Source organism: Dipteris shenzhenensis, chromosome 2 (assembly GCF_047967505.1).
Source record: "Dipteris shenzhenensis isolate YYH24624 ecotype China chromosome 2, Dip_SZ_1.0, whole genome shotgun sequence".
Classification (NCBI taxonomy): domain Eukaryota; kingdom Viridiplantae; phylum Streptophyta; class Polypodiopsida; order Gleicheniales; family Dipteridaceae; genus Dipteris; species Dipteris shenzhenensis.
Genome location: NC_141597.1, coordinates 16,146,860 through 16,218,948, shown reverse-complemented (window position 1 = coordinate 16,218,948; position 72,089 = coordinate 16,146,860). Strand labels below are relative to the sequence as shown.

General features: G+C 41.1%; 1 protein-coding gene across 2 annotated transcripts; it reads right to left on the bottom strand.

Moving 5' to 3' along the window:
* Window positions 1-11,671: 11,671 nt before the first annotated feature.
* On the bottom strand, window positions 11,672-59,986 carry LOC147904382 (short-chain dehydrogenase TIC 32, chloroplastic-like). 2 transcript variants are annotated; one of them, XM_087394191.1, is made up of 8 exons: window positions 59,854-59,986; window positions 57,058-57,289; window positions 56,680-56,759; window positions 56,399-56,552; window positions 51,695-51,773; window positions 51,456-51,537; window positions 44,003-44,062; window positions 11,672-12,057 (listed from the first exon to the last, which is right to left on the bottom strand). In XM_087394191.1, the coding sequence occupies exons 1-8, from the start codon at window positions 59,975-59,977 to the stop codon at window positions 11,879-11,881; spliced, it is 990 nt and encodes a 329-aa protein (XP_087250317.1). In that variant the 5' UTR covers window positions 59,978-59,986; the 3' UTR covers window positions 11,672-11,878. The 2 variants fall into 2 exon arrangements, with proteins under 2 accessions (XP_087250317.1, XP_087250326.1); XM_087394200.1 differs by lacking the exon at window positions 57,058-57,289 and having other exon boundaries at window positions 56,680-56,748.
* Between the last annotated feature and the right edge of the window lie 12,103 nt (window positions 59,987-72,089).

Genomic DNA, 72,089 nt, shown 5'->3' with positions numbered 1-72,089 from the left:
AAATGGCCGAGGTAATAAATAGAAGCGAAATTTCTGACTGAAAACACCAAAGAGAGGGCTTTCTACTTCATTTCTTCATACCTTATTTCCACCTTTGTAAGCTATCGGTTGGAATAATAGATGGGTTGCATTCTACCTGCCTCTCCTTTTTGTAGCAATACAGCACCAACTAAATGCAAAGATACACTTGGATTTACATAAAAGTCTTGAGACCAATCAAGGGACTTCAATATTGGGTCCTTACTCATGGCCTCCTTAAGTTGTTGAAAAGACTCTTGTTGCTCCACACCCCATTGGAAAGAAACTCCTTTTCTTGTCAACAAGTTCATGGGATGCACTATCTCTATGAAATCATCGCAAAAGGATTATTAATACTTGCTTTTTCCTAGAATTCTACGAACACCAATGACACTCTCAGGACTTGGCAATGCCATGATTTCTTGAACCTTGTCTGGATCCATTTGCATGCCTTCTTCAGACATAATATGCCCCAACAAGACTACTTTTGTTTGAGCCAAATGACACTTGCTAGGAATTAGGCACCCTTTTGCTTCATCAATCCTAGCTAAGGCCATCTTTAACTTCTCCATGTGATCTATGCACCGAGAATGAATGCAAAAATCATCCAAAAACACCCTTATGAACTTTCCCAAATAAGGCTCGAGCACTTGACTCATGAACCTTTGAAATGTAGCTGGTGCATTGGTCAACCCAAAAGGCATCACTCTATAAGCAAAAACTCCCCAAGGTGTGACAAATGATGTTTTCTTTTGATCTTCCTCCCGAATACGAATTTGAAAGTACCCAAAATACCCATCACATACAAAATACATCTCATGCCCTACTACTTGGTCTAGTATTTCATCTTGGAATGGCAAAGTAAAATGATTCCTCTTAGTGCATGCATTCAAAGGACGAAAGTCCATACAAACCCGCCACTTATTTCCTTTCTTTGGTGTGACCAACTCCAGGAGATATCCATTGTGAATCATCAACAAGAAAGATGAATCCCGCCTCAAGTAGTTGTGCTATCTCTTTCTTTAGTGCCTCAGCTTGGATCAGCCCCAATCGCTTTAAGCGTTGCACAGCTGGCTTGCTTTCTGGCTTTAACTCATGGCTTCAACTCAATCTTGTGCTCCACAAGAGAGACTGGTTGAACCTGTGAATAGCTTGTTTTGCAAAGAGACATGGAAAATCATCTAACATATCCAAGTAATGGAGCTTCTCACTACCTAATAGAGAATCACCAAGAAGCTCTTCATTGCATTGGCATCATTTAGTGTGCTCCACATCCTCCACATGAAGTGTCTCTACAGGATCTTCTTGTACCACCACCTTGTTCCCTCTTGACTCATCATCCCAAGATCAGCACCAAGACAAAGACCAAAGGCCACTCCTTCCACCTCACCCTCTGAGCTGCACTCCTCAGAGCTACACCCTGTCTCTTCTTCTTCATCGGTTAAGTCAGACCTCGAACTCTCTAATGTTGAAGACTCCTCCTTGACAACTTCCTTTTTATGACTTTTGATGTTGTAGTGCATGTTCTTATCATTTCCCTGCAAAATCAATTCTCCAGTATCCCACTTTTGAATAGCCTTCACCTTGCGTAGCCAAGGCCTTCCCAAAATCAATGGATAGGCATGTGCATATGGCTTGGTAGGGATCACCTGAAAAGTAGTCGGCACAGAAATTCCACCTACATCTACTTCTAGATTCTTCACAACTCCCAAGGTCTAGTGTTGTCAACCAATTTGATGCGATAAGGAGAGGTAGTACTAGAGTATTTTAAATCAGCATTTATCATGGTCTTCTCACTCATGACATTAATCGATGCACCTCCATCAATGTACACATTAGAAATCACTTGACCATCAATGATCACATCAACCACAGGTACATATTCACCACCATCTATATCTACCTTTTGAACAACAAGAATGGTACTTTTCTTTTCTTCTTTGACACTCTTGTGCTTGCTAGCTTTTCCCATTCCTTCTGTAGTTTTGGAGACAAAGCAAGTAATTGACCAAAGGTGATATGAGCTTCCTTTTCCTTAAGGTCGGACAGCAAGTCATAGCTTCCAATGCCTTGTCCTAAAGGAAAGTCTGACTGGATAATTCTCCTCCTAGATGCCTTCTTTTTCTTATTACGGTGTTCCTCTTCCTGATGTTCCTCATCTACTTCTTCCTTGCTTTCTTCTTCTTCTTTTGCTTTACCACGCCCCTGTTTAGCCATCATTATCTCTCTTTCCTCATCCCCTGAAGAAGCTTCTAACAAGGATACTTGTTTTTCTTCTTTCTTTCTCAATCTAGGACACTCGGGGCGATAGTGACCTTTTTCATTACATTCATAGCAAGTGACCCCACTCTTATCTCGAGGCCTATCTTCACTCTTTAGTGCTCTAGGTTGTCGTGCATTAACCAAATGCAATTTCAAATCACAAAACTCTGCCACCAATTGGGAGATATTATGATCTAACTTAGAGGACTTTGGTACCTGAGGAGTGCCCATTACCTCCACCTTAGAAGTTGAAGCTGTTGAAGACACAAAAGAGGTTTCAATTGTTAGAAAAGCTTCTTTCTTGGTCGCAATGCGAAGTGCCTCCACATACGTTATTAAATCTTTGCTCATTACTTTTGAGTGAAAACGAGGCTCCAAAGCCATAACAAATTTGTGTAAAGAATGAGGGAGAGAGATAGGAGACTCAAGTTCAGCTTTCTTCACAACACACAAAAGAGAGAGGACACAAGGTTGGAGGGTGAAGCCTTTCTTCACTTTTGCACACAACAACAATACAATAGAAGAGGGAAATACCCTATATGTCAAACCTAGAATACGTGGTTCATATGTGAACCCAAACCAAAAACATACGTGGTAGTCTAACTACACCACGAGTACAACTAACATAGGCGGTGACATAAATGATAGTCATCCAGGAGATGTATCGGGGGTAGAGCTTGATATCTCAACACTCCCCCTCAAGCTCAAATCCATCTCACGTACACCAAGCAAGCTCCTAAATCTGCGAAGCTTCTCGGTACCCAATGCCTTCGTAAAAATATCAGCCACCTGCTCCTCAGTGCTGACATAGACAAGATCAATCTCACCAGCTAGAACCTTCTCTCTCACAAAGTGATAATGCACCTCAATGTGCTTCGTTCTAGCATGATAAACTGGGTTATTAGCAAGCATGATGCTGCTAATGTTGTCACAATGAATGACAACTGCTGCATGAATTGACTGTCCCATATCTGCAAGTAGCTTCCGTAACCAAGCTACCTCACATGCAGCCATTGCTGCACCCCTGTACTCAGCCTCTGTGCTCGACAAGGCAACTGTTGGCTGCTTCTTGCTGCTCCAACTGATGGCACCACTCCCAAGGGAAAACATAAAACCACTAGTAGATCTCCTGTCTGAGACACTACCAGCCCAGTCAGCAGAGCCCAGTCAGCATCTGTGTATCCATGTACCTGTAATGCACACCCAGCTTCATAAAACAGTCCATAATGCAATGTGGACTTCACATACCGCAGTATGCGCCTAGCCGCATCCAAATGTGGCTTCCTCGGTGCCTGCATAAACTGACTCACCAGCCCCACAGCATAGCTCAAATCTGGTCTGGTTATAGTCATGTAAATCAAGCTACCTACTATGCGCCTGTACATAGTAATATCTTCAAGAAGCTCACCTGTCTCTGCATTGAGCTTCACATTCTGCTCCAATGGAACAGAGATAGGCTTACAGCCTGTCATCCCATATTTGGACAGCATGTCCAAACTGTATTGCCTTTGCAACAGCCATATCCCACTCGGGGATCTAATAACCTCAATGCCCAAGAAGTAACGCAGCTCTCCCAAATCCTTCATCTCAAATTTCTGCTTCAACAGCAGCTTCACTTCATTAATGTTTGCATCACTATCACCTGTAATAATCAAGTCATCAACATAGATGACTATAAGCACAATCCCTCTGTTTGTCCTTTTCACATAAAGTGAAAAATCTGAATTGGAAATCTGAAATCCAATAGTGACAAGATATTGCCCTATCTTGTCTGACCATGCCCTCGGCGCCTGTTTTAAGCCATACAAGGCTTTGCGCAACCTGCATACAAAATCGGGATGTGAATTATCCTCATAACCTTCCGGCTGCATCATATAAACCTCTTCCTGCAAATCACCATGCAAGAAGGCATTTTTCACATCCATCTGATGCAAAGACCATCCCTTTGCAGCAGCCATAGCAATTACTGCTCTCACGGTTGCCATCCTTGCAACTGGGCTGAAAGTTTCCTCATAGTCAATTCCATATGTCTGTGCAAAACCTTTGGCAACCAATCTTGCCTTGTACCTGCTAATAGACCCATCAGCATTGTGCTTTACTTTGTAAACCCACTTGCAGCCAATAGCCTTCTTATCATGAGGCAAAGGCATCAAATCCCAAGTGTGGTTTGCATCCAAGGCAGCCATCTCTTCATCCATAGCTGCTTCCCAATTTTTATGCCCTGCTGCATCCTCAAAACATGTGGGCTCTGGCTCCTCTAGAACCTTGACCATATAAGCATAGTGATGTGCTGTATACCCATCATATCTCAGCCTGTCAACTGGATACTTAATACGAGTGGACCTCCGTACAACTGGATCAGTTGCAGGAGTCTTTAAATCATGCCTGCTTTTCCTTGCACCAGGTGTAACAACAGAAGGAATCCCAAGTTCCTCATCAAGGCTCATTTCAGAGCCGCTTGACTCTCCATCAACATGAGAGCTACCAGCAGACACATCAAACACTGGAGCATGGTCTACTTTTTCTTTTCCCTTATGTGATACCTGCACAACACTATCAGGGCTGCCATGTGACGATTCACTAGATCTCAATCTCCCTATCCATGCATTAGATCCACTAGTAGAGGACTCTCTGGGTCCACTCAAGGCTTGAGATTGCTGCTCTGCATTTATTGCAGCATTCCCATTTCCTGCATCTGCATCTCCTACCATAACAGTTGGTGCATACCAGCTGCTCATTTCATAAAAAACAACATCTCTGCTCACTTGCATTTTGCGGGTGGAAGGGTTATAACAGCGATACCCTTTCTGGTGCTGAGCATATCCAATGAAGATGCATTTTTCTACCTTTGGATCCAACTTTGTTCTCTTCTCATCAGGAACATGAACATAAGCTATGCAACCAAATATCTTCAAGTGAGAAATATCTGGTTTTTGGCCTGTATACATTTCTTCAGGCGTCATGCCATGGACAGCTGCAGTGGGGGTTCTGTTCATAATATAAACAGCAGTTGCTACTGCTTCAGCCCAAAAATAATCAGGCATGTTTTTCTCATTTAGGATCGCCCGTCCTACTTCTGCAATATGCCTGTTCTTCCTTTTTGCAACCCCATTCTGCTGAGGGGTAGACCTGCATGAGTACTTCCTTTGAATTCCCTGTTCTTTCAGATATTCACAAAATTCTTCTGAAAAGTACTCTCCTCCTCCATCAGATCTTAGCACTTTAATATGCACACCTTTCTCTTTTTCAACCATGGCCTTAAAAGCCTTGAAATGGCTGAACACTTCACTTTTGTGCTTCATAAAATAAATCCACACCTTCCTAGTGTAGTCATCAATAAACGTCACATAATAATGGCATCCACCAATAGAAGCAGCTTTGGTTGTCCAAACATCTGAATGGATCACTTCCAAAGGTCTTCTGCTCACCTTAGCATTTTTGGGAAATGCATGTCTGGCCTGCTTACCCATTTGGCATGCTTCACATACCTTTTGCATTCCCTCAACTCTGAATTTAGGCAAACCTGCAACAATGTTTTTCGTTTGCATAGATTTCAGCCTTTGTATATTCACATGCCCAATGCGCTTGTGCCATATCTCAATATCTGCAATGACACCTCTCCCATGCGCAAACATAGCAGCTTTTACCTCAGGCATATCAACATCCAAGGTGAACATTCTGCCATTTTTATTGCCTTTCGCAACCAAGCGGCACTTATTTTTCAAGTCCTCAACAAAACATCCATCAGGATTAAATCTAACCTGCAGACCTTGCTCAACCATCTGGCCAACTGAAACCAGGTTCTTAGTGATTTTTGGAACATGAAGTACATCTGCCAAGTACTTCGTTTTGCCATCCTGCATAGCCAATGGCACTTTACCAACCTGCGTAATTGGGTGCGCAGTATCATCACCTGTTTCAACATAACCTGGCTTATCCAAATTTCTAACATCATGAAACCACTCACCATGACTGGTCATGTGGTTAGAGGCACCTGAATCAACATACCAAACATCATTGCAAGCTGCAACATCTCCTGACATGGAGTTAACCATATGCTGCATCACAAAAAGGTGCTCATTTCTGTCGTCACCATGCCCACTTGATGATGCATAGTTGCTTTGCTGCAACTTCCCACTTTTGATGTCATTCTGTTTTTTATAGCATGTATTCTCCTTGTGTCCAAGCTTTCCACAATAATAGCATTCTGTGCTGCTATTTACTTGCTGGTTCCTTTGCCATGAACCACGGCCTCTTTGGCTCCCCCTGCCTCTAGAACTACCACGTCCTCCTCCATAGGACTGGTTTTCCTGTTGTTGCTGTTGGTTCTGATTTCTTGCACGGCCACCAAAACGGCCTCTTCCTCTACCCCTGCCTCTACCTGTATTCGAGTAGAAAGCAGTCTCTTGAGAAGTTGAGGTGGCTGAACCACCATTCCTTTGCTCTTCACTCAGCAAGAGAGCAATAAGTTCCTGAAAATCAGGAAATGTTTCACGGACTCCAATGGATGTCCGAAATTGTGCATAATCTTTCCCAAGACCATTCAAGGTCACGGACACTAAGTCCTCATCATCAACAGGTGCTCCAATGGAGGCAAGAGAATCTGCAAGGCCTTTCACCTTCAAGGAATACTCATTTATATTCAGATTTTTCCTTTGCACATTGTGCAACTCCTGCTTTAGCTGCATCTTTCGTGCTTTGGTATTTGTGCTATACAGCTTCACCAATGTGTCCCATGCCTCCTTAGGCGTCTCTACATCCTGTATATGCACAATCATAGAATCTGAAATGCTAACAGACAGCCAATACAGGCATTTTCTGGCTTTTTCATGCCATTCTTTAAAGGCCTTCAATTCAGCAGGAGTAGGAGCAGCACCCAAAACTGGTTCTGTAGTTTCACCACTGATGTAATCCCAAACTCCCTTTCCCATAAGGAAGTTTGTCATCCTGAACTTCCATGCTTGGAAGTTGTTCTTGTCAAGCTTCTCACTGACAATGGTAGATAGATTCTCAGACATTTTACAAATCACGAATTGCAACAGCAACCTGTAAACACAGCAAATGCCTCACAAGGGCAAATAGCAAAACTTCTGCGAAAAGCCTCACAGGGGCAGATCTGCAACACTGACGAAAGTGGTATTTCACCACACAGTCACTTCCTAGTGACGATTTTGCATCAACAGGCAACAGGCATGAATCTGCAACTCCCAATATCTCTGCACACAGGCATACGATGCAATTTCTGTGGCACCTTTCCACCGACTAGCCGCGCGGTGGTCGCACAGCAAAAACAGGGCCTTTTTCTTAGTGCCTGCGAAGAACTTGCGCCTTCAAAACGGGCCCCGAAACGGCCTCAAATCAAAAAAATAAAGTCACCGAGGGCTTCGCCCTCGTCCGCAGCATATATTGCGCTCTCGCCACACCGCGAAGGGCCTCTCAATCTGAAACAGTGCACTCCTGCACTTCTGGCTGTGCTACCTGCAAAGATTTGCTCCCAAACTCGAAATAGGAAAGCAACACTGGTCCTCTTACCAGGACACCACAAACTTGGCTTGCTTTCTTGAGCTCCTTACCTCGAACAAGGCTCTGATACCATGTAAAGAATGAGGGAGAGAGATAGGAGACTCAAGTTCAGCTTTCTTCACAACACACAAAAGAGAGAGGACACAAGGTTGGAGGGTGAAGCCTTTCTTCACTTTTGCACACAACAACAATACAATAGAAGAGGGAAATACCCTATATGTCAAACCTAGAATACGTGGTTCATATGTGAACCCAAACCAAAAACATACGTGGTAGTCTAACTACACCACGAGTACAACTAACATAGGCGATGACATAAATGATAGTCATCCAGGAGATGTATCGGGGGTAGAGCTTGATATCTCAACAATTTGCTCATCTTTAAGTGCTCCATCCCTACGAGACTTTGAGGGGCCAATGATGTAGATGCCATAGCTCGCAAAGCTGCCCTTTCATACTTTGTCCATAAAGTTTCATATCAGATTGCCAACGTAGAGACCATCTCACCCTCTCCTTAATAGACCCGGTCCAACATCAACATCAAAGCATTTAGTGACTCCATTGCCCCAAATCTCTACTTCATTGCACCCACCACTTGGTCCCAGTCCTCCTTGGTAGAGTCCAGCAAGGCCTCATGCCAACTCAAGGCTACACCTTCAAGAAAATCAGGTAAAATCTCTGCCCGATCCTTCATGGACCATCCAGAAAGCTGGCATCCTCGAAGAAAATCCCAAAGATAAGACTCCAAGTCTTCCCCTTGGGTCCCTCAAAACACTAGAATCTTCACCATGATGAAACACAAAAAGGAAACACCAAGATCCAAATAAAATCCCAAACAAGATCCCACAGAGCCTTAGTATACCAAGACCAACTTATTATGCATAACCACTTGTTGAAAACCCTCCACAATGTGATGCTCAACAAAATCTTCAAAAATAAGTGACCAGCACCATGAAAACATTGTGTATACATGCATTCAAGAATCACCCTTGTCACAGTTGGAAGTGCACATAACAGCTTCAAGATATTGTACTCTTCATCAGTTGCATAGCAAAAGAAGTTGAAAGCATTGAGAATCACCACTCCACTGTTATAGTCAAAAACTACCCCAAGGCTCAACTCTTCTTCACACCAGGCTACCAGTGCATGAAACAATCCCCAATCTATCATTGTGCCTGCCGATGGCATTGTCGATTCGCCAACATATTCAAGAGTTCAAACATAAAGGATATGATCATGATGACCATGCGAATATCTTGAGCATCACCTTTACAATCTTCTAGTTCTCTTAAATGGGATGCAACTCTTCTAACAAAGTTCTTCCAGGCATCTTCTTTATCACATCAGAAAACACATGCCTATACTAGGCATAACATGCAATCAAGTACACCCAAGACCATTTAGTAAGGTGGGATGAATCCAATACCAAACGTACTCGGCGTCTCCACCAAAAAGATGTGACATGAAGTTGGGGTTAATAAACTTCACGCACCTCTTCACTTCTTGCTGCTTTCGAACTGAGTGATAGAGATATTCATCACTGGGAAAGGGACATTAAAAAGAAGCTTTTATATCAAGAGACCACACCATACTATCCTCCCTTATATGAGAATGAAGATGGTAGCATCCCAAGTGATGTTGTACTCAAGCATAGGGAGAAGGAAAGGATCAGCAGGGGCCATAATCTCAGCAAGCCGGTCTGCGCTAAAGAGAAGAGATACGTTGTTGAAAGAAAATCTTGCAGCTCAACATGACATGAACTAATATATATCTAGGAGTTTGAAGGGGCTGATTGGGTCAGATGGGTAGGTTCCAAGGAAACATTACACTTCCTTCATAGACACCTTTATACTTAGCTCAAAACACTTTCCAAACTATTATAAGACACAGAGACCCATAACTTTCAGCAAAGACATGATATAAACTATTCAAACACATATCTAGATGTGCCTTGAAATGCGCTTTGCTCTGATATAAGTTTCATAAGAAACAGAGAAGCGGTCGGAAAGATATGGCATATTAATGGATGGGGGTAAAAGCTATCTGAAAAAGAAATAGTCACACACATAGAGTCATACATTCTTGGTCTAAAATCTAATACAATAACTAAAGACATAGAATGATGCTCCTTGAAGAGAGCTTCACGTCAATATAAGTTTCGTCCAAATCGGATAAAGGAGCAAAAAGTTATGATGAGCAAAATACTGATAGGGGGTCAAACTATCATGAAAAACATTTACTCCTACTGGTGCCGACTTGGGAGAATACTACCTCCACACTTAGACTTCATCAACGATCCAAGTCCCATAGAGGTCACCTAGGAGGGAAAGAAGAGCTACCTTTGTGGCTTGGGAAATAGATAAACCATGTATGAACAATGAGCGGCCGAATAGACAACACTTTTGAGCACTTTGGAAGAGAAAACAATGGAAAAAGGAAAGAGACACTCAAGAGAGAGAACCTAAAGTGACCTTCATTACCAATAGAGTGAGACTACACTCCAATGCAGCTCAAAATACTACAAACACAAGGGAGAAAAAGAGGTTTCATACATACAAGAGGGAGCGGAAGCTCCAAGACTACTCATAGAGAGAGAATAAACTACATAGAGATGGACACAAGAGTCTATATAAGAGAATATCTACAAGAGGGAGAGAAGGCTCATGGAAGAGGCTTGAGGAGACTAGAGCTACAGCAACATGAGGCCTAATGGTGGAAGAGATATTGAACAAGGGAGAGGAGGGCTCCTTTTATAGAGATTTTGTCACCCTCCTTCACCCATTTACAATTGCTGCTTGTAGATTCTTTTCCCCATCAATCACATAAGCCCGTATGTCACCATCCATGTCCTTTTTGGCTACTCTTACCATGTGTCCCATCAAAAGATGCTCAAGACTCTTAAAATATTGAGAACATCAACAGTCTCCCCACATGGAGCCCATAGGGACCCTCTCTTTTCCATGTGTCCATATCCTCCTTATTCCACATAGATGCGGTCCTGTCCGCCCAAAATTGCCAACTAGGGATCATTCCCGAAATAGGCCACCGACCACACGATAGAACTGATGCATAAAATAGAGCAATTGTCCTACGGTCACCATTCAGCCCAGAGCCTTTTGGGATCATCTGGGGCTCCAAATGGGCCCCGCAACTTGAGAGTTTGGCTACGTCGGGAAATGCTCCATCTACCCTCAGTGCGGTCAGTCATGGGATGTCTTCCTGCACTTGCATGTAGCCTAGTTGGTAGTGTACCAACTCCATCTAGCCATTAGGCCACACATGGCCCCCATTTGGTGTAACCAGGACCTACCGGAAAAATGATATACTCAAATGCCTTCTCCTCATATGGGGGGGGCTTACAAGTAGAGTTAGCTGGTTTCCGCATAGTTACACGAGAGTGGAGCATTGATATCTAACAGGGTTTCCAACCCTTTTCCTTTTTAGCACTCTTATGTGTTAATGTTTATCTACATCATATCACATGATGTTGAGATAGATCTTCAAGAGGGTGTATGTGTTTTTATGTGTCTACATGTATATGTCTACATCAACATTCATGCATCTAGAAAGAAAGAAAAGAAGGAAGAAAGAAAATTAAGATATTTGGGATTCATATGCATGTTAAGAAAATCAAATGACAAGGAGGTTACAATCCTCTAACTCCAAAATTTTGTTTTAGAAACCATGATCATCAATATTAAATGAAGTCAAGACCAAGCTAGTAGTAGAAAATATATTACCATAGTCTCATTGTAATAACTTAACAAAATATTTATAGTTATAAGTCAAGGAAAACTACCAACATAATGCCATATGGCCATGCACTAGAATGATGCATCATGTAGTCAACATAGAAGCCAATTTCACTTCCCCATCAATAAGCCACAATGCTTTGATCAATTATGAACAATAAATGTTTTCATATAGATTTTGTATGAACAATAATTGTATTTGTATAGCTCACCATTATTTTTTCATAAGCCATGCTCCTTCCTCGTATTATAACAATTTATTTTCAAAGTTTGCCTCATTGAGAAAGGATGCACATCATGTTCATGAGAGGTTTCCTCATGTTCTATAATTTTTGGTGCTGCATACAAGAAAATATGAGCTTCTCACTAAAATCCCATAGATTGGTGGCAAGTTTAGGGTCTCTTGCATAGTCACTACGTTTTGAAAAGTTACAATTTCTAAAAAATTTACCGCTCACACCATTTACAAATGGATGAAGAGCCAAAAAACATTGGGTTGCTGCTCCCTGCATCAAAAACACATAGTAATATATTTTTTAAAGGTCCAATTATTAACAAAGGAATGTCCAACCCATCGCATCAATTCCTCACTCTTTCCTCCCCGTGTTCTATTGGGACACCCTTTTGTATTTTTGCTTATATGCACATAAATTGCACTCAAGTACATCCATGGGTTCAAGGATCCTACCAAAGGCTTAATACAACCATCTTCCTTAACTTGATCCAACTAAAGTTGGGTTAACATAGCACTAGAATCAAGTCCAACCTCTATCCGTACAGCCTTGTGAGTTAGAATTATTGATCAAAGCACTCTATTCTCATGCAAATATTTCACTTTGCAGGCTTTCACCTTGAACATTCCAAGACCTAGAGCCCCATCTCTACAAGTCTTTAAATCTGTTATGATCACAATTTCAATCGTGTTACATTTACATTTGTTTGCAATGCCATATTCACTCACTTCAACTATTCAAAAAATTAGATTACATCTCTCATGCAACACTACAAGGGTGCTAATGTGCACCCTCCATATGATAAAGACCATGTAGTAGCACACCATTGCTTGTTTTACCTCTAGTACTAAAGATATGCCACCATCACTTGGTCTGTTTTGCTAGAAATTTTTTCATGCCTACTTTTTTCAAGGATCTTTTAGAATGGTACAAAATATGCCAACTGTATCTTTTTTAAAAGAATATATAAGGATCATACATCCTATTATTGCTATTACTTTTACCATTATCATCATTGATTTATCATTGTCATAGTTGGCCTTGCTAACCATATCAATGGTCTAATATGTAAATTTTCTCTTAGAACAACATTCCACAATGATATAAATTACATGGGCATAATGTGTGCTAGGAAATCTCTTTAACAACAACTACTACACTGTGGCTAGCCAGTAGAGGAGCTCTCATCACTTATGTATGGTAAGTTAGAAACTCACTAGTGTTTGAGAAGTTTGGTTCCTCAAAGATACTTAGCACTTGAGTCATAGCTAAGCTAGCATGAAAATACATTCCATCCTAGATAACAAAAGGAAATGAGCAATAGCACCAAAATGCTGGATACCTTGGGAATCACTTGCCAACATGGGCAAGATAACTACTTCCAAGCCTTGAAAAGGCTGCACCTTTCTTCATTTAAATATTTTCTTCACTTTAGTATATAAAATGAGATGTCCTCCTAAAGACTCCAAAAATGTTTAATTCAATTTTTGAATCATAAATTAAAGTATGAGAGTAGCTATTGTAACATTTAACATCCCAAGTTTTCTACACATTTCAAACTTCTTACATTGGTTAAAGTTTGAATGCATTTGTGCATATAGTTACAATTATAATGGATTCCATCACCACATCTCGCCTAATTTAGAGTCTACAAGACTTATATTAGGTGCCTTATATTGTAAAGACCTCCACAAATTCTTTAATCAACATCTTATTATCACAAATGTACATGAGTTTGTCAATGTTAACTTAGATGAGTAGGCATATGATGTTGCAACAAAAGACACATGGTAGTAACCTCATGGTAACGAGGACTCCCTTGTACGAAAAAGGCTATGTCATTACTTAGTACATGTGCATCTTGTCTTGATCCTAGGAATCTGTAAAGGTGTTGTGAGCCGAGTTGTAGATATTTTTTTGTGGCGAGAAGGAAGGGGGGGGGGGTTTGTTGTGAGTGATGTCTCTCAAACAAGAAACCTTGCATTGCTGACAATCCTTTGCTTTGTTGGTGCATTTTTTTGAATACTCTTTGAGGATGGGAGATTTTGTCATGTGTATGCAATCTGACCATAAGATTTAGCTATCTTAATGTGAGGCTTGTCCTTGATCATAGATAGTAGATTAATCCAGCTCACATGTGCAACAACACACATATCTGCATCAATAGCTTTACTACAAAGTACTAGCTCTACTAGATAGCGCATCAATAGCTTTACTAGGTAGCTAACAAAAAAAGATGTATAAGAAAGGAAATCGGTTCATCTCTACTTAAGATGTAGTGATACTTTAACATTTATGTGGTGGTCCTACATCGATAGAGCAAGGATCTCAAAGCACTACTATGTGTTCCATGGAGTCACACTTGAGAACATATCCCACTTATATACCATGTCCTTCAAGGCACATGTCAAAGTCTCAAAGAGCAAGTGGGAATGGTTAAGTTCCAAGGTGTTGAAATTTGATTGTCTTATTAGGGATGATAAGAAAAGTACAGATGATGAATGCTATACACATGGAAATGTGAGTAGTCAAGTCAAGGTTTTTTCTTCTCACAAAAGATGAAGTTTGCCATATATCACTTTGAGTTGTTGGATACTATTGCCAATTCTTCAAGAGTGTAAGATAACCCCTAGTAGTTAGGGTATGGTATTTGGGATTTAGTGGTGAGTTATATGACTCTGTGAATCCCTACCATTATTTCTAAAATTAGATTTGTTACTTAAGAAGAAGTATGAGAAATGGACAAACACGGAAATTAAGCCTTAGCAATGGGTCAGATGGCTCTATAAACCCTAGCAACTACAAAGTCTTCCAAGAACAAGAGTTGGTACTCAAGGAGTACTACAAGAAGTAACTCAATGTGAAGGAAACTCATGTCCACTATATCAATCTCAAAACCAAGGAGGAACCATGGTCCATCAAGGTTCAGAGGCAATTAATGAACAAAGTAGTAATCAACATGAACGATTTTATCAAGAAACTGCTAACACTTTTCCTTAAATATTTAAGGCCTCAAGGGGATAACTTACTCCATAACCATGCAACACTTTCCCCATAAACAAGTATAGCAAAGGCCATAAGGTAGCATGCAAGATGTTACGTTCAATGTGAATCAATGCATATAAAATCCTGGTAAACATTGAGGATAGTGTTCCCCCTTGGTCATCTCAATGAAGAAGAAGAATAGTAGAGTTTATATGAATAATAAAAAGAAAACTAGGATCTATGTGAAGTATAAATCCCTCAATCATTAAAGGTTACTATTTCTATGCCATGAAATCAACAATTTATGGTTGGATAACTTGGTAGGAAGATATGTACTCATTCATAGGCTACTTCTTAGGGTATACCAACTTGATGTCCTATGGAAAGTAATTTGTAAATCTTTTGTGTATATTTGTGCTCACCTTCAACACCTTTTCAAGCTATATCATGACCTTTAGGATGTGCAATGCTAATCAAACCAATATTTTAAAAGGCCTCTCAAGAGCCTTAGACTACCTTAAGATTTATATGGACAACCATACTCTAGGCACTACATTTGAATACCAACTTCAAAACTTTAAGAGTTGTTTCTATACTATTTGAAAGAATTTTAAGCACTAAATCCCTAAAATTGTATTCAAGATCCCATATGGGGTGATACTATCAGCAGGGATGGCATGGCCATTCCCTAAGAATGGTTAAAAGGATACGGTAAAGAGAACAAGGTGAAAGGATACTATAACTTCCTCCCCCTCAGATGAACATATAGGTATAAATTTTTTCTTGAAGGTTTGTAATTACAAACCTTATTTGAAGGACCTCATTGCCAAATTCTCCCCTCACGGTTGAATGAACTAGCGCTAAAAGCAAGACACTATGTATGTATCCTAGGCCACTATGAAACAATACTATGGCAAATAATGGATATTAAAAGAAAAGACTCAATTGTAGAAGTCATTACAGAATAAATTATCCCCTTAAGTACTAGGCATAGATAATCCTTGGAAGACTCCTCATATGTGGGATATCTTCCTATGCCACATGGAACTGTCATCCTCTCTTATAAAGGGGCTACTATCACTATGCCCCTGTGCAAGATGGGAGGAAGGAAATATCCACTTCAAAGTGACTTTTGAATATTCATTTTCTAAACCCAATAAATATTCTCTATGTACTGATGGAAGCAAGGAAGAAACCACTATTCTTTACTTGCCACAATTCAAAGTTGATGGAAAGATACATCACTAAGTCATCTTCAACTAAACTAGCCAACAACACACTCTACCATTTCCACCATGAAGGTCTACTTTTACTACAAACAAGATTCATCAATAAAAGTGGTTGATGATATAGCTCGTGGTGAATTAACAAATAAAGCCTCCATGTCTTATAAAGTGAGGTATCTATAGATGGGGAAGTACAAGTAGTGACTTAGAACTCTAAACTAGGACAAAAACACTATAAAGTGAGGTTTCTCTAGATGGGGAAGAATAGGTAGTCACTTAGAACTCTAAACTAGGACAAAAACAACATGAATCACCTCAAAATGCTATAAATTTCAATGACATACAACCACAATTAATAAGAAAATATCAAGCTTAATTCAATTAATTATCCTTCAAACAAAGATATTTAATCATGAAAGTGATAGAGAAGACCTAGTAGAACTGTAAGAAAACAATACAACATATGTGCTCAACAGATAACAGGATCTCGTACACAAGAGAGAAAACAGATAGTACGGAGAATCAAAAATTTGATTACTGTAGAACTGATACAATAGATGGCATTGTAGAACTGATACAATAGATGGCGTTGCCTCCCAACCATGCACTCCTATGAAAGAAGCTCTGATGGCGAGCTGGAAACAATAAAAGACGGAGGTTGGATGCTAAGGAATCAGGGTTGCTGTAGCCAGTGAAATGGGCTTCACGGGCTTGATCTTATATAGCCACCAGTCGTAGTCGGTTGGGCTCAATTGGGTGATCGACCCAGTCCACCCAAAACAGTCGACTGGGGGTCCCGAAATAGGCCACCGACCACACGATAGAACCGGTGCGCAAAATAGAGCAACTGACCTATGGTCACCATTCGGCCCACAGCCATCCAGGATCATTTGGGACTCCAAACGGGCTCCACAACCCGAGAGTGGGCTACCCCAAAAAATGCTCCATCTACCCTCAATGTGGTTAGTCATGGGATGCCTTCTCGCACTTGCATGTAGCCTAGTTGGTAGTGTGCCAACTCCGTCTAGCCATCAGGCCACACATGGCCCCCATCTGGTGTCCCCAAATGGATAACCGAGCCACTCAAATACCTTCTCCTCATATGAGGGGCTTACAAGTAGAGTTAGCCGGTTCCCGCGTAGTTACATGAGAGTGGAGCATTGATATCTAACACCCCCCCTCAATGACCACCCACAAGTGAACTTACTTTTTCGGTCCAATGCCAAGTTGATGAAGATGCCTCTCCAGCAAGTCTCTTCCAAGAACCTTTGTGAAGATGTCCACAGCATTCTTTGTAGTCGGACAGTACACCAAGTTGACCTCTCCATCCATGATGAGCTCGCGTACAAAGTGATATTGAATCTCAATGTGTTTTGTGCAAGTGTGGAACACAGGGTTCTTTGCAATCACCATGCAACTTTGATTGTCACATGATAACTGCATAGGCTTGTTCTGCACTACACCCATGTCCCCTAGAATCCTCCTCAACCACACTGCCTTGCAAGAAGCAAAGCATGCTGATTTGTACTCAGCCTCGGTAGAAGAAAGAGCAACTGTGAGTTGCTTCTTGCTGACCCATGACATAGCTCCAAATCCAAGTGAGAAACAGTAACCTATCACTGATCTCCTGCTGTCCACATCTCCTGCCCAATCTGAGTCACAAAATCCGGTCAAGATGTTGCCCTTGGTATAGGTGATGCCATAATCAAGTGTGCCTTTGATGTATTTCAGCGCTTGCATCCCTGCCCTCCAATGGTTCTCCCGGGGCTTATTGGAAAACCTGCTTAGTACACCAGTCGCAAAGCTAATGTCCGGCCGTTTGTTGCACAAGTAAATCAAACTGCCCACAAGCCTTATGTACTTCACTTCATCCACCAATGGTGATAAATCCTCATTTGAGAGCTTCACATCAACCTCCATAGGGGTACCAATTGTCTTGCACTCAGCCATGCCAAATGCCTTCAGTATCTCTCCAGCATACTTCAGCTGTGAAATGAAGATCTGTTTTGGCTCTTGCCAAACTTCAATCCCCAAACAGAAATGCATCAGTCCCAGGTCTGTCATTTCAAACTCTCTTCCTAGCAAATGCTTTGTCTACGAGATCTTCTCTTCATGGTTCCCTGTTATGACAATGTCGTCTACATAAAGGACCATGATCATACACCTGCCTCCTCTGAAGATATACAAATTCGCATCTGATGGGCTTCTCTTGAACCCGTTTTGTAGAAAGTAGGCATCAATTTGCTGGTACCATGCTCGTGGGGCCTGTTTCAGCTCGTAAAGTGCCTTCTTTAGTTTACAGAATTTATCTTCTGAACCGGGGATCACAAAACCTAGTGGTTGTTCCATGTATACCTCCTCCTTGAGATCCCCATTCAGAAAGGTAGATTTTACATCCATCTGAAACATGGGCCAACTTCCCTAGGTAGCTAAAGCCAAAACACTATGAATTGTGATTAGTCGAGTTGTGGGAGCAAAAGTATCCTGATAATCAAAACCATGTACCTGTGCAAATCCTTTTGCCACGAGCCGAGCCTTGTACTTATCCAACGTGCCGTCGGACTTGTACTTGGTCTTGTACACCCACTTGGTGCCGATTACCTTGCATTTTGGTAGACGATCCAAGGTTCCAAGTGTTTTTCTTCATTATGGAGCCATACTCCGACTGCATAGCCTCCATCCACCTATCATCACCCTATGCCTCTTCAAGACACTTGGGTTCATCAGCATAGATCACTTCTGTCATCAAAGCATAGTTCACCAAGTGTTCCTGCGCTCTTCTTTGCTCCTCTAATCTCTTGGATCGACGGTGTTCAGATGGTTCCTCCTCAATGGCTGGAGGTTCTCTGCCGTCCAAAAGCTGCTTTACCCACTTCAAGAATGGCTTTTGCCATTGTGGTTCTACAAGCTCTTCTTCATCTTCTTTATCTTGAATCCTCCCAAGCACCATTGGGGGAGTTTGGCCTACTGTTGGTGGTGATACTGGATGGATATCCTGGTCCTAGTTGTCTGGGAAGGAAGCATCCTCCTCCAATTGATGCGGCTGTTCTAAGAAGACCACATTGCGACTTACTATTACCTTCTTGGTAACAGGGTTATAGAGATGGTAACCCTTCGCCTCTTCACTGTAGCCCAAGAAAATACACTTCTAGCTCTTTGGTTCCCATTTGGTCCTATTAGCATTAGGGACATGCACAAAATAGTCACATCCAAAAACTCTGAAATGTGCAGCTGAAGGTTTCTTACCATAAAATGCCTGTAGTGGAGTCATCCCGTTCACAGCTTTTGTGTAGCTATGATTCAGAATGTAAACTACAGTGTTACATGCTTTAGCCCAGAAAGCCTTTGGCAAATCTTTCCCTTTCATTATACTCCTACCCATTTCACAGATGACGCGCATCTTGCATTCTACTACTCCATTTTGTTGTGATGTATGTGGCAGGGGTTTCTGCCTCTTGATCCCGTGGCTTTTGCAATAACTCTCGAATTCAGTTGATGTGAACTCTCCAGCTCTGTCTCATCTCAATTTCTTCACCTTCTTCCCCGTTTCTTTCTCGACCATTACATGTCATTCCTTGAACTTATTAAAAGCCTGGTCTTTAGTCTTTAGGAAGTATATCCATATCCTTCTACTGTAGTCGTCGATTAGTGTCATGAAGTAGTAGGAACCACCAAATGCTTCCATCTCCATCTTTCCACAGAGGTCTGTGTGAATGAGCTCTAGAGGAGCCTTTGCCCTGCTGGCCTCTTTAGGAAAGGGCTATCGATGCTGCTTGCCCTCATGCAAGCTTCACATACATCGGGCAGATCTGAAATTTCTGGTAGGTCTGCAATCATTCCACTTTTATGCATCTCCTTCAAAGAACTAAGGTTTAGATGACCAAACCTCTCATGCCATAGCTTAGTGTTCTTCACATCGGCTCGAGCACTGAAAGCTAAGAGTTCATAGATGTTGTTGTGCCATGTACCTTTACCAATGACCTTTCCTTGAAGATCCAAGATCTGTGAACCATTCTTATCGAATTGAACTTTGAGGTCCCGATCCGTGATCGCAAAAATGGACAACAAGTTCCTCTTGATATCTGGCACATAAAGAACATCGGACAACTGTTTTACAACTCCATCTAACTTGAGCGCATTCGTACCTTTTCCTTTTGCTGGACATTTTGCATCATTGCTGACTGCTACCAAGATGTCATTCCCTACCGACTGTAGAGAGGTATACCAATCCTTTCAACTGGTCATGTGGCATGATGCACCACTGTCAATGATCCAAGGTTCATCCGTAGGTACATGAACTACCTATGTGCAAATCTCCTCAATTGCTACAAATAGCTCTACTGGTGGTGTCTGTGCACTGTTGTTGGACTCTTTCTTTACTCTGTTCTTCTCATCTGCAATCTTCTTTCAGCACTCATTCTTCTTGTGCCCTACCTTCTTGCAATAGAAGCACTTGATCTTCTTCTTTCTCTTTTTATCATCATCAGAAGATGGGTTACCAGAGTCCTTACCCTTACCTTTCTTTGATCCAGCGTAGAACGCCGAATCTTCTCCAGTCCTCGTCTTTTGATGCATCTCCTCCTCTAGATTCCAAATGGGCCCCGCAACAAGAGTGGGCTACCCTGAGAAATGCTCCATCGACCCTCAATGCAGTCAGTCATGGGATTCCTTCTCGCACTTGCATGTAGCCTAGTTGGCAGTGTGCCAACTCCGTCCAGCCATCAGGCCACACATGGCCCCCATCTGGTGTCCACCCAAACTAGGACCTACCGAATTACCGAGCTACTCAAATGCCTTCTCCTCATATGGGGGGCTTACAAGTAGAGTTAGCTGGTTCCCACGTAGTTACATGAGAGTGGAGCATTGATATCTAACAAGAACATGGTGCATCACACTTGACAAAGTGATAACCAACATAAAGGAGCTCATTACTATAACATTTGACCACTTTGGAGTGATTTTTGTGCACCACATTCCTCAACTATTTCCATGACCACATGAAAATAGATGTGTGACATTAGGTGACCAAGGACAATAGATATGTGACAATAGGTGACCAAGGTCAAGTCATGATCAAGACTCTCCTCTTCAATTGTATCATCACTAAAATTTAAAACATGGAAAATCAAATTTGTAGGGCACATCCACATCCAATACGTCTCACAAGTATATCATGTCTACCATGGAATATTCACCAAATTATCCAAGTCAAATGCAATAAGCAAGGCATTAGATCCCATGAGTGTTTTTTGTCCTACGCTTAGCTAAGGATTTGGGCATTTTTCTCTACTCACTCACCTCCCTCTCTGACCTCCTACTCTCCCTCCCCTCCATCTCTGGTGCACCTACTGCAATGCCTCTCCCGTCTGCCTCGGTTCTTCCCCACAACCACTGCCACTGCCCTCGTGCCACTCTTCAATCTCTGCTCTTCATCCTCTATGCCTCCACATTCTCCTCCACCTCTGGCGCACCTCCCGCGGTGCCTCTCCCATCCGCTCTTCGGTTCTCCACCGCGCTGCTCTTCGTTCATGCACCACCGTCGACTTCCCTCTACCTCGTGTTGGAATACTGAAAGGAAAGAGTAGAGTGGACACAAAATCAGAATGCTTGCTTGTAGAATGAAGAAGAGTGAGGTCCTTAAGTAGGCACCTCATACATGCTCACTGACATCACTGATGACTTCAGAGCTCCACAATCATCTCCTCAATCTGCTCCTAGATTCTCTCAATCATCCTATGTGGCTTTTCCACCACCTAACTATGCTTGTGGGCACCTAACTGTGCCTCTAGCACTCACACATAGAAACATAAGGTGTGCCTGAGGCATACACCTTGAGATATCCCAACAAACCCCCCCTCAAGGAAATGCCTCAGGCTATGTCATGGATACATCTAGTCTCATAGTTTCTCATGCCATCTCATGGTGGTCAAGGATTAATCTATGGCTAGGTTCTCATGCTAGCAAGGGTTCCCTTGGGTGTAAGGTAAACAAAAAGGGATACAAACAGACCTTCCAATGGTTATCTCCCCTACATGTACATGCACACAATGTCTGTAGGAGGTACCATGGAACAAAACATACACATGGCCTACATCATAAGGTGACCAGAGGTGTTTACAAAACACACAACACACAATAATTTATTTTCATTCATTTTGGAGGACTATCCAGGCTGAGTACCTTGACATAAAAAGAGAGATCTGGAGCATACATAGAGATGATTTAAAATGCATAATCTTCATGGGATGCCTCATCTTGTGGAGGCAAATTCACTGTAAGTAGATTTGCATTTTCTGTCTTTGCTTTGTCTCTGCAAAACTTCTCACTATGGTTGTTTTTGCCACAGTGCTTGCATGGATTAACTTTGAAGCAGTCCTTTGAAAGATGATTTGTCTTTCCACAGTGATTGCAAGGAGAATACTTGCCCTTCTGGAATTTCATAACATAAGCAGTGTCATTGCCTTTCCTTAGCTCCATGTGTCTTTCTTCTTCTTGGAGAGCTGAGATAATGCCTTCAAGGTTTGGATTGGGAAGATTCTTCAAAGTGCTAACAATGTGATCAAAACTTTCAGGCATACTCTTAAGTAGTACTGCCATAGCATCATCAGGGGTGATAGGAGAGTTGATAGAAGCTAACTGAGTCATAAGACTCCGCATATAGTTGACATGAGCAGCTAAAGTAGTATCACTTGCCATCTTTAATTCAAAGAAAGAGATTTTAAGTGATAGTTTAGATATGTGAGAGCTTGCACCAAAAATCAAATCTAGCTTCTGCCATGCTTCCGATGGAGACTCCAAGTCAGATATATGATGTATGTAATCATCACCCAAAGCTAAAGCAATTATACCATATGCTTTTTCTTCTCTTGCTGGATCCCTTGCCGGTCGTGTCGGAGCTGAAGATTCTCCAGCATTTGAGGCCGTAGAAGAAGCGGTAGGAGTAGGTTTGACAAGTCCCCATAAGTTCTCCCGCATCAATGCAAATTTTACCTTCATTTGCCATGTATGGAAGCCCTTTCCATTGAACTTCTCAAGATTATATAAAGTAGCCATGAGAGGGTCTAACCCAGATATTGGGCAGTGTCTATCTCTCTTACAAGGCAAAAAGAACTGAAATACTTCCAAAGTATAGGCACTTGATGTAGCAAATAGTAGTGACTAGTTTTCAAACAATGATGCTACTTTTGCATGCTTCATAGAAGTGGATGAAATAAACACTTTCCAATCACAACCAGGTCTAGCAAGTCAAAACAAAACTGAAGCAACACTTGTAGTGAAGTTATTGAAAACTTCAAAAGACCAGAAATGCTAGAGTAGCATTTTATGTAGCATCATTTTCAAAAGTATGTCAAAACTGTCAAAACTAGAGAGCTGAACTTGGAGGGCTCATATCACACTCTTCAAAGCAAAAGAAAGGGGGCTTTCTAAGGCAAAAGAAAGCTGGTATACCACAGTAGATCCTCTGGGAAGAAGAGGCGAAAATATGCGTCAGGTCGCCTTCACCTTCTTGAACAAAGTCGACTGGTTTTTCTTTGTTTTCTCCTTCAATATGCAGCCATTGCTGCTTAGATTTCAGCACAAGGTAGCTCTAGGTATGGAGAAGCTTGCCCTGAAAGGAATTAGACAAAGACAGAGCAGGCGTAGAGAACTTGCAGGAAGAAGAATCGACGATTTTCATGCAATGGCGACCAGCAGCGCATTTTATTCTTCAATTCCTTCCAGCCAGAAACTCGCCCCAACAAGAGGGATCTCCAACAGAAAGGGCGTGGGAAATGGGTGAGAATCAGAGGAGAACAAGCTCAAGCAAATTTTTGGAAGAAGAGGGAGAGATGGTGAAGAAGAAGAAGAAGAAGATGATGATGATGTGGCAAAAATGGGCTTAAGGGGGATCAAATGGCTCTGATACCATGTTGGAATACTGAAAGGAAAGAGTAGAGTGGACACAAAATCAGAATGCTTGCTTGTAGAATGAAGAAGAGTGAGGTCCTTAAGTAGGCACCTCATACATGCTCACTGACATCACTGATGACTTCAGAGCTCCACAATCATCTCCTCAATCTGCTCCTAGATTCTCTCAATCATCCTATGTGGCTTTTCCACCACCTAACTGTGCTTGTGGGCACCTAACTATGCCTCTAGCACTCACACATAGAAACATAAGGTGTGCCTGAGGCATACACCTTGAGATATCCCAACACCTCGGGCACCCCCCACTCCCTTGCTACCACTGTTTACATGGCACTATGATGACAGTTGATGACATGGTAGCAAACCTGATGCCGATGATGTGGCAATCTCACTTCATGATATGGCAATCCCAAAAATTTTCAAAAAAAGAAATAAATGACATGGCACTATGTGTGCGATGATGCGGCACTGAGTGCTTCACATGGGATTTGAACCCATGTTCAGTCTTTTTGCAAAATTATTAAGCTACCTCCAAGCAAATTGAATTTTCATGAAATTATAGGGGAAGTTAGCAATTTATCGTTATAATTGGGAAGATTGGAGAGGCCATAACTTTGGATAGGAGATAAATTTCAACATGCTGTAGAAAGGAGAAGTGTCCGATTTGCAGAATTCTACAAGCCAAGCAGCCTGCATGTCCGAGTTTAACACTTTTGAGGACTTCCTTCGAAGCCTTAAGCCAACAACTGTGAGTATTTGGAAAGATGTATTCCTAGAACTCCCAATTGACTTGCAGTGCCACATGATCCACCCACTTGCCAATTCTGATGATGGGTGGGAGCTCTTGGGATGTAAAAAAAATTAAAATTCTAAACATCCATTAGCAAGGTTTTGACTTTAATTCTCCAAGCTGCACAATAGTCGAAGTTCTGGCATCTTTAGAGGTGGTACGAGAAGTAAGGTTTGTCAACAAGTGGGAACTCCTTGAGGATTGGGGATTCATCTTAAGAATCTATTATTTAATCCCAGTTCACAAACTACTACTATCTAATTATTACTAGGTACATTTGGGTCGCTTCCTCCTAGGTGACGATGATGGATGGAGAGTGACGATCTGATGATTGATGTTCCCAAGGCTAGTCAACAAAGATGTCAAATTCTAGTTGTGCTTCCAGTGCTGCACCATTAAAAGTAAGAAAGAGGAAAGTCCACAAGAAGAAGGTTAAGGAAGCTAGGAAGCCGAAAAGTTATTATTATGACTATGCCAAGCAATTAGGATTTTTTGAATTCCTATGTAATAATATGCATCTATATGGTTGAAATGTTTTGGCCCTAGAATCCTTTTCTACCGAATCAACCATTTGTACCGCACACTGAGTTGCATGTTGTGATCTTATTTGGTCATAAAATAAATCATCTGCAAAGGATTGTAAGCTTGTTTGATCCTGCATGCCTTGCTAAAGTATTGGCTTCCTGTCATCCCCTAATACTTCCCATTGTTGAGTACTGAGAGACTCGGGATGTCTATGTTTTGGTCCTTGTATGATGTCAGCATGGGTGATGCACTTTGACGGCGCCTACAAGCCCACAACAAAAGTAGTCGTCGGCGGAGCTAGAGTATCTTTACTTTCTCCCGACAAAGTGGAATTTTGGTATAGCAGTCTTGTGGCCGCCAACATATGTAATCAAGCTGAATATTCAGTCCTTATCTTTGGTTTGTGAAAAGCTAAGGACCATCAAATCACCCAACTTGAAGTGCGGGGGGATTCTCAACTAGAGTGCCGACAAGTTAATGGTGATTAGAAGGCATGAAGCGAGTCCTTGGCCCTGCATCATTAGCACACCATGCAACTCTGTCGAGAATTCCAAGAGATCCAATTACATCACATCCCAAGGTCCAAGAATAGTGTGGCCGATACACTTTCTCAAGCCGTTTGCGAGTTCTAAGGAGATACCATTTCCAAAGGAGTTTTGTGCCCACACAATTCAAGGTAATTTATGAAGCCTAGACCTACCCCATGGAGGCGAACTACTCGCATGTGAGTCATATATTGTGATTATTGTGGGGAATGTGGCCACTGCCAAACAAAGTGTTCCAACTACATCCTTTGGGTCCTTCAGCTTAAGGCCATCATTCAGAAAGTACTCCATCGACTTACCTAGAAGAAGAAGTTGCAATGCCATACTGCACGCTGCTAGACGAAATCTCTTGGAGATTGCAAGAGTTATAGGAAGTTGAAGGTGATGTGCAGGCCTTGCATCTTCTTGCCCTAATAATGTCCGTCCTCTTTGCTATCGTGAACAACTTGATGCAATGCTGAGCCCCTAATCTCCCACAATAATGGCCCGACCACGTTCTGCTCATTTCTCGAATCTCCAATTTTGGCTTACATATGATTTCTAGAAGTTTCATCTCCTGAATTTTATTTCAAAATACCATTCTCAATTGTTAGTAATTAGCCAATAGTTTTTCTTCTCTCTCCACCTCCTCGCAATTTCCTTTTCTTTCTATTTTCCTCAATGATAGACATCCCGGTGTTCTGTGGCCGAATGGGCAAGAACCCAAAAGAATACATAGTTGCATTCAAATGCTGATGTGTGTCCCTTAATTTCCTAATAGAACATCATTGGTTGTTGGTATTACCCACATTCTTGGAAGGATTGGCTCAGGTATGGTATGAGAAGCAAATAGAGGCGGTCCATCAGAGTTGGCCAAGGCTGACTGCAACAATGATCAAATACTTTGGCAAGGATAAGAGCAAGAAAATTTGCACTTGTAGGTGAAAAATTTGAAGCAGTTAGAAGGAGAGATGGTGCATCGGTATGTGGACCGAGTGGCTATACTTCTTGATCGCTTGATTGCCACACAAGAAGACAATGCTACTTATGACTTGAGATGGTGGGAATCGGGAAGCAAGCCAACTGCATTCCAAGGGAACATGCCAACACTTGATTGTCGTCACTACCACACCGAATGTTCGAATGGTCCGTGTGTAAACCTACTAGGTGAATCTGATGAGGAGAGTCCAATGTGAAAGGCCTTGATATTGGAAAGAGAAGTAGAGAAGCTGCAAGACCTTCTTTTGGCCGAGGACCTGGCTGACCAAAGAAGAAGGTATCCTTTTTAGAGACTCCAGATGTTGAGATGGCAAGTGCCCCTGTAGAGAAGAGCAAAGGTCCTAGATCTCATAGAAGTAAGTGGTCTCCGTCTGATTTCCCCATTGGATCGGGGCAAGAAGACTACTCGGTGGTTCAAGACATTGCCAACCGGTCTTTGAATATCACACTCCCACAACTCATAGCATTAAGCCCTAAGGTGAGGTGTGAATTGTAGCAAGGGCTTTCTACAAGGAGGTCCAAGAGGAAGGAAAAGGTGTGGGAGATTTTGTCTATCTCAGAAGATATCGATCGACACCCACATACTATGGATGTCATCATAGATAATTGCTGCATCAAGAATGTGTGCATTGATGGTGGTGTCGCATGCAACATCATGGTGCCCCGCATCATGAAAAAGTGCTCCTCTACTCGCTCCTCTACTCCGATCAAGGTAATAGATGGAAGATGACTCGCTACCATAGGGGCCATTGAGGATTTTCCCCTCACAGTCAATGGGCTAACCACCACCACCATCAATTTTTCTATGTGGTCGACATAGAAGATACAGGAAGAAGTTATCCAACCATACTTGGGCAACCATGGCAAAGAGTGATGCAGTCAGCTACTAGAAAACTAGACACGTCTTTTGGCACTTCAAAGGTTAAGATCCCGGTTCTAGCCTGGTGCAGCAGAACCAGAAGAAGAAGAAGAGCTAGGAAGTGACACTACCTCATCCATAGTATCTTGAAGATTCAGACGAGAGGAAGAGGTCTTTGAAGAAGAAATCTATATGATGGAAGTGCCTCCTACTCCACCACCAATAGAGAAGGTAATTGCCACACCCCAATAGCTAGAGTCTATGCTTTCTTTTGATCTTACTCCCAGTGAAAAGGATGAATTCCTAGAAATGTTTAAAGATTTTCTTGACCTTTTCACCACAAGTTACCATCATTTGTGCCATGTGACTACCATAGAACATAAGATAGAACCGAAGCCAGATGCTAAGCCTATGGCACAGAAGTTCTCAAGGTTACAAACTGATGCACTATGAATAGAGGTGCAGAAGTTAGATTCATTGTTCTAGTCACCAACACCAAATAGGTTTCACCAGTGGTTGGTTGTCACTCCTAAGAAGAAGAACAAGTGGTGGGTTTGCATCAACTACAAGAAATTCAACGCGACGACAGAAAGAAATCATCATCCTTTGCCATTTCACGACATCATTCTGGAGAAGGTGAGCCGCCATGAGATGTACACTTTTTGTGATGGCTACTCAGGGTTTTATCAAATCAAAATTGCAAAAGAAGATGTGTACAAGACTACATTTGCCACACCATGGAGCACTTTTTCTTTCAAAGTGGTGCCGTTTGGTCTTACAATGCTCCAACTACATTCCAACGGTTCATGCAGATGGTCTTCACCTCTTATTTGGGAATTTTCTTGGAAGTGTTTTTAGATTATTTTTGCATATTTCCTACACAAAGTGAGCACATCATAAAGGTTTGCATGGCTTTCCAAGGGATTAATGAAGCAAATGGCAGCCTCAACTGTGAGAAATGCACTATTGGGGGGCCACTCAAGGAAGATTGCTTGGGCACATAGTCTCAACAGATGGCATTAGGCATGATCCAGATAAGGTTGATGCAATTCTTAAGCTCTCTCCACCCACCACAAGGAATCAGGTGCATTCCTTTGTGAACTTGGCAAGATATTACCGGTGCTTCATTGATCAGTATGCTGCTTTGACTAGACCCATGACTATGTTGTTAAAAGATGGTGTTAATTTTTCATGGAGTGAAGAATGTGACCAAAGTTTTGTGCAAATCAAGGAGGCTCTTGCATCTGAGACTATTCTCTTCAACCCTGATATGTCCAAGATCTTTTATATCAACCTAGGCTTTGGGGAGCACACTTTGGTAGGGATTCTTCTCTAGCAAAGGGGAAGACCGATTCATGTATCCCATTCAATTCGCTTCACGATAAATGCTTAAAACAGAGCGGTGTTATTCTGATGCCGACAAGCATGCTCTATCCTTGGTGTTTTGCATTGAAAAGTTTAAGCATTATGTGGCTTATAGATCTTAAGTCATTATTTCAAGCAATGGTCTTGCAAAGCAGGTTTTGTAGACACCTAAGTGGTTAGCAATCCTTCAAGAGTATGATTTTACCTTCAAAATTGTAAAAGGGGGTTGTTCTAATTTCAAGAACACCTTAAATGATTTGGAAGAAATTCCTACAGTGAACCTTGTAGCAGCCATGGACGTAGATGATCCATGGTATGGAGGTATCTACAAGTTTCTAGCTACCTTTTCTTTTTGGAGGTATCTACAAGTTTTTGGCTACCTTTTCTTTTCCACGTGACTGCACCAGTTATGAGTGGAAGAAGATCCGCATAAATAGTAGGTGCTATACACTCTTTGATGGGTTGTTGTATCGTCAAGGCATGGATGGTGTATTAAGAAGAGTTATTCATATGTGTGTGAAGATAGTGGGAGAGAGGGAAGGAGTCTCACTTGAGGCTTTCTCACAAGCACAATGGGGGAATACACACAAAGGTGGAGGCTGAAAACAGTTTTCCTCTTCTTAGTTGTGAAAGCCAAAAGAACTCTAGTACAAAGAAATAGAAGAACCCTATATGTGGGTCTCAAACCAAACTCAACTAACTAAGGTGGCATACTAACTGAGCCACAAACTAGAGTAGATAAGGATAGCTGTCATCTAGCTATTATTCGTGGGCGGTGTACCAACCGCATCTCCAGCTAACAAGTCGGTGACATAAATACACAACGGTCACCCTGGCATATCGCGAGTGGAGCTCGATATCTCAACACTCCCCCTCGAGCTCAATCCCAATTCCTGCACACCAAGCAGGTCTCTGAACTTGCGCAGCTTCTCTGCGCCCAATGCTTTCGTGAATATGTCAGCTACCTGATCCTCTGTGCTGACATAAACTAGATCAATAAGACCTAGTAAAACCTTCTCCCCCACATAGTGATAATGCACCTCAATGTGCTTTGTTCTAGCATGAAAGACTAGGTTCTTTGCCAAGTGTATGCTACTCATGTTGTCACAATAAATGACAACTGGCCCATCTATAGACTGATGCATATCATAGAGTAGCTTATGCAACCAAGCTACCTCACATGCAGCCATTGCTGCACCCCTGTACTCAGCCTCTATGCTCGACAAGGCAACTGTAGGCTGTTTCTTGCTGCTCCAAGTGACTGCAGCACTCCCAAAAGAGCATACATATCCACTGGTAGATCGTCTATCAGAAATACTACCAGCCCAATCAGCATCAGTGTATCCATGCAACTGTATCTGAACTCCAGCCTCATAAAATACTCCATACTGCAATGTGGACTTCACATACCTGAGTATGCGTCTAGCCGCATCCAAATGCGGTTTCCTTGGAGCCTGCATAAACTGACTTACCAACCCAACAGCATAGCTCAAATCTGGCCTGGTAATAGTCATGTAAATCAAACTTCCTACTATGCGTCTGTACATAGTAGGGTCTTCCAGAAGCTCACCTGCATCTGCGCTCAGCTTCACATTCTGCTCTAAAGGAACTGAAATAGGCTTACAGCTTGTCATCCCATATTTGGACAGCATGTCCAATCTATACTACCTCTGCAAGAGATGTATCCCACTTGATGATCTAATCACCTCAATGCCCAAGAAATAACGCAGCTCTCCCAAATCCTTCATCTCAAACTTCTGCCTCAATAGCATTTTCACATGAAGGATATCTTCATCACTATCACCTGTGATGATCAAATCATCAACATAAATGACCAGCAGCATAATCCCTTTCTCTGTTTTTCTCACATAGAGTGAGAAATCTGCCTTGGAAATCTAAAAGCCAATAGTGACAAGATACTGTCCTATTGTCAGACCATGCTCTAGGTGCTTGCTTCAAGCCATACAAGGCTTTCTTCAACCTGCAAACAAACTCAGGATGAATAGCATGAACATAACCTGCTGGCTGCTCCATAAAGACCTCTTCTTGCAAATCACCATGCAAGAAGGCATTCTTTACATCCATCTGATGTAAAGACCATCCCTTTGATGCAGCCATAGCAATGGCTGCTCTTACGGTTGCCATCCTTGCAATCAGGCTGAAAGTTTCTTCATAATCAATGCCATATGTCTATGCATACCCCTTGACTACTAATCTTGCCTTGTATCTATTCACAGAACCATCTACATTGTGCTTGATCTTATAAACCCACTTACAGCCAATTGCATTCTTGTCTTTAGGCAAAGGCACCAATTCCCATGTAGCATTTGCATCCAAGGCATCCATTTCTTCATCCATGGCTTTCTCCCATTTTTCATTTCCCATGGCTTGCTCAAAAGAAGTGGGTTCTGGTTCCTGTATCACTTTGACCATATAGGCATAGTGAATGGCTGTAAATCCATCATATTTCAGCCTATCCATAGGATACCTAACTCTGGTAGACCTGCGCAAAATAGGCTCACTTCCAGGTGCTCTCAAAACATCCTTGGTCTTCCTTACTCCAGGTGTAACAACAGAAGGAATACCCAACTCTCATCAATGCTTTGTTCTGAGCCACTGGATTCACCATCCACATAAGAGTGACCTGCATTCACATCAAACATGGGCTGATTTTTTTGATACCTGCATACCACTCTCTGCATTGCTTTGAGGAGATTCTCCTAATCTCAATCTACATGTCCATGGCAAAGTATGTGAACCACTACTAGAGGACACTGCAGGTCCACTGATATTTTGTGATTGCTGCTGTGAATTTTGTGCAGCATTACCATTTTGTGCATCTACATCAATCATCACATTTACTGGTTTATATCAGCTGCTCATCTCATCAAAAACAACATCTCTGATCACTGTGAACTTACGTGTAGAAGGGTTATAGCATCTATACCCTTTCTGCTGCAAAGAATAACCAATAAAGATGCACTTCTCAGCCTTTGGATCCAACTTGGACCTCAACTCATCTGGCACATGAACATAGGCAATGCAACCAAAAGTTTTCAAATGAGAAATGTCTGGTTTCCTACCAGTATACATCTCCTTTGGCGTCATGCCATGTATTGCTGCAGTGGGAGTCCTGTTCATTATATAAACTGTTGTAGCAACTGCTTCAGCCCCTTTTTCATTTAGCATGGCCCGAGATACCTCTCTAATATGCCTATTTTTCCTTTCTGCAATTCCATTTTGCTGTGGGGTATGACTGCATGAATATTGCTGCTTTATGCCATGCTCCTGTAGGAACCTTGCAAACTCATTTGAGAGGTACTCTCCCCCTCCATCTGACCTTAGGCATTTTATTTGCAGGCCTGTTTCTTTTTCAACCATAGCTTTGAAAGCTTTGAAGTGCCCAAACACTTCACTTTTCTTTTTCATAAAATACAGCCAAAGTTTTCTGCTGAAGTCATCAATAAATGTGACAAAATAGTGACAGCCACCAATAGATGCAGCTTTAGTAGTCCACACATTAGAGTGGATTAATTCCAATGGTTTTTTACTCTCTTGAACATGCCTTAGAAAAGGTTTCCTTGCCTGTTTCCCAAATTGACAGGCTTCACAAACCTTGTGCATTTCTGCAACCTTGAATTTAGGCAATCCTGCAACAATATTTTGGGCTTGCATTGATTTAAGTCGCTGTATATTAACATGACCAATGCATTTGTGCCAGATATCAATATCTGCAACTACACCGGTCCCATGTGCAAACATTGTTGCACTCAATTCAGGCATGTCCGCATCCAACGTAAACATCCTGCCCTTCTTCTTTCCTTTTGCTATCAAGCGACCATTATTTTTCATATCCTCAACAAAGCATCCATGAGGATTAAATCTGACCTGCAAGCCTGCTCAACTATCTGACCAACAGAAACTAGGTTCTTGGTGATGTTCGGGACATGAAATACATCAGACAAGTATTTCTTTTTCCCATCCTGCATAGAAAAAGGAATTTTGCCAATCTGCACAATAGGATGTGCAGTATCATCACCAGTCTCCACAAATCCTGGTTTTTTCATTTTCCTTGCATCCTGCATTCATTCAGCATGACCAGTCATGTGGTTTGACGCACCTGAGTCAACATACCACACATCATTGCTTTCTTCTGCACTTGTCACAGAATTTGTCATATGCTGCACCATAAACAAATGCTCATTCTAGAGGATGCATAATTGCCTTGCTGCAATTTTCCATTCTTAATGTCATTCTGCTTTTTGTAGCAGTCTTTAGCCAAATGCCCCATTTTACCACAGTAGTAGCATTCAACATTGCTGTTTGCATTTTGGCCTCTCTGCCATCCACCACGGCCTCTTTCGCTCCCCCTGCCTCTAGAGTTACCACGTCCTCCTGCATAGGACTGGTTTTCTTGCGTTTGCTGCATATTCTGATTTCTACCATGGCCTGTAGATCGGCCTCCTCTACCTCTGCCTCTACCTCTGCCAGCATTTGAGTAGAAGACAGTTTCTTTTGAGGTTCCTCCTGAAGAAGATGCACCCCCATTTCTCTGCTCTTTAGAAATTAGAAGAGCAAACAACTCTTCAAAATCTGGAAATTTTTCACGGATGGCAATGGATGTCTGGAACTGTGCATAATCCTTTCCTAGACCATTCAAGGTCACAGAAACTAGATCATCATCTTCCACTGGCGACCCAATGGAAGCAAGTGCATCTGCAATTTTCTTCACCTTCATGTGGTAGTCGTTTATGCTCAAATTTTCTCTCTGCACATTGTGCAACTCCTGTTTGAGCTGCATTTTCTTGGCTTGCGTATTTGTGCTGTACATTTTTGACAGAGTATCCCATGCCTCCTTTGGCGTACTTGCATCCTAAATATGCACAATCATGGAGTCCGAAATACTGATAGACAGCCAGTACATAACTTTCTTGGCTCTCTCATGCCATCCTTTGAATGCCTGCATTTCCTGTTGATTGGGAACATTAGGAAGAACAGGTTCTTCTTCATTTCCTGTAATGAACTCCCAATAGCCTTTTCCCATCAAGAAATTTGTCATTCTAAACTTCCATGCCTGGAAGTTGTTCTTGTCAAGCTTTTCAGTGACAATCTGTGAAAGAGAATTAGATGCCATTACAGAACACTGCAAAATATTTTGTCACTACAAAAAACACAGCTTTTGCCTCACACAGGCAGATCTGCAAAACTGACGAAAGTGGTATTTCACCACACAGTCACTTCCTAGTGACGATTTTGCATCAACAGGCAACAAGCATGAATCTGCAACTCCCAATATTTCTGCACACAGGCATACGATGCAATTTCTGCGGCAACTTTTCACCGACTAGCCGTGCAATGGTCGCACAGCCAAAACAGGGCCTTTTTCTGAGTGCCTGCGAAGAACTTCCGCCTTCAAAACGGGCCCCGAAATGGCCTCGAATCAGAAAAATAAAGTCACTAAGGGTTTGCCCTCTCCCGCAGCATATACTGCGCTCTCGCCACACCGCGAAGGGCGTCTCAATCGAAGACAGTGCACTCTTGCACTTCTGGCTGTGCTACCTGCAGAGATTTGCTCCCGAACTCGAAATAGGAAAGCAACACTGGTCCTCTTACTAGGACACCACGAACTTGGCTTGCTTTCTTGAGCTCCTTACCACGAACAAGGCTCTGATACCATGTGAAGATAGTGGGAGAGAGGGAAGGAGTCTCACTTGAGGCTTTCTCACAAGCACAATGGGGGAATACACACAAAGGTGGAGGCTGAAAACAGTTTTCCTCTTCTTAGTTGTGAAAGCCAAAAGAACTCTAGTATAAAGAAATAGAAGAACCCTATATGTGGGTCTCAAACCAAACTCAACTAACTAAGGTGGCATACTAACTGAGCCACAAACTAGAGTAGATAAGGATAGCTATCATCCAGCTATTATTCGTGGGCGGTGTACCAACCGCATCTCTAGCTAACAAGTCAGTGACATAAATACACAACGGTCACCCTAGCATATCGCGAGAGCTCGATATCTCAACAATGTGTTGCCGCAATATCATGATGGTTTTTGTGGTGGACACTATGTAGCAGATTACACCACCAAGAAGATTCTACACATAGGATATTATTGGCCAACTATGTTCAAAGATGTAGCTCTGTATTGCAAGACCTGTGGGCCCTACCAATTCTTTGGTAAGAAGGATTTATGGCCTAGGCAACATCATCCTGTGATGTCCATTCATCCATTTCAAAAATGGGGTACTGACTTTGTGGGCCCTCTACCAATGACAACCTGCAAGAAAATGTACCTTTTGGTGGCTACACAATATGTCACCAAGTGGGCCAAAGCTGTAGCTCTCTCAGTAGAAAATGGTAAGCTAGTCTCAAATTTGATCTTTGAGCGCATATGTACATGTTTTGGGATGCCTATGGAGATTGTTTCCGATCATGGGAGTCCATTCTTGAATGAAGCCGTAAAGTCGCTCACAAAATGTATGGGTATCAATCATCACACTTCCAACATTTATTATCCACAATCCAAGGGTCAAGTGGAGCGGGTCAATGGCCTCTTGTGTACGTCCATAGGAAAAATGGCAGACAAACATTGAGGCCAGTGGGATTAGAAAGTTGTTGAGGCGGTTTGGGCATACAATATTACTCACAAGACATCCACTAGACACACCCCATTTGAATTAGTGTGTATGGTATCGAAGCAATTCTGCCACTAGAGATAGAAGTACCTGCATTGAGGTTGGCAGGGGAACAAAAGATGTCAGAAGATGAATAAGTTGAATCCAAGTTGGTTCAACTTGAAGAATTGGATGAGACTTGGTGGCATGCTTTGCATCATTCAGAGATCCAGAAGAATCGACAGAAAGCTCGCTTGGATGCCAAGATCCACAAGGGGTGGGAGCATCATTTTGCAAAAGGAGACATGGTGTTGTGCTTTGATAGTAGATTGGACCACCAAATGGACAAAAAGTTTCTTTCAAAGTGGTCTAGACCATACCAAGTGTGACATGAAGTTGGGGGTAATAAACTTCATGCACCTCCTCACTTCCTACTTCTTTTGAACTGAGTGACAAATATATTTATCATTGAGAAAGGGACATTAAAAAGAATCTTTTATGCCAAGATACCACACCATACTTTCCTCCCTTATATGAGAATGAAAATGGTAACATCCCAAGTGATGTTGTACTCAAGCATAGGGAGAAGGAAAGGATCAGTAGAGGCCATAATCTCAACAAGCTGGTCTGCGCGAAAGAGAAGAGAGATACATTGTTGAAAGAAGATCTTGTGGCTCAACATGACATGAACTGATATATATCAAGGAGTTTGATGGGTCTGATTGGGTCGGATGGGTAGGTTTCGAGGAAACATTGCACCTCCTTCATAGATACCTTTACAATTAGCTCAAAACAGTCTGCAAATTGTCATTAGACACAGAGTCCTATAACTTTCAGTAGATATAGTATATCAAAGATTCAAACACATATAGAGATGTGCCTTGAGATGGGCCTCACGTTGATATATGTTTCTTAAGAAACAAAGAAGCGGCCAGAAAGTTATGGGCAGTTTACTAGATGGGGGTAAAAACTATCATGAAAATAGATTGTTAGACACACAGACTCATAAAATTTTGATGTAGTATTTGATTCAAGGTTTAATTATAAAGAGACGTGCGTCTTGAAGTGAGCTTCGCGTTGATATAAGTTTCATCAAAATCGGATTACCGAGCAAAAATTTATGAGAAAAACACTAATAGGGGGTCAAACTGTCATAAAAACTGCCCTCCACCCATGCTAATTTCGCCTGAGTAGGATGCTCCCTCAAGACTCCATCTTCATCAACGATCCACCACTCATAGATTTTTCCTAAAAGAGGGTAAGTAACTCCCTTGGTGGCTCGATAAATGGATGGACCATGTGTGTGCAATGACCGGCCGAATAGAAAGAACTTTTAAGGCTTTGGAAGAAAGAAAAAGGAAGAGAGAGTCAAGAGAGGGAATACGAAGTGATATTCATTGTCAATAGAGTGAGACTCCACTCCAATGCAACTCAAAATACTACAAACACAAGGGAGAAGAAGAGGTTTCAGACATACAAGAGAGAGCAGAAGCTCCAAGACTACTCATAGAGAGAGAATGAACTACAGAGAGATGGACTCAAGAGTCTACATAAGAGAATATCTACAAGAAGGAGAGAAGGCTCATGGAAGAGGCTTGAGGAGACTAGAGCTACAAAAACATGAGGCCTAATGGTGGAACAGACGATGAACAAGGGAGAGGAGGGCTCCTTTTATAGAGATTTTTTCACCCATTTACAATTGCTTTATATAGATTGCATTCCCCATCAATCACATAAGCCCGTATGTCACCATCCATGTCCTTTTTGGCTACTCTTGCCATGTGTCCCATCAAAAGATGCTCAAGACTCTTAAAATATTGAGAAAGTCAAGAGTCTCCCCATATGGAGCCCATAGGGACCCTCTTTTCCATATGTCCACATCCTCCTTATTCCACATAGGAATTCTAGAAGGATTTCTCTTGACTCCACACTCCTCCACATGCCTTCCACATGCTTGGCATGTGGCCTCTCTTATATTATTGGAACACATGGACATGAGCCCATCTCTTTATATGACTCACTCTTCCTATTTTCTAAAAACCCCATAATATCACATACACAAATAATGCTCAACCCATACCAAGGTATTTATCATTCATACACATGGTATTTACAATGATTCATTCCACTCATCCTCTCAATCCCATACAATATCTTAGAAAATAGAAATAAGTGAGAGCCGCTAGGCTATCACTTGATACTCAAACTCTTATCAAACATAGAGAAAAACAATACCAATGCCAAATGAAAAATATCAATTTTTGGCATCACATCTTCCTCCCCCCCCCAAGAGATCCTCTCTAGTTGACAGAGAGGGTCTGCTGGCCCTCAAGGTGGTCAAGCATAGAAGAATTTAAGGCGATACTCATTGGTGCATCCGGGTATCACCATGCCATCAACATCCTCAAGCTGATAGGTTCCATTGGTGAACTTCTTCTTGACTCGATATGGTCCCTTGTCCAAAGGGCTATCAAATCTCATGACCAAATCTCCTTCTGCAATATCTTTCTTCTTGCATAATTTGGTGTCAAAATGGGCCTTGCGCCTTTTTTGAGAAGCTTCCAAGTTTTATAAGGCCTATAATCTACATTCATCCAAGGCTTCTAGCTATACCAAGCATTGAGCATAGGCATCCTCCTGTCCTTCTATTCTTGTAATAGTAGTGCGAAGACTATGTATCTTTAATTCAATGGGAAAAATGGCTTCTATTCCATACACTAGTTAGAATGGTGTAAACCCATCTCACCCTCTCCTTGATAGAACCAATCCAACTACAACATCAAAGCATTTGGCGACTCCACTGTCCCAAATCTCTACTTCATTATAGCCACCACTTGGTCCCAATCCTCCTTGGTAGAGTCCAACAAGGCCTCATGCCAACTCAAGGCTACACCTTCAAGAAAATCAGGCAAAATCTCCGCCGATCCTTCATGGACCATCCAGAAAGCCGGCATCCTTGAACAAAATCCCAAAGATAAGACTTCGGGTCTTCCCCTTGGGTCCCTCAAAACACTGGAATCTTCACCATGATGAAATAGAAAAAGGAAACATCAAGATCCAAATAATATCCCAAACAAGATCCAAATAAGATCCCATAGAGCCTTAGTATACAAGACCAACTTATTATGCATAATGACTTGTTAAAAACCCTCCACAATGTGATCCTCAACAATATTTCAAAAATAAGTGACCAACCAGCACCATGAAACATTGTGTATACATGCATTCAAGAATCACCCTTGTCACAATTGGAAGTGCACATAATAGCTTCAAGATATTGTACTCTTCATCATTTGCATAGCAAAAGAAGTTGAAAGCATTGAGAATCACCACTCCACTATTATAGTCAAAAACTACCCAAAGGCTCAACTCTTCTTCACACCAAGCTGCTAGTGCATGAAACAATCATTGTGCCTGCTGTCAACGCTGTTAATTCACCAACATATTCAAGAGTGCAAACATAAAGGATATGATCATGATGACCGTGCGAATAGCTTAAGCATCACCTTCACAATCTTCTAGTTCTCTTAAACGGGCTACAATCTCTTCTAACGGAGTTCTTCCAGGCATCTTCTTTATCATATCAGAAAACACATGCCTATACTAGGCATAACATGCAATCAAGTAGACCCAAGACTAGACCGTTTAGTAAGGTGTGATGACTCCAATACCAAACATACCCCGCGTCTCCACCAAAAGATGTGACATGAAGTTGGGGGTAATAAACTTCGCGCACCTCTTCACTTCCTACTACTTTTGAACTGAGTGACAAAGATATTTATAATTAAGAAAGGGACACTAAAAAGAAGCTTTTATACCAAGATACCACACCCAACCATGATTTCCTCCTTTATATGAGAATGAAGATGGTAACATCCCAAATAATATTGTACTCAAACATAGGGAGAAGGAAAGGATTAGTAGAGGCCATAATCTCAGCAAGCCAGTCTGCACCAAAGAGAAGAGCGATACATTGTTGAAAGAAGATCTTGCGGATCAACATGACATGAACTGATATATATCAAGGAGTTTGAAGGGGCTGATTGGGTCGGATGGGTAGGTTCCGAGGAAACATTGCACCTCTTTCATAGATACCTTTACAATTAGCTCAAAACAACTATCATTAGACATAGAGGCCTATAACTTTTAGTAGAGACAGGAAATCAAAGATTCAAACATATATAGAGATGCATCTTGAGATGGGCTTGGCACTAATATATGTTTCGTAAGAAACAAAGAAGCAACCAGAAAGTTATGGGCAATTTACTAGACAGGGGTTAAAACTATCATGAAAATAGATTGTCAAACGTAAAGACTCGTAACTTTTTGTTTTAGTATCTGATTTAAAGTTTTATTCAAAGTCTTATCACATAAAGACATGCGCCTTGAAGAGAGCTTCGTGTTGATATATGTTTCATCAAAATCGGACTACCGAGCGGAAAGTTATGAGCAAAATACTAACAGGGGGTCAAACTATCATAAAAACTACCCTCCAACCATGCTAATTTCGCCTGAGCAGGATGCTCCCTTAAGACTCCACCTTCATCAACGATCCACCATTCATAGATTTTGCCTAGACGGTGGCTTGGGAAATGGATGAATGATGTGTGTGCAATGAGTGGCCGAATAGAAAGAACTTTCAAGGCTTTGGAAGAAAGAAAAAGGAAGAGAGAGTCAAGAGAGGAAATATGAAGTGATCTTCATTGTCAATAGAGAGACTCCACTCCAATGCAACTCAAAATACCACAAACACAAGGGAGAAGAAGAGGTTTCATATGTACAAGAGAGAGCGGAAGCTCCAAGACTACTCATAGAGAGAGAATAAACTAGAGAGAGATGGACTCAAGAGTCTACACAAGAGAATATCTACAAGAGGGAGAGAAGGCTCATGGAAGAGGCTTAAGGAGACTAGAGCTACAACAACGTGAGGCCTAATGGTGGAAGAGATGATGAACAAGGGAGAGGAGGGCTCCTTTTATAGAAATTTTGTCACCCTCCTTCACCCATTTGCAATTGCTGCCTATAGATTCCTTTCCCCATCAATCACATAAGCCCGTATGTCACCATCCATATCCTTTTTTACTTGTGTCCCATCAAGAGATGCTCAAGACTCTTAAAATATTAAGAAAGTCAAGAGTCTCCCCACATGGAGCCCATAGGGACCCTCTCTTTTCCATATGTCCACATCCTCCTTATTCCATATAGGAATTCTAGAAGGATTCCTCTTGACTCCACACTCCTCCACATGCCTTCCACACGCTTGGCATGTGGCCGCTCTTATATTATTGGAACACATGGACATGAGCCCACCTCTTTATATGACTCACTCTTTCTATTTTCTAAAAACCCCATAATATCCCATACACAAATATCTTAGAAAATGGAAATAAGTGAGAGCCGCTATGCTATCACTTGATACTCAAACTCTTATCAGACATAGAGAAAAACAATACCAATTCTAAATGAAAAGTATCAATTTTTCGCATCACACCAGGACATCAAGGAACGAAGCAATGGATCAGTGGAGGTTCATGAGCTACAAGAGCCGCACAGGAGAAAAGTTTTCAACAAAAGGCATCTGAAGCCTTTCCTTGTTCGATTGTGACCCAGGCATGGGCATGCTGCACATTCTATGCTTGAGGGGGAATCTACGACCACAAAAAAAAAATCCATTGGTTGTAAATGTAATAAGTAGAAGTGAATATATGTGTGTGGCATTAGTAAAATATAATATGGAGTGGCAAGGGCCCAAGGTTGAGGTGGTAGGGCATGTCCATGTGCCACCGTTCCAATTAAAAGGACCCATAGGTGTGTTGTACATAGTCCATGGAACAAATAATATAGTATGGCGAGATGGCATGGAATCTCCATGTGCCACCCCTCCACCTAGCGGGTCCCATGAAACATTAAGTGATACATGGCCAAGGCCAAGGGGACATATTATAATATGGTGTGGCATTAGTAGAATATAATATGGAGTGGCAAGGGCCCAAGGTTGAGATGGCAGGGCATGTCCATGGTGCCACCCTTCAAAGTAAGAGGACCCATAGGTTTGTTGTACATAGTCCATGGAACAAATAGTATAGTATGGTGAGATGGCATGGAATCTCCATGTGCCACCCCTCCACCTAGGGGGTCCCTTGAAACATTAAGTGATACATGGCCAAGGCCAAGGGGACATATTATATTTAATTGGTAGAGGTGGCAGGGCATGGCATCTTAGACTTTCTCATCTATGTGAGCTAGACCCATGTGGAATAGTCCAAGGGATAATATTTTCATAAAGAAAACGTAGGTTGAGGTGGCAAGAGTCATTTGTGCCACCCCACCCATGTGTGTATTTAAATAAGAGGGGGAAATCAAGTGCATTCTGCACTAGAGATATGGGGCTTGTAGTATGTGTAAAATGCATCCCTCAATTTGTCAATTGCAAATTGAGGGTGCGCACTGCCTTCCACCCACATGGAAGATGCTCTTTCCACACCATGCATGTGGGAGGATGCATTTATGGGAGAGAGTCCCCCTCTTCTTTGTTATAAAAGGAAGGGCTATTCCTTTGATGTGACAGGCTCATTCTTGTATAGCCGCCATGCTCTAATATTTCCCCATATTTTCCATAACTCTCTCCCCACTTTGTCGATACCATCATGCCTCCTCCTCCGCCTTTGTTCTCCACACTCACCTCTTATTGATGTTCATACCCTTCCCCTTCTCCCTCCTCCTTCTCCTTCCTATTTTCCCTCTACTCATGTTGACACTCCCACATCCTCTTCTCCACTTCCCATTTTAGTCCTCCCATGTCACCGCTTTATCCCTCTTCTTCTCTCCCTCTCCTCATTGATGGGTGTTGAAGGCCTTTGATGAGTGTGGAATGATGGGGCACAAAGTCTTACAATAGTAACTATAGAACCTTCACTTGAAAGGTGGTTCTCTAAATGAGCCTCTATGAAATCAAATTTGTGTGGTATGTAGATGGGAGAAACATTGGGTAATAGAGCTCACCTTGGAAGCATCCTAGATTCAACTTATAGATTTGGGGAAAACAACCATTTCAAGAGGTAAAATGGGACATTGTAGTTTGGAAATGGCTACTACATCTACCTTACACCCAACCCCTCCCTCCTTTTAATGCACTACATATCTTGATAAATGCTTGTTATAGATTGCCCCTTTCACATGGATGCTTTCCCAAGTAATACTTTGGTGGTAGTGGTAGTGGTAGATATGGAAGTTTCTATGTGGTCGTGATTCAAGCCTAGGTGAATATTTTAACTTCTTTTAGCCCATTTTTCAATGAAAAATTCCTTGCTTGCAGTAGTTACTACCAATAGAGAAACCATACAACATTGCCTTTGTAGATGGCAAGATGCATATAAATTTTGGATTCGTTCACGCAAGCTTCTTATGTGACTCTAGTGCATGAGTCTGGAGCATAGTCACGACTCATAAGAAGAGAAGGGCTTTAAGTTTGAGGCTAAGTAGCCTAATGGGATTGATGTTGATGGAGGAATTTATGTTCTAATTAGAAATCACTTAAGCACTCTCAATACTCACACAAAGGTCTTCCCTCCTAGATGAATACAATGTGTAGCATCATTGCTTGCCACATTTGGGTGGTCTACTTAGTGGATAGTAGATCAAGTTAGTAGCCTCTCTCTGGACAATAGGAATTTCATAAATATCTAAGCATCATAATCATATTTGCAAGTTGAGGCATATAAGCACCTTGTGCACCTTTAGGAGTCAAGGTATGCAATGGTGGTTATATAGCTTTTGCAGTTGCCTCATTGTGGCTACTCAAGCATACTATAGGTAATTACCTATGAGCTATATATATATATATATATGTAGAGAAATATATGTATTTATATATACATAGATACATATTTATTTTTGTGCATACAAATCTATATGTATGCATGTGCAAAGAAGTATATATGTATCTATATTATACACAGATACACAAATACACACATATATGCATGCATGCATGTATGTATGTATGTATGTATATTTATGTGCACATGCATGAATGCGTGGGTGTGTGTGCCAGTGTGTGCGCAAGTGGGTGACATTAAGATGTATGGAAAGTATTAATGGAATCTAATGTTGTAGGTTCATAAAAGTCAAGACAAAAATGTCTTCAAAAAAGGAGAAAAGAGGAGCTCCTTCATTATATTAAAATGCACACATAAAGCCTTTTTGGATTATCTAAAAATTCACTATGCACTTGGAAATATATAATTATTCTTCTTTTATATCAGTCAAGCAAATGTTGTTGATTGTAAGCACATATATGATTTAAAAACTAAACCAAATTATCCATAGATAGGATGTTTTGTGCAAAGGAAAGAGTTTGTGCAAGTGTTCAATGCCTCTGTAAATCAAGGTGTCTAAATAATTTTATAATTAGTGTACTTGCCTGTGGGATAGTCTTGAGGAAACATGATACAAGTCTTTCAAAGTATGCTGCAAAAACTGCATCAACCGAAACATGGAATTGCAAACTAAAATAAAAAATTCATACCATTTATGATTGTGAATATGTTACACGAAAATTTCACACCATTTATGAATTATGTATATGTTGCATTAAAAATACTTATTTGATAGATTGTACCAAGTGTAATTGCTCTAAGCAATCAAACCATATAAATATGAAAATGTAAGATATTCAGGATAGTTCTTGAAATATTGCGGTTCCTTCTCGAGCAAGGTGTCAATGCATTCGCTCTCCCTTGAAACTACCCAAGTCCATGGCATTAACTTTGTGGTTTTTGCATGGGTATGTATCCTAGTTAGACCTAGGCCTATAAGAAGTACTTAGATCTGAGCCTATATAATAAGTACCTATCTTAGTTAGATATGATCCTATATAAAAGGTACATATCCTAGTTAGATCTAAACCTATAAAAGGTGCAATATCCTAGTTAGATCTGAGCCAATATAAAAGGTACCTATCCTACTGTAAACATTGTTAGAGTTCACCACCACAAGGTCCTAAGCCTTCTTTGGAATTAATCTTGTGTACATCTACCATCTTGCTAATCCATGTGTGTTGACATGGTCTTCCTCTTGCTACCATGTTGCACTAAGGATTTGAACATGAAATGAAAATATTTTTTATTTCTTTATATGATAAGGTTTAGATGGTAGATCAAAATATGGCATCAAGTTGATAATAAAAAATGTACCATGACTTCGAAATGTCAAAGACCATTAGACAATCCATAAGTATTGAAAAACTTTATTCATCCTATCAATAGAAACTCAAGGATAAAATTTGTGCATGGTACCACACTATGAGGTAAATTAATGGCATACCATGAGATATCTTTGTTATGCATGTCTTTACAATCATTTTTGCATCATATCATCTTGTGGAACCAACCTATGGCATCAATTATTAGGAAATTTGAAAATTTCATCATTTTAATAAGAAGGATTTTTTTATAATAAATTTACTCATTTAATATGAAGGATTTCTTTATAATAAAGAATAGTTCTAAGGATTTGTTTCCATCTAGCACATAAGTAATAGTTTTTCCTAATTGATATTTAGTTTTTTAAATTTTAGAGTATTTCAAATCACATGATAAAAAATTGCTATAAGCATTAGACAAGTCGGTAATCAAATGCTGAGGAAAGAAATGTGGGAATATTTATCAAGATTGTAACTTTGTTAATTTTGAGCAAAATACAATTTTGAAGCTAGCTTACAACCCCTTCTCCATATTAGAGTCTATAAAAAATATAGTATGTATGTTGAGAATACAATGAGCATGAATGGGACTAAGAAATCGCTAGACTAGAACAAGTACATAAAAGTAATTGGGTCAAAAACATCCATTTGAAAAGTCTTAAATGATTTCTTATTAATATTGTATTTTTGTATAAAAAGGTGGATCAGTGATTGCTAAGTTTTGTAATAGCAAATCCCAACGAAAAAACTAAGAAATGATGCTAGGCGTGATTTTTAAAGTATTATTGCATAACCTTGCGGACCTCTTGCGAGTGAACAATAACTATACGGGTTAGTAGCAACAGTGATTGCAAGGGGTGTGCACAGGTAGGTTAAACGCAACTGCCAATGGTTTTCAATGGTTCCCAACCATTGTCTTGTACTAGCATTCCGACTCCATTATTGATATCATATATATGCATTATGTAGTGTTGTGGTGATCTATCTCTTCCTTATTTTTTATGTTTTCCACAGATGATGCACTGTGTATTTCTCTTGTGTATCATGTAGTGTATGTGCTGTATAGTGATGCTACACATTGGCGATCACGATGCACATTCTTACTACACATACAAGGAAAGTCACGATCTGGCAAGCTGTCCATCTTCTGTAGGGTGTCTCTAGTTCCCATGTCATCTTCGCCCTACTACAATTGCGGAGGAACGTCGCATTGGAGTTTGCGGGCAAGGGCACGCATCATGCAGAGGTTCAAGAGGATATTGTAGCAGTGAGACATCACATTCGGGAATTTCAAGCCACGATCCATATCATGCAAACAGAGTAGCGACACCTAGCTTACGATGATGCACGAGCAGTGACTGCCTTGACCTACTACATTCGGTGGTCCTAGGAGTGGATTCTGCACCTATTGTCACTACGGTGGTCCTAGTGGTGTTGGAGTAAGCGGTGAGAGCAGGAGAGTCCCTCTTCTACCGAGTGGCCAATCATTGCAAGCCCTCAAAAGCCAAATCCAAGAAGAAATTAGCAAAAGCCAAGAAGTTAGATGACAGTTATAGAGATTCGGAGGATGACAATTCCAAAGATAGTTATAAGGAGACTAGCAGTGAGGAGTCCGACTCCAACTCCGATGCGAAGAAGAAGACACAGAAATCCTCTAAAGGAGGAAAGGTCATTCCAAGGGCTTCTGAAAACCGCTCGATTGTCAAAGCCTTGAAAGGACTATGGTACATGCACAGTTACAATCCAAGGCATTCAGTAATGGAGTGTGCACTCAATGAGAAATGGTGTGCGATATGCATGACCAACACCCACAACATAGTGAGCTACCACTACAACGAATGAGCGGAGCGGCAAAATGCGATGGGGAAGACACCCAGTATCTCCATGGTCTAGATTGTGCAAGATGATCCAACGGTGTGCCCAAAAATCAGTATCGTCACACGTGCTAGCACAAAACTCAAAGGTGCACCCCCAAAGAAAGGTGGCACAGTGTTTGAGTGGCCGGTACAAGAGCAACTACGACATCAAGTCTTGGAATGGGGGTGTGGAAGAGTCCCCTTTGATGAAGAAAATGGAGGTATAAATGGCGACCGACATGCCACATAAGGTGCAGTTTGCAGATCTGGTTGCACAATCACAGTCGAAGATTTTGTCTAGAAAAAGTTCAAGCTTCATCTACCTAGCAATGGTCTGAATGTGGTCGAAGCAGCTTCACTTTTAGTGGCAAATCAATCCAAGAGGCGATCAATTCTCCCATAGTGGGAGCCTAACATGGAATCCCTTCTAGAGGCACCTATACACATTTCGCTTGGTAGGTTGCTCAATTTGGTACCCAGGTTCCATCAACAATTGCTACAATCCCTCAACAAGGAGTCCAAGTTGGAAGAGGTCGATGTATTCCAAACTGATCCTTCATCACGGCAATCCCTCTCAGGGATATGCAGATTCTTGTCATTACGGCGGCAAAGGTACAAGGCCACATGTTCGAGCAAGTTTTGGTTGACAGGGGTTCTCACTCTAAAAACATGCCAGGAGATGGGATGGATGATGGGAATCGGTGCCATTCCTAGTTTTCATGGCAGATCAGCAGCGGCGAGTTCAACCACTAGGGATCTTGTGAGAGGTCATCTTGGAGGTGGCCAAAATCTTGTTCATAGTCTCCTTTGTGGTGTTGAATATGAAGGCTCCGACCCCGGAATAGAGTGTGCTATTGGGCAAGCCCTTGCTGCGCCAAGCAAAGGTCAAATAGAATTGGGAGCACAATGTCATTTCTGTGCAACGAGGCAAGAAGAAGGTATAGGTCACAATGGGTGTAGCGGCTCCCTTGTCAAATGCAATGCGACTGATGTTGTGGCAAGAATGATGAATATGGTGGATGGCCTAGATGATGATGTGAAGAAGAGGCATTCTTGAAGGCCAGCCCGGATTTGGTACCACCATTTGTGGTCGATGTGGAAGAAATTAAGGAGCACTATCTTCACCAAAATCCTTTTTTGCAGGCTCCATTAGCGCAGTCCAAGATGAGATGGCCGAATAGCACAACAAGTGGCGACTGACATGGATTTGCAGGATCTTTTGGAGTAGGAGCGGGAGTTTGAGGACCGGATGGGTTGAAACACAAGGGGTAGGAAGATGCGCTCAACACAGTCTTTTTGGGGAAGATGGTGCATCAAAAGCGGTGAAAATCAGCACTCTTGGCACCAGAATTCTAGACCGCGCTAGTGGCATTGCTGACTGACTCCGATGTGTTCGCCTGGGATTATGCCAATATGAAGGGATTGGATCCAAAGTTCTACCAACATCGAGTGAACTTGAAGCCGGATGTGTCTCCGAATCTGCATGTGGCTAAACAGGTACAGGAGGAGTTAGACCACCTATTGAGGGTGGGATTCATAGCACCAATTGAGAATCCAGTGTGGATCTCGCCAATTGTCATTGTGCCCAAGAAGAATAAGAAGCTAGGGATTTGTGTGGACTACCATAAGCTGAATGCAACAGCAACTGTACCAGATCCCTTCCCTCTACCGTACATGGACTCAAAGCTTGATGATGTGGTGAGGCATGAGGTGTACTCATTTTTGGATGGGTACAATGGGTACAACCAAATCCGGATGGCTTCTAAAGATCAACTAAAGACATCGTTCATAACATCTTGGGGAGTGTATGTGTGCACAGTGATGTGGTTCGGACTTCGAAACGCTCCACCACCTACTCACATTTAATACAAAGAACATATATCACTTTATTAACATGATACAATAGGCTAGAGGATGTAACCAATGAAGGCACAAGAAGGTTGGTATTAAGAAGACATTATAATGGCATCAACATGGCAGCTCTCCTTCTCATGCTTGTATTACAGTGAAATTCACCGCTCTAGAGCCACACAAATTAGAGTGGAGACCCTAAAAGTTTGAACTTACAACCAGAATAACCAATAATACTCCAGGCAATAGCTACACAAGAACCTACTGCTAAAAATGGATTAGTGCCACAAGAACCTACTGCAAGGTCCACGAAGGGCAAGGAAACAATAGTACAAGGCTTTGATGGGATTTCCCATAAGGAAATATAAACCACTCTTTCATGTGGCATTCAATCCAACTCCATAGAAATCAACCCACAAGAACATACTCCTAAAGCTGGAGTAGATCCATAAGAATCTACAACAATGAAAGATACTAGAGCCCTTAACATGTTGCTACCATGGAAAGAAGCTCCTCACCAACAAATGGTACACAACCCTAATAATTTCATCAAGGTCGAGGGCACATAACCCTTGGTATCCCAAGGCATTCCTCCACATGTGGAAGGAAACCAAGTGGTTCTACACCCATAGCTCCAACGGATGAGTTTGATTGCATGGTTAACATGATGACATCAAAACAACTCTAGATGAGTTTCTTGTGATCCTCAAATCTTTTTTCATGTTCATTTACTAACCCTTCATTAGCTAGCTCCAACTCTCCTTCCTCTCTTATTTTTGTCTTACTCTTTTCTTTTCTTTTTTGCTGTGATTAACACGAATGCCATTTATCCTCCCAATGTAGTATCCATTTTAACTTAGAGGATTTTCCTAGACTCGAAGATGCTCTAAACCTCTTCAGCCATAGTTCTCATTTTAGGAGCTTTTATGGTGTATTATTAGACTCCTCTAGATTTGATTACTCAAACAAAATAATGCTCCAAGTGGTGCCACAACCTTATTGGGCTCAAATAGTTCCAAGCAAATCCCTCAATGAAATATAATCCATAAAATGGATTTCAAAATAACTTAATGCAAAGAAGCAAGACAAAATGTCATGCACAACTCCAGACATTCAAATATTGCTTGTCAAAGACACAGTCTAAAGAGAATCCAATAAAAGTCACACTCAAAGTAAATATGGGACTTAAGGAGGAGCATGATAATACATGGGTACTTACTCTACTAACACTAACACCACTAGGATATTACATCATCACCTACTAACACCTTCTTCCTACTAGCTTAAACCTTGGATTTTTCTTTTCTTCCTCTTTCTTTAGATGGTCACAAGTACTCAACTCTAATCCATCCACCCAATGTCTAGCCATTGCAATCAACCATGCCATGCCATACTAATTACAGTGGAACTCAATGCTACCAAACAAAATATCCATCCTCCCCAACAACAATTCCACTACACAGGATTCATTGAAGGCCTATGAAGCACTACAGATGGAAAAGTGTACACAAGAAATGATCTTCATCGACAACACTCCAACAACCATGACCTTTGCACACTCTAGGAGACTAGATCAAGAATAGGAAGGGGGGCATGTTAACTACATTAGTTGGCAATGTCATGTGATGCATAGTGGCAAGTCTATTGAGCTAGGATTGCACCTTAGAGCCAAATGGGCCCAAGATGATCGTAGAGTTGTCTCTTGCTTGCTAATAGTCCCGTTCGTCAATGCCTTGTCCTCTTACCTTCTTCTTCTCTCCTATCCAATATTGATTTCCCTCTACCCTCCCTCTTCTTCTCCATATGGATTCACAATCGCAACAAGCCGAGAGTCGCTAGAGTGACACTAGTGGATGGCATTTGCATGCATTGCTCTCAACCTAGCAAGATCCCCATGACACATGAGTCACCATCGGATTACACAAACTCCCAAGGAGTCTAGGATATTACTATAGTATTTTACAAGGATCTCTTTCAAACAAATACCAACCCACTTCTACTGGTGGAGGCTAAGGGGGGAGATAAGGTGTGATGTCTCCTCAAAGGTTCTATTGAGTATCATCATGTCGGAGGACATTTTATACACAAAGTGCTATTAAAAGTTGAAAGCCCTATTTAATATGAGAGAGAATTGAACCACTCAAGCCTTCCTTTTCCATATTTATGAAATCAATGTGGCTCCTTGCTAGTTGGCCTTCTTGGAGATCATTGAGGATATATATAACATCTTATCCAGATGTTTCCTTTTATTTCTTCTTCCAAATTAAATCCATGATAGCAAAATAGGTTTTTTTTAGCAATGTAGGATCTTGACAAAACAATCATTCTTTTGAGAGCATTTGACCCAACATAGCAATACAATAAACTCCTTCCATGATTCTTTAAGAATTGGAGCTCGCAAAGTAGACTCGCATCTTCCTACATGGCATGAGGAGATTAGGTAATGGGCCTTGGGAAGGAGATGGGACCCTTAAAGTGATGCATCATTGGTCCATCTTGTCCATTTATAATTTTTGGTTGTGGTTGAGGTCATACACTATAGTACTTACTTAATATTGCAAGCAGATTGCAAGGGTATATACAACATTGGGAGTAAACAAGTAGCTATAGATATTAAATTTTATATATGTATGGGCATTATAAATGAATTCTTCATATATGTGTTATAATATGGGGTTTTTAAGAGTAAATCCCTAAATATACTTCATACATTCATTCTAGGGCACCAACACAACATTTTTATAAATGATGACATAAAAAGTAAAAGTGTGCATGGTTGTAAATCTTCAAGTAGCATCTTACACCCCTACTAGAAGTATAAAGATGTTTATTGACATAAAATGCATTATGTTTTAAATTCTAAAATTTTATTAAACTCTAATAGTTTATAAATTGTTGATGAATAGTTTGTGTTACTAATTATACATTTTATGTTTCAAGTTCAATATTGTCAAATGCATACCTAAATATCGGTTGTGTTGTATGATGTTCGTCTTGATGATGCCTGGATGAAGAGAGTTCACTGTCACTCTAGCACCTTGTTCCTACATATAACATTCATATACACAATAGATTAACTTTAAAGACATATCATACCCTATAAATATCAATAAGCAAGAAAGTATAATTTACTAGTCAATGGTAGTTACTATTCCTTTCAGCAAAGCTTTGAGAATCTAACCACCTTAAGTAATGTGATACCTGAAGTCGTCTTGCAAGCTCATTAGCATGCAAGATGTTTGCAAGCTTTGAATGTCCATAAGCAAGAAAAGGGGAATAACTGTAAAGGTATACACAAACAAAAGTAATATAATGGAGTGTTAACCATTGAATGTTCATATAATATTATAAAGGTTATTGCAAGGTTTGTATGAGTAACAATTATATTTTATATAAGGCATGCTATTTTGAAATTTGAACACAAACTGTAATAAAACTTCGAGAAGAATTCATATGCAAATGTAGCTATATTTTAAGCTCAAGACTATTGTACATTGTAGTAGTATCTTTGATTTCAAAGAGATAAGCTGAAGACTAACATGATTATGAAGACTTGTAGTAGTATCAAGGCTAATACAATGATGTAGACTTGTAGTAGTATCCTTTATGTATATTGTAGTATCCTTTATCTTATTATTTCCATGTAATGAAACCAATTTCTAGATTAAACGCAGTAAAGAAAAAAAAGTAGTTCTATGAAGCTAGACTATGGACTTTACTATACGGCCATAAATCCAAGTTCATGAAAACATTGCTAGAAACTCTTTCATGGGACCTTATAAAGTGTGAGAAAAACATTTTTCATACATTTTCCTATGCTATATTAATATTGTATTCTATTCTATTCATCAATAGATTTGCTAACTAAATTCAATAGCACAAGATATATAAATAGGAATGGAATATGATTAAATTTTGTGCCATAAAAACTTAAAGTACACAACATTGATATATTAACTAAAATTTATATAATGTTTTGTATGCTGTAAAAACTCAAAGAACAAAAAATATATGTTGCATCCAAGAAAATATATATCATTTATATATAAACCAAAATGTATATATCGTTTTGTAATTCTGTAAAAACTCAAAGAATGTAGTAAGATATGTTGCATCCAAGAAAATACACACTTTGTATCTCAAGAGTCATTATAGGTATTTCTTAAACATATATGTAATTGTTTGCTTACATGCACGCTTGGAACATTTAAGAAATTACCAAGGGCATCTTATTGTTCATGGTGATATGCAAATTGCGTTCTCATTGGACCTTGAATACCATTTATTTTGGTGATAAAGCATTAAAGTTGATTCTCAACTTTGGTCAACATTATGGTCATTTAGTATGTTCTTAGAAAAAGTAGGCCACAAATAGGGGCCTATTATAAAAGAATGGATAAGAATTGGGGGATACAAGGACTTCTCTAATAGGGGCCTATAAACCAAATAGATAAGAATTAGGTGGTAAAATACTTCTCTACAAAACGAGAAGTCAATCTTCTTCTTTTTCACTAATTACTTTGTGAACATTTTGAACTGATAAGCCATGCACTTGTGGTGCTCCCAAAAAATAGGATGCCGTAGATGGGGACCTTCCAGAGATTAAATATGACACCCATTGCATATATATATATATACACAATGAGAAACTATAGGGATTGGGTGGTAAAGGAACTTATCCATTTAAGGCCACACTAAGAACACATTTTTTTGTGAGCTATCTCATTATGGTTAGGATTTTTCCTATATCAACATAGTACCTCCTTGTATTCTAATGTGTCATGGGTAAAGCTCATGAAACTAGGAAATATATACTTTCTCATCATGGGACTTGGTTCATCATGGGACTTGGTTCAATATCTAAGGATATGAAGTCAAAGTGCTACAATAGAACTCTAACTAGGACTTGGTTCAATATCTAAGGATATGAAGTCAAAGTGCTACAATAGAACTCTAACTAGGAAATATATACTTTCTCATCATGGGACTTCATTTAATATCTAAGGATATGAAGTCAAAGTGCTACAATAGAACTCAAACTATTAACTTATCTATAGGCAAAGTTCTACCACATAAACTTGAACTAGCACACTTTAACCACTTATTTGTGGATTTTGATCTCGATCACCCACGGATCATGTATAAGAGGAATCAACTCCTTGTATTTTGTTTTCTCTATTATGTGGTCTCTCTCACTCCATCATTTTTTGTGCACTCCCTCCATTTCTTCCTTTTTCCTCCCATTATAATATGTTGTTAAGTATGAAATTCTAGACTCAAGCATATTACCATGCAAAACATTGATATTTTGTGAAATCTAGCAACATTTTAAGGTAAAGACTAAGCATATTGGTGCAATTCCTACGCCAAACACCTTCCATTTTAGAGATAAAAAACATGATTTAAATTGATATGATATCATTGTTGATGAAGCAAGCATTTTATAAAACGATTTCACTAGCAAGTTTGTCATAAGATATAATACCATTATGACTACTTAAAACATTCATTTTGAGGATTTATCACATCTTTGTGACCTTTATAATTGATTTTGTCTTTTTTCATTGCTTGTGATTGTGGATGATTTTGTTTATTTCTTTTGCTAGTATTTGTGGATGATTTTGGCCTTTGTCAAATGCTCGAGAATGGAATATTTTTAAACCATGTGACCTAAGTAAAATTTTTAAATCATGTGGATTGAGTCAATTTTATTTTAGAAATTCAAAACATATGCCAACCTTGCTATCTCGTAAATTTTGTTCAATTGTATAGCCTACATAGATGCCTTAACTTAGCGGTATGTGAGGTAGGATCTGATTTTTAATGGTCTTGATGATAATGATGGAAAATACATTCACATCCTTCTTGGCCAAGTCTAGAGATAGAGAATGTTTTACTAGTTTAAGATGTATCAAAGGGTACTAAACAGGATGGGCAAGAAATAAGTATTATAGCCCTTCATGTTGCAAAATCAAATGTACTATGTATACTTTTGGTTCAACTCAAAAAAATGACAAAGTCCTAACAAAGAGACATGGGCTAGAAGCACATGTACCCTAGAAAATCACATGGCTTGAAGCATATGTAGATTGTACCTAGGAAATCTACATGGCTACAAGCACAAGTAGATTGTTGTGAATACCGAGGAAACCATATGACCATTTGCACATGTAGATTGTTGAATACCAACCATATGACCATTTGCATACCTACGATGTTATAGGTTAATGAATATGAACAACCATCTTGCCACATTGAGAGGACATCAAGTTACAGGATCTTTGTTCACATTTTTCACATTGTAGTGGCTTAGGTGAGGAGTGTGGAAATCTAAGATGCCTAGTGACTTTCTACTTTTATTTTGATAGTAGGAGCTAATAAACTAAGGAGAGGGTCTTCAAATGATAAAGGATTTATTTTGCCGATAGGAGAATAATCAGTGAGAAACATAAAGGGAAATACAACCACACATATTTCTCTAGATCTACCCACAAGTTATATGGATGATCCCAATAGAATGCTAACCCTCATCATTATCATCACAGTTGTGTAGCAATGAAGGTGGGATTTGTCATAGGGATGTTAGCCTTTAAAACTCCTTTAAAATAATGATATCATAAGGAAATAATGATATCATTATGATTTACTATAATAATATGTAGCAAGGATTAACTAGAATGATATATGACTGACATTGGGAGGTGAGGAGAATAATTAGTGAGAAACATAGAAGGAATACAACCACACATTTTTCTCTAGATCTACCCACAAGTTATACGGATCGTCCCAATAGAATGCTATCCCTCATCATTATCATCACAGTTGTGTAGCAATGAAGGTGGGATTTGTCATAGGCTAATAGCCTTTAAAATAACGATACCATAAGGAAATAATGATATCATAAGGATTTACTATAATAATATGTAACAAGGATTAACGAGAATGATATGTGACAGTATAAACATGACATTGGGTTTTTTCACCTCCCAAGAATGTGTAGATTAACTTCCTTCTATATAGGAGATAAATGTACACCTACATTAAACTCTTTGTCTACCATGAGACTTTATACATAACTTCTATGAAGCTCCAACTGTATTAATAGTTTACTAATGTGTCTTGCACACAAGTGATTCAAAATTCCTTAACCCAAGTTTCTCCTTGACTCCAGTAGCACATGGAGTTATGCAAAGTATCCATTATAAAAAATAATTCATCTATTGATTTGAAAATACCATAATCCCTACATAAATAAAGGGGGCCCTAAAAGATTATTCACACACTACATCGTGTGTGTGTGTGTGTGTGTGTGTGTGTGTGTGCGTGTGTGTGCGTGTGTGTGCGCGCGCGCGCAAGAGTGTGTTCATATGCACGTGCATGTGTTTGTGTGTCCACACATGCACATGTGTGTGTACGTGTGTGTGTGTGCACGTGCGTGCGTGCGTGCGTGCGTGTGTGTGTGTGTGTGTGTGTGTGTGTGTGTGTGTGTGTGTGTGTGTGTTTCATTCAATCTATTTCTCTATCTATCTATATGTCCATCTATCGATCTATCTACCTATTTATCTATATATACTATTTGTCTATCCATCCATCATGTATGTATGCATGTATGTATGTAGATATCAAGGTGGTTGTTGTGATCTTCATCCATCCACACTCATTTCCAATTTTGAAATTTTTAACACATGGAAATGAACCTAAAGCAATACGAAGATCCCTTTTATTATATGGTTGTTCCTTAATTGTGTATATGGAATATAACAAAGTCTCCTTTAAGAGATTTTTTATTTTTAATCTCTTTGAATCCACATATAATGCAAAGGCTAAGCTTATTTTGAGGCAAAATAGAAAAGCTAATATAATCTTACACCATGGAAAAGATTCAAGGAATGAATATGGACATACCATTTTTGTTCATTCAACTTGTCAAATCGAATACCTTCTGGATATGACACATGATGCGCATCGGATGACACTATTACAATTCTTCCCTCAACATTGGATTCCTTAGCAGTAGTGATCATATCATCCAACAAATTATTTGTTAAAAGAAAAGGACCTGCAACAATCAATAAATTATCTGTTAAAAGAAAGGATCTACATCAACAAAAAGAAAGCCTAAAGCTCAGCATATTCACGAAGATAATTGATGCATGTATGCAAAAATTGATTGAGGAGCACCTTACCTAGGTGATTTGTAGCAAATTGTAATTCTATTCCATCTTTTGAAAGTTGAAACAGGCATCCCATGATACCTGCATTATTTCTTTTATAGAAAATCATGTATAATGTAAATAATTTCAAAAATAGGTTTGCATGTAAAGCAAAAAAATTATATGGAGCTTCATGTGTTTTAAGGATACTAGATTGAAAAGATCTAAATTTTCAAGTACTACTACTTTTGTTTAATCTTGGGTGATGCTAGAACTTTTAAAAATATATTAATAGAGAAAGATCGTAACTACCATGTTGATGTAATAATCATTTTTATTGTTGAAGAAATACACGCGCCACATTAAAACTTAAAGTAGAATCTAGAATAGATAATAGGGACTTCAACTTACATTAATATGTTCAAAGGAACATTCATGGACTTGAAGTTTTTGCAAAAATTTTGTATTGAATGTATTGAACTTAGGTCCAATTCTAAAACGTGCACTCTTGCATGTTCGTTGTCGTTTAGAATTTTTTCTTTGACCCTCTCACCGGCAACAACATCCCTTACAGCAATGATAACATGTGCACCACGCAATGCTAACACACGAGCAGTTTCGGCTCCTATTCCACTTGATGCACCTATGCCATGAAAAGTTAATGATCAATATAATACAATTTTGTAAACTATTACGTGTCTCCATATAATGTGTTAAGATACAAATTGTCTCAATAATATACAAAATACTCTATATTTTCTTTTAGCCCATTCGTCATGACTATGGATGGCATTACGAAACACATCATCAAATAAGTTTTAAGTACATGCCAATGACTACCAATCAAAACTATCATAATGGAAATTGTAAATTTGAGTTTTGTAGGATCCTTTGTGAAGTAAAAGGACATAATGGAAGGTTTAATTCTCATGGATAGCATTGGGAGGACAAAGGCATAGATTGATAATGCTAGAGGTGAAACTAGGGTAGTGGAAATGATTCACACATGGTCTTAAAGACATAAAAGCAGTGATTTTGATAGCTAGAAAAATGTATGTGAAGGAAATTTGGAGCTCACATAAACTACATTTGTTTCTAATCAGGGAAAGCCTTTGGTATGTAAGTTGACATATGATTAAAGTGAAACTTGCTATGTATATTGACATTTTATTTGTTGATTGATCAAACTTAGTATGGGCCCCATGGTATCCAAATTTTCAACATATGGCTTAGTCTTTGAAACTTGTCAAAAAAAATCACCAACACTTGTATTCTACACAACACATGCTTTAAATCATTGGCAAATGAAAACAAGAGTGCACAAGTGTTAGGATGACATATGGAAATTCACAAAAGAGTTTAAGTCCTCCCCTCTAAGGAGGCATTGCTAACAAATGTATAATACACAACCCATGCTTTAAAAAATCATTGCCAAATCAAAACAAGAGTTTATGAGACGTGCCCGACAACATTGCCCCTATGATGAATGGTGAACTTTTGTTGTTTTTAAGAAGTCAAGAAGATTGGAAGGAAAAAGAACATTTCTAGAAGTGTGCTTGCTTGGCAAAGAATGTCTGAAATTTTTCCTTGCAAAAAGATATTCGACCAGCAAACCAAAGAAAGGTGGTGTGAATTAGGCATGCATGGGTGCCAAGTAACTCCAAGAGGACTAAAGAAGGCTCCATGGATCCCACTACGTGCTACAGAGTCACAACCAATCGGATGAGTGCCATTTGTGAACACACCCGAATTCAAAGGAGCAACTTAATAGTTGCTATAGCCTGCTAACAAGGGGCACACACGTGCCTAAAGCACTGCCCCAAGTGACTGAATAGAACTCAAGTTGATCCGCTTTGAAAGGGTCTTAAAAAAGAAATTTGTAACGGGGCAGTGCCAACAAATGTTTGCTTTAAAAAATCGTTGTCAAAAAATAGACACGTCTGCCTATCTAGTCACAAACACAAGGCAAGGCAACCTGCAAGAAGCCTTCACGCATACAGGACAATTGGAGAGAGAGAAACACACAAAGTCGCGCAGGGTCGACAAACAGAAAGTTGTGTGTGTGATTGCAGTAGCAGAATAACTGATTGGATAGCTAAGCACACAAAGATGTCTCTGGAGTCTGCAATAGTCCGATTTTCGAGCAGAAGTGGGCGAAGACTCGAAGTCGCCTAGGGTCGCCTAACAGAAAGTTGGTCCGAGCTGACGATTTCAAGGCAAAGATAAAAGTCCTGCGGAGGCGGATGTCTGATAAGATTTGCCCCCGTCTTGGTGGAAAAAGTTGGATCTCTGACGTTGTTTGTGGATCTGAAGCAGTCCTCGATTCGCATGTTTGGATGACGGTTCCGGTCGCTTCTTGGTATGCAATCCTCTGTGCATCCCATTGACACGTCAGTGAATCGTCTCCATAGCGACGAACCGCGTTTCACTTCTCAAGATCTCTCGCTATGAGCAGCACAGCTAGTGGCAAACCACTCAAGCAAGGCAGAAGCCTCTCTCTCTCTCTCCCTCTCTCTCTCTCTCTCTCATGCAGAAATCCATAGAACAGATAGCTCAGGAACACTGAAAGCCAAAATGTACGACCAAATTCCTCTTGACATCCTTCTCTTCACTGCTCAAATCTCCCCTCTCATATCCTAGATTTCGCACAGCCTTTGGATTTCGTTGGTACTATTAGAAGATGCCTGTCTGTGACTACCATCCACACCAACCATACCTTAATCACTTGCACTCAATGCGAATACCTCTGGAGATACCAAGAGGAGCTAACAAAGACCTGGCAGGTCGCCGTCTAGATACCACGAGGAGTTAACAAAGAACTTACTGTATCCAATGATTCGGATCTAATCTAAAAGCCGGTATTCCTCCGATAGTCATAGACGAATTCTGGAGGTACCGTGACAGCCTTCCGTTTCGAGCAGAGAGAGAGAGAGAGAGAGAGAGAGAGACGGTTCTATAATTTGTTTTGTACCGCTATCGGAGGTGCTTATAACATTGTTACGGATCATAAGACGTGAGGAACTGGAAAGCAGGCGCTAATTAAGCTGGCGGAGGGCTGTGTAGCAGGTTAAACTACGTGATAAAGTGGGCTGCGATCAAAAAAGTATGGGAGGAGAACAAGAGGAAGCGCTGAAATTGAGAGAGAGAAACTTTGAGAGAAAGGAGGGGGAAGAGAGAGTGAAAAGGGGAGGGAGAGAGGGGGGGTACCAGTGACAATGGCGGTGAGGTGGGAGGCATCAATGCCGTGGGTGACCTCCTCTGCAGTGGAAGAAGAGTTGAAGCCTGAGGGGGTCGTGGAGGAGCGTCCAAAGGAGGAGAAGAAGGCACCCATCTCTTGTATTCCTTGTCCTCTGTACTTAGGATACTTGAGCATGCCAATGCCAACAAATACAATCCTTGACATCTCCTTATGTTGAGAATCCCTCTCTCTCTCTCTCTCTCTCAATCAAATGCATCTAAGACTTCGAATTATTGTCGTGGACCTTTCATTGTGTATCTTTGCCCAAGGCTCCTATGCATCACATCTCTCCACAAGAGCTTACAAGAGATAATATGGTTTCCTTCTAGAGATCTCAATTATCTTATCCCAATGTGGCCCACCACCTTGAGCTCTCTCCTCCTTTCAATGTCTCCACCTTTTCACTATACAACCATGAGCTCTTTCAATATGGCCACCTTGGTAGTGTACCTACCTTCTAGACTAAGGAGCTCTCTCCTCCTTTCAATATGGCCACCTTGGGAGTGTACCTACCTTCTAGACTAAGACTCACAAATAGGTACCCCAAATCCAAAAGAATTCAAAAGTATATTAATTTCTTGAGGAGAGGAGAGCGTTCTCTCCACCCACACCTTGGATCCTATGTGTTCAAATATCCACATTCCTTGTCTTCAACCTCCCATTCCTAACCTACCATAATAATACCCCTCCTACCATCTTTACATTCATGTACCTTTACAAAACTTATTCAAGCATGTGCAATGTAGAAAGCTTTGTTTTTTTTTCTTTTTTCAAGACTCAATAATCCTTCTTGCTAAAATTTGTTATATGGAAATACTTATGAAAATATTACATAATAAATTAACATTATATAGAATTTTGAAACCTCTATTCTATAACTCTTTTCCAAAATTACATCTTTACAGCCCGATTCTAAGTAAAGGCACTAACAAACATAACCAGGAATATTGTGTCACTTTAAACAATACAAGAAAGAATGGTAAAATTGAGGGAGCCAAAACCTTCCTTTGAACTATGATTGTTAAGGGTTGTTTAGCGGTCACTCTTTTTCACCCACCTTATGTCTAATACAAAAGACTTAAAATGCTGCTCTTTTAAAAAGAGGAATATGGTATACTCACATGATGCACTGCCACCCTTTCCCAATCGATGTGGACTCCTTCTCTCTCCTTCTCCTTAAACCATGCCCTGGCTCCAATCCTGAAGGCCCTTCTGTACTCCTCGTTGTCTGGAATCCTTCCAATCACAGATTCATATGGATCCAAATTCAATTAGTTAGATATGAATGACAAGACATTTGAACAATTGAACATATTAGAAATTCAGTAGAAGATAACTATATACTTGCACCCACTTTTTAATGATATATTCAGGCCTTGGAACCAACAAGACAATAAAGCCAAGGAAGCCTGCATAGAAGCCCTCAAGAGACAATTTCCAAATCCTAAAGGGTTTGAGTTTGTAATAAATGCCATGCTTACTCGCATGGGGGAGCTCCTTAGGTCTCGCAGATATGAACTAAGGGATGCTATTAAGGGGAGTAAGCACAAGCCAAGGTGGGCAGACCTGAAGGATTGGAAGAAAGCGATGAAGTTTTACAGGGAGAATCTAGATGTGTTTGAGCCTTAGCGGAGGGCAGCGAGGATATGCCTGGAGATCGTAGGTCCTTCGCACCTTGGGAGTGGTGGCAGACTTGGCAATGAGGCATGGGTCCCCCTCCCACCTCTCCATCCTCTCCTACATTGTCCCTCTGCACCTACAAGACTTGCTACACATGGAGTCACAGAGCTAGAGCGAGGGGTGGTACGAGTGCTTAAGGAGTGAGAACTAAGGGAATGAGTGGTCTCTAGGGTATTGTGGCCTATGAGTGGAGAGGGCAAGGGACCTAACTGATACTACGTCTCATGAGGAAGTGGAGACTGTAGGGATGTGAGTGTGCAGACTCGTCTAACCACTCTTTCTAGACCTACGATGGGTACGCCCAGGTGATGACCCCTCAGAAGGGGCTACAAGAGACAGCTGTCGAGTAGGTAAAGCCGTCGATGTCCTTGATCTACCCCTAAGGGGTGTGGAGAGGGAATAGCTGAGATCCTTTGGGACAGGAGAGAAAAGAATCTTGTTGCCTCCGCATCGCTCATGCATGGGACAAACACGTTGGGACTCCCAACGAAGCCATGGGCTACTAGCAAAGGAGTTCCCTGAGGGGTAGTCATGGGGGTAGGCCCGAGAGGAGTTGGCCCCGTGGGGACTCCACCCAAGGGTAGTCGTAGGGGTAGGCCTCTCAAGATTCGTCGGCTCAGTGGAAAGAAAGCCCTCTGGAGAGTACAGATCATGACGTCTCCTCCTACAAGGGGGCCCATGATCACAGGTTCTGTACTCTCTGGATGTGCGACGTGCTGACATGTCTAATTTGGGAGGATTGGACAAACACAGAAACAGACATGAAAATAAACACAAACACAAGAGCGGGTAAGAAGCGAAAAGACAATTTATGTAAAAGACAATACTTAAACTTTACTTAAAAGATAATTTATTACCTAAAACTCAAGTTCAATTTACTAAAACTATGAAAAGACAATTTACTTAAGACTTCATTTATATCCAAAAGAGCTTTCATATGCAAAAATTCTCGTAAAAATAGTATTGTTAAACAAAATTTGTCTCCAAAGAGAGATTCTCCAAAATTTCCAAAAGAGAGGAGGAGGTCTACTACTCTGCATTACTATCTGAGGTACTTTCCTCCTCCTCACCACTAGACAGGGACCTCATCTTCCACTTCTTCTAATATAAAATTTTATAATCTTCTTGGACTATGTACCCGTGGTCCAAGAAGACTTCTACACAAACCATAATATGTTTTATAGTGTCCTCCTTGCTAAGTAGGGGAGGAAGTAGGAGTGAGGAGGCAAGGGTTGTGGGTGATCGCGAGCTGAAAGCAAAAGCGAGGGAGGAGAATGCACGAAAAAACAAATGGCATCGTGGGATGAACAATGCGGGTTTTCCAAAAATCATCAATACGAGCATCGGTATGACTGTGGGTATATAAAAGCAGAGCATAAATATGGTCGTCCTCGATATATATCGGCGCCCATACCGACAAAATAGGCTTTTTTGGGGGTTTAGGGTTTAGGGTTTTCGGGGGGGCTTGGGGGGTTTGGGAGATTTTCGGGGTGAGTGGGTGTTTGAAGGGATTTAGGCCCCGGAGTGTTTGGTGAAAGAGAGGGGATTAGGGGGTTTGAGGGAATTTGGGGGATTTGGGTGTTTGGGTGTTTGACTTGACTTGGAGGGATTGTTGTGGATGTGTGTAGATGGAGAGGATAGTAGTGGGACAACTCATCAGATAGGGGGCCACCTCCCAGGAGTTTGGAGTGTCTTCTTGAGAGATTGCCTTGTCCTTGCACACATTGCAGGTGAGGGGAACAATTTACGTCTCGGGCTTGCAATGGATGGCGTAAACCCTTTCGGGTTACACTACTCCACATCTTGGTCAACATGGCCCATAGTCTTGATGAACTACAATATCCCGCCATTGCTAACAACAATAAAGAAGGGACACCTCATGCTTGCCCTACTTGTTCTGGGGAAGTTAAAGGCTGACGTGTACATGGCACCCTTGATCGAGGAGCTACAGACCCTATGGAGGGGCATATGTGTCTTTGATATTTCTAGAGCCCCAAGGCCAGCCACAGACATGTGCATTAGGGGAATTTTGATGTGGACCATGCATGAGTATCTAGGATTTGGGGAGTACGTAGGTACGTGCTTTTGCATGCCTATTGATACCTTTATGATTCATTGTGATGCGATCTATGCATGTCTAATGACCTATGTGTCCATGCATATATCTAGGACTTAAAACACAAGGGTACCATGCTTGTCCTATTTGTGGCCCTAGTTTGAATGCGCGACACTCCAAACATATGAGGAAGATGGTTTATGAAGTTCATGCTCAATACCTTTTGCTTGATCATCCTGCACGTGAAGGTCAACTTGATCCACCACCAGTTCGTAGGAAGTCAAGTGACTGGATTTGGGATTGGAGAGCTAATAGTGAGTGGCCTTCTCCTAGTATGGACTGGCTGTCTATCTTTCACGAGCTTCCATATTGGGGCGAGTTACAAATCCATCACCTCTTGGATCCCATGCATATCTTCAAGAATGTGGGGGCTTCTATTTGGGCACACTTTGTTGGTGACAAAGACACAAGGGGAGTGTGACAAGACTTGCACGAGATGGGTAGGATGCCTCACTTGTGGCCCCAAGAGCGTGTGTGTAGAACTCAAGAGCATGGTTCTACAACTCAAGAGGGATCCATGTATGATTATCATTATCATTAAAGTGCAGATAAACCCCCAGGGGTTGTAAGGGTCCCCAAGGGGATATGTGTGTGTGTGTGTGTGTGTGTGTGTGCGCATGTGCATGTGCATGTGTGTGTGCGTGTGTGTGTGTGTGTGCGTGTGCATGTGCGTGTGCATGTGCGTGTGCGTGTGCACGTGCGTGTGATTGTGCGTGTGCATGTGCGTGTGCATGTGCGGGTGCGTGTGCGTGTGGTGTTGGCAATACTTCCATTTTCCATAGGAAGGGATTTGTTGCCCAAAATTTATTAAGAAAAAAAATATTTAATTACAAGATCTACAAATAGATCTTGTTTATCCCAACTTAAACTCTTGGATAACTTCTTTCATGAAACTTCAAGATAACCTTCTTGCTATATTGCCGAGGGATCATTCCTTATTTGTTAAAATTTTGCATAATATTGGTTAAATTCATGAAATGTCCTTGGGTAACTATAATTACACAAATATAATGAAAACTACATATATATTTATAATTTGAATCTAAATGGGTAGAGCCAACATGGATCTTCTTGGTCATTAGATAAGGGTCTGTCCAAAATAAATGCACATTGGGCACATAGATGATCATGATATCAGCCACACCTATAAGCATTTTTAAACATTTATAGTTGTTCTACTCTTTCGAGTTTCTTTATAAATTGGAATTCATATCAAAAATACCAAATGTTGAACTAAATTGGTGCATGCCAATCCCATGGAAATCTTGGAGACCTGCTTGTGTATAGCATCCACTAGTTTTATATAAATATTTGCTAGTAGCCAACCATTAATCTTTTATGTTTTGGATACTCTCCATATTCCCTTGTTATATTTTGTTATGGTGACATATTTCCATCGTACATACATACTCGAATGCTTGAGATAAACTTTTTTTATAATGCTCCTTATTAAAAACTCTCGTAATGGGATATTCTCTTACCATTTGTCGATGCTAACTATGCATATTAAATGTATTTTTCAAGATAAATTCAATACAGCATCTTATATTCAATTGACTATCCAAAAAGTATTTGATTCAATCCCATATGCTAGGGGTATCTCACCCCTAAGAGTGGCCGATGCTTGCATCAATGGCATCCAAGAGGCTTCAAGTGCTTTAGTGATATATTCAGTGATCCTTAAAGATTAGCATTAGTTGTCCACCTTAAACAAAATTCATGAGCTTAAAATAGTTTATTAGATATGGCAACTATAGTTTCCTAAAATAAAAAACTAGTGTTTTCTCTTTTAACAATCCAAAAACCCCTTTTTTCTCTATCTCATAATGTAAATGCCTTCCAGTCTTTAATGTTGCTTTTTTAAACGTTAATCTTCTAGATGAATGGTAAGGGTAGTATTAACTAGAAAAGAAATCAAGGCATGAGGCTTGATGCTAGGCATGCCAACATTCGAGGGCCATTGAGGAAAAGGGTGAGGGGAGAAGCGTTAACATGGGTGGGGAAAAGGGATTAAGAGGGGTGGGAATGAAGAGGGGGACTATGGCACAAGGGGGAAGGGAGAGGGGGAAGAGGAGCATGTACATGATGGGAGGTGGAATGTAGAGATGGAGACATCAAGGGAAGAGAGTCATGCTTTTTTTGAAAGGAGGGAAATTAAAGTACTAGCTAGGTAGCTTTACAAGAATGAGCATGTCCCATCAAGGAACAGCCCCCTCCTTTTATAGCCAAGAGAGGGGGTCTCTCCCAATAAATGCATCCTCCCACATGCATCGTGTGTGTGGAGGAATCTCCCATGTGGGCTAGGTGGGTACGCACTCTCACCTGTGCACAACAACCCTTTGCCTCATTTTTGCACATAAATCAAACCCCATATCCCAAGTCTAAGATACTCCCTTGGTGTCTTCCCAATTTTATAATACGTTCAAACATCTAGGAGGATAAGTGGAGGGTTGTTGGCACAAGGAGTATTGCCACCTCGTCCTACTTTCCCCATTATTTAACTTGCATTCTTGGACTATCTACACCCCCCCCCCCCACATGGGCCTATCCTACATGGAGGGAATAATCCAATATAATATCCTCTCCACCTATTTTATATTACTTCTCCCATGGTCCTTCGGCCAGGGGTGACACATGGAGGAACCATGCCACCTTAACATTTTATAACATTACTACCATGGATTATGTACAACACACCTTATGGGTCCTCTTATGTGGAAGGGTGGCACATGGTCCTACCGTGCCACCACAATCCTGGGCCCTATGCACACCATATTTTATTATACTATTGCCACATATACAAGCACACACACATATTTATGCCTTTTACCTTGGTCAAATTTATTGATAACAGTGCACAACAACATAGAATTCCTCGGTCAAAGGAGGCAAGTGCAATCACACGTCTTAACTACTATAATGCTCAGTACACACACATGTAAAGGCATTCCCGTTATTTCCCAAGCAACAACAAAGCCAGGACCGTTTACATGACACATTGAAAATTTGCCTATCGGATTCCTTCATGGTTCAACTAGTGGTAGAGTCAAGTAGTTGGCTATCATCCCACCAACTAGTGAGTTTGCTAGTGTCATTGGAGAGCCTAAAAAAGGTGTGATGGGCTTCTAGATATAACGTCTACTACGGCACAAAACCAACCTCAAGCATGAAAACTCGTGTGAAGGGCCATCATGACAATGTGAAGCTCAAGCTACAAGAAGTATGCTACATTTCCTTTGGCTCGCTGGTCTCAAGACAGTGAGTCCATAATTCTCAAGCTCAGGAGGCATCCTTGTGCCTCGAATAGGCACTCAACCAAGGAGTGTTGCTCCCAATCCCATGGAAGAGCTCGAGCAGGTGAAGCAATGGGAGGAAGAGTTGTTCTCCAAAGCTTAAGCTGCTATAGGCCTTAACGCCTCGACTAGAGAATGTCATAGTGAACTACTTCTCCAAGAACACACATACCTGATGGGTGTTGTCCGTATCCACCAGGTCATAGAGAAGGTAAGGAGGGTGCTGCCTTCATAAGAATTTTGTCTTGAGCACCGTGCCATGCCATGAACACCAAATAGGGTAGCAAATATCCCATCAGAGCTAATAGAGTCTTGCTTGAGGTGGGATGAAGACCTTGGGAACCACCACGAGTATCCAATGCTTAAACAAGTTTCACTATTTTTGAATACCACTGCTCCCCTCGATATGCACCACAATTTGTGGTTTGCAATTGGCATAATTTTTCTATCAAACCATCCCTTATCAGTACAATGGTGGTGCCATAGCTGCCCATGTAGTGGTATCCAAGAGCCGCTCGACACTTGCAGCTTGTTGATCACCTTCTTGCCATATGGCTTATGCAGCTCTTGAACTTGTACAGACCCATTGCTGGTCCACAGTGGAAGGAAACTTTTATCCATTTGGTGGTCCAATCTATTATCAAAGCATAGCACAACATCCCCCTCAGCAAAGTGTCTTTCCCACCCCTTGCGAATCTTAGCATCCAAGTGGGCCTTTTGTCGATTCTTTTGGATCTCTATTTGATGTAGTGCAAGGTGTCGGGTTTCATCTAACTTTTCAAGTTGTACCAACCTGACCTCTACATGTTCATCTTCTGTCATCCTCTGTTCTTGTGCCAATCTCAAGGCTGCAATCTCAAGGCCGGAATCTCTATCTCTAGTGGTAAAATTGCCTCAGTACCATACACCAACTCAAAAGCAGTGTGACCTGTAGACGTTTTATGGATGATGTTGTAAGCCCACATGGCTTCAATGACCTTCTGATCCCATTGGCTCCTGTTCCTTGTGGCCATTTTCCCCATGGATTTACAAAGGATGCCATTGGTCTGCTCCGTTTGTCCCATGGATGCTGGATAATAGATGCTAGAACTGCAATGATCAATACCCATGCGATCCATGAGCAACTCCACTGCTTCATTTAAGAATGGACTCCCATGATCAGATACTATTTCCATGGGTGTCCCAAACCTTGTGCAGATATGTTCAAATATGAAATTTGAAACTGCCTTACCATTTGTAGTGAGGAGGGCGATAGCTTCAGCCCACTTAGTACATATACTGAGTGGCTACCAAAAGATACTTCTTTTTGCAGGCAGTCATGGATGGATGGACATCACTGGATGATGTTGCCCAGGACACAAATCCTTCCTACCAAAGAATTGGCATGGTTCAAAAGTTTTGTAATACATAGTGACATCCTTGAGCAAGGTCGGCCAAAATAGTACCCAACATGTAAAATCTTCTTAGCTGTATAGTCACCGGCATAGTGACCTCCACAAAATCCATCATGATAATGCTTCAATACCTTAGGTACTTTAGCTAGTACTTTCTGGAGGAAAGGAGAAAGCGATATCCCCAACTTCTATGGCCACTACAAGGGTTACATCGAGGCACTCCTCTAAATCAATAAAAGCGTTCTTCAAGTTGGAAGAACCCCTTTTACAATTTTGAAAGAAAAATCATATTCTTATAAAACTGCCAACCATTTGGCCAACCGGCCCATGGGATTTGGTGATTGAAGAACCTACTTTGCAAGACCATTGCTAGAGATTATAATGAAGGACTTTACAGCCACATAATGCTTCAATTTCTCAATGCAGAGCACCAAAGACAAGACATGCTTGTCAACCTCAGAGTAGCGCCGTTCAATTTCAAGCAATTATCGAGAAGCAAATTGAACGGCATACATGAACCAATCCTCCCCTTGCTGGAGAAGAATACCCACCAGAGTTTGCTCACCAAACTTAGGATTGATATAGAAAATATTTGACCAATCAAGATTGCATAGAATGGGTTCTGAAGCCAGAGCACTCTTGATTTGTATAAACCCATGATCATGATCCTCATCCTATGAGAAATCAACCCCATCTTTTAATAGCGTAGTCATGGGTCGCATCAAAGCAGCATATTGATCAATGAAGCGATGATAGTATCCTGCTAGATTGACAAATGAGCGTACCTGATGTTTGGTTGTTGGCATGGAGAGCTTGAGGATAGCTTCTACCTTCTCGAGGTCAGGCTTGACGCCCTCGGATGAGACAATATGTCCCAGTAACCTCCCTTGAGTGGCTCCAATGGTGCATTTATAAGGGTTGAGACTGCCATTTGCATCATTGACCCTTTGGAAGGCCAACCTAACCTTCTTTACATGCTCCTTACGTGCTGAAAATATACAGAAATCATCTAAAAACACCTCTAAGAAAACCCCAAAATAAGGAGCAAATACCAACTGCATAAATCTTTGAAAGATAGCAAGAGAATTGGTGAGGCCAAATGGCATTACTTTGAATGCAAACATCCCCTAGGGTGTGGCAAATATGGTTTTAAGCACATCCTCTTCTCGGCAATTCTGATTTAATAAAACCCGGAGTACCCATCACAGAAAGTATACATCTCATGGCCACTTACTTTCTCAAGAATGAGGTCTTGAAAGGGCAGAGAATGATGGTCCCTCTTGGTGGCCGCATTGAGTTTCTTATAATTGATGCAACCCCGCCACTTGTTGTCTCTTTGGGGTAACTACTAGTGAAACCCATTCAATATTTTGAACCGGAACGATAAACCCAGCTTCTGCAAGCTTCTGCAACTCTGAGCACAAAGCATCGGTCTATAGGGGGCCTAATCTCTGATACTTTTGAGCCACTAGCTTAGCATCAGGCTTCAGCTCTATCTTGTGTTCTAGGGCAGTCACATGGTGAAGGTGGTGGTAGCTAGTTGCGAAGAGGTCAGGGAAATCTTTGAACTCATCTTTCTCACTTGGAGTGAGGTCAAGGGAAAGCATAGATTCAAGCTGTTGAGGACTAGCTATTACCTTTTCCGTAGGTGGCGGGGTCAGAGACACCCCCATCATGTAAATTTCTTCCTCTAAGGACTCCCCCCCTATCTAAATCTTCCATTGACTCAGACACCAAGGATGAAAGAGCATCATTGTCTTGCTCCTCTTCTTTTTATGGTTCAATGGCACTTGGTTGCATCGGTACTCTTTCTCAACCACAGTCTCTTGAGTATGGCTGGGTAACTATTGCCTGTATCTTCAATGTCCACTACATAGAAATTGACGGTGGTGGTCAACCCATTGACAGTGATAGGCAAATCCTCAATGACTCCCAGGGTGGTGAGTCATCGACCATTTGCTACCTTGATTCGAGTGGAGGAATGCCTTGTGCATTTCAAATTCAACTTCTTCATGATACGGGGCACCATGATATTATATGCAGCTCCCCCATCAACACACACACTTTTGATATGGCATTTATCTATGATGACATCTATTGTATGCGGGTGCCGATCAACTTCTTCAGAAATAGAGGAAATCTCTCGTACCCTTTCCTTTTTCTTGCTCTTACTTGTTGAGAGCCCTTGCTATAGCTCACGTCTCACCTTAGGGCTTAATGCTATTAGTTGAGGAAGTGTGATGCTCGGAGACCGATGAGCAAGGTCCTGAATGACCGAATAGTCTTCTTGCCCTGAGCCGATAAGAAAATTCGAGGACGACCACTTACTCTTGCGATACCTTTTAGTCTTCTCTGTTGGTGGGTCTACCATCTCAGCATCTGAGGGCTCTGAGAAGGACACCTTCTTCTTAGGGCAGCTAGGTCCGCAGTTTGGAGAGGGGTCCGAGGTGGTACGACTTCTCTTCCCGAGGTCAAGGACCTCTACGTTAGAATCCTTGGTGCCTAATTCACCTAGAGGATTCACCCTTGGAATATTGGGACATTCGGTGCGATAATGACCCTTTTGGTGCCACTCGTAGCACACAACATTGGCACGTTCTCTTGGAGGGCGATTGGGTTGATATCCGATGCCCACCATCTCAAACCGAAGATTCAGTGCCTTAGCAAGGTCATTGACTTTGGGCTCTTTAGCAAGAGGGGCTAGGGGAGTAGGAAGGAGGGGGGCTCGTGGGCGAGGCTAGGGAAATCTTGTAAGCGGAGGGTGAGGATATACACCTCGTTGAGGGTAAGCATCTAAGGGAGGACCATACATTTGAGGTGGAGGTAGTGGATACATCCATAATGGGGGGTGTGGGTATGCCCCTAAGTTGAACCCCCAAGGTTGTTGTTGCGAGAATTGATGGGGTTGCGGAGGGACAACTGTCTTCTTTGAAGCGGGGGTCAGATTGAACTTTACCAAACTTTTGAGCAATTTCTTGTGCTAGCACCATGATCTATGGATTCTCCCATTTAAGCTTGAGGCGGAATTCATCACTTGCTCCTGCTACAAGGTAGCCCAGCACATGCTGAGTCATTCCAATGTTGTCCTCCTGCATGGCAATTAAACAGTCTAGGAGCGCAGTCGCTCGATTTACATATCGATGCGCCATCTCACCTTCTGATTGCTTTAGGTTTGCCACCTGTAGGTACACATTCTCCGGCTCCTCTTCTTTGCAGAAATACTTGATCATAGCTGCTGTCAACCTCAGCCAGCTTTGGCGAATGTCCTCAACGTGCTTCTCATACCACACTTGAGCCAAACCCTCTAGAAATGTGGGAAGAACCAACAACCATCTATCTTCAGTAAGAAAGTTGAGAGAAACACAATGGCGCTTGAAAGCCACAAGATGCTCATTTGGATTTTCTTCAACCTGACCACAGAACACAGGACTATCAGCCATGCTTGGAAAATGGAAAAGAGAGAGGCGAAATGAGGCTTATCTATTGGCAAACAATGGAAAGATGTAGCTTGAACTGAAAATCAAGTGAATATATATCCATAAAGCACACATAGGCAAGGTAGGGTGTGACTGGTGTATTGTGAAATGCTATACGAGAAGAATCTTTAGCATAGAATAGCTCATAGACAATCTTAAAAGGACCAAACCTTATTGGTCGAGGCATGATATTGCATCCATATTTACAAGCAAGGGTTAGAGACGCGACGCTACATGAGGTTGTTC

Coding starts and splice junctions, on each gene's coding strand:
- LOC147904382 (XM_087394191.1), bottom strand. CDS start 59,977: ATGGGTGCCTTCTTCTCCTCCTTTGGACGCTCCTCCACGACCCCCTCA. Junction 56,760..57,057: donor GTTCCTTTGAACATATTAAT/GTAAGTTGAAGT, acceptor TTTCTATAAAAG/AAATAATGCAGGTATCATGG. Junction 44,063..51,455: donor ACAACACAACCGATATTTAG/GTATGCATTTGA, acceptor CGGTTGATGCAG/TTTTTGCAGCATACTTTGAA.